Source organism: Lactuca saligna, chromosome 1, assembly GCF_052625555.1.
Source record: "Lactuca saligna cultivar CGN05327 chromosome 1, ASM5262555v1, whole genome shotgun sequence".
Taxonomy (NCBI): Eukaryota; Viridiplantae; Streptophyta; class Magnoliopsida; order Asterales; family Asteraceae; genus Lactuca; species Lactuca saligna.
In genome coordinates, this window is record NC_136417.1 from 27992734 (window position 1) to 28064822 (window position 72089).

Genomic DNA, 72089 nt, shown 5'->3' on the forward strand with positions numbered 1-72089 from the left:
ACATAGCACATACATATCATATAACAACATACAACACATATATTATATCATACAAGACCTTCCGGTCACACATAAGTACCCTTCCAGGTACAATATAGTGAGAAAACTCACCTTAGAGTCTGGGTAAATCTCTGACTCGGTAGAAATACGATCTAGCCTCCGCCTAATCACATAAAGTAAATACTCTCATAAATATAACTCTCGATGCTAGACTCAACCCTCCCTTGGCACCCTCAGAAGGGTAAAAGACCATTTTAGCCCCCTCTTGGCTCAAAAGCCCCATTGTTAACCAAACCCTAAAAGTCAACAAAAGTTAACGGTCAAAATTTGACCCGACTCGTCGAGTGCACTTGGGCGACTCAACGAGTCTACACGTGTCCACTATCTCTCTAGTCTCACTTGGCACATCGAGTCTTTCCCCTTGCTCGACGAGTTACACATGACATGAATCGCGGGGCCACCCCGACTCAACTCGGCGAGTCTCAAGATCAACTCGGCGATTTCCGCCTTGAACTCCAGTCCTCTATCCCCCCCCCCCCTCTGACTCACCGAGTCATTCCCCCAACTCAGCTAGTTACTCACTGAGTGATTTACGGGAAACCCTAACCCTACTCGTCGAGTCTGCCCTTGGACTCGGCGAGTTCATGCCATGCACAAACTCAAATGACCTCCTGAGGTCAAATTTGTTCCTTTAATCCATAGATCTGACCTTCCCAAGCATGATAATCACGTAAAGCTCGGATCTTGACACTTATGTGACGTCTAGGTGGTTTCACTTGGTGATTTAGCCCCAAAAACAACATCCTAAGTTCATTACCTCCATAGCTCAACATAAAGCAAGTTGGAATAAGCTCTTTAGACCACTATGGGTCCAGATCTAAAGTCTCAATACGAAGAGGGGCCATACTCTCACAAATCATTCCGATAAAGGACATAAAAACTCTACATCTATGGATTCCTTCAACAAAACAGACAAAGGATCGATACAATACCTAAAGGATGAAGTCCTTTGCTCGAAATCCCCAAATGCACAACCTCATTGGTCTCCTCTAAGCTGGAATCACCACCTTCTTGCAAGAACCAACCACTGTTGGATAAGGTGTCTAAGTCCATAACTATTTCTGGTATGTACTTGACCCGACCCGGCATGGTCCATTTGGGTTGCATGGCACCATGCAATTGGATAGACTAATTGAGAGTAATAACACTTGGAGATTATTAATATATTATAAGTTCTAATATATTAATAATATTATTTGATTAGTTTGATCAAGAATTAATTTAGAATTAATTAAGTGATCAAAAGATAACTAATTAAATATATGGGTTGATTATGTAAATCATCCATATCTTGTATAGTGGGCTAAAAGGCTCCATGGACTATCAAGTTGGGTTCCACCCATAGGATGCTCCATGGGAGTTACAAACCCATGGGTCATGGAAATGAAGAGTCATGACACATTAGGGTTTAACCCTAGATGTGTCAACACTATATAAGTAACATGTTCTCCACCCAAAATCGGCTACACTAAGAAACAAGAGGGCTTGGCCGATTTTGAAGAAGTGTGTATACTCTCATAAGTTCTTCCAAGAGCATTTGGTGTTGTGTGAAGCATTTGAGGCATCACACTTGGGGTGCTAGGCTCACAAGGTTTCAAGGAACACAAACAACAACAAGGTAAGTTATTCTATCTATACTTTATGTTAAAATTGTTCCCCATGTATGCTAGATAGGAATATAACCTTGGAATTCAACTTTGCATGACAATTAGACAAACATAGATCCAAGGTTATTAGGGTTGCATGTACACTTAGGAAGTGTTAGAATGCTCAAAACCCATCAGTGGTATCAGAGCCTAGGCTTGTTTGCTCTTATTTGAGCTTAAAAGTTGAAAACAGAATCGGAAATCTTGTTGTCTGCGAATGGACTCGTCGAGTCTATAGGGGGGACTCATCGAGTCCATGAGTATCTTCAACCAACTCGGCGAGTCAGTTCATGCACTCGGCGAGTAGGGTCGACTGAGTGCAGAATTTCGATTCAGTTGCTGGAAATGAATTAGAAACATTACCCTAAACTGTTTTGGTAATTGAAAACTTGTTTTTGGTGGTGTAATGTCTTTGCTAATTCATTTACAACAACTAGTTATCAAAATTACAAAGTTTTAAATGTAATTTTTTGATTGTGTTCATATTCATGTTCTTGTTCTTATGATGTTTTAGATGATCATAGGAATTATTTGTAACCTATGTGGTAGATTAATTCTTGATCATAATGTGTTTTAATAGAGTCCATAACTTATCCTTAAGTTATGGAAAACCAAGAGTCACACTTGAGTTAAAACCATTAAGAAAAACACAAGAGTTAGAAAAATGAAGAGTCTTCATTTTATTACTCTATTAAACTCATAAGTTACAAGAAATGAAAAGTTTTGAAAGTTACAAAACTTGCCCTCAAGTTTTGGAACAAGTAAAGTTAAGTTAAAACTTTAAGTTCCAACCCCTAGAATTTTAAAAGTTAAAATTCAACCCTTATACTTATATTATGATGATTTAATAATTATATATATATGTATAAGAATTAAGTAGTCTTACCGCTAGTACGCCTCATTCACGAAGCCGGTCTATAAGGTGGGTATAAGGTTGTTGCCTATAAAATGGTGACTTAATGGGTGTACATTCTCACCCACCGCTTGCTTGACTGGTGGAGGGTCGTTAGCCGAACGGGTAAGACAAGGACTTATAAATTCTCATTCAAAGTATGATGAATATAATAAAGTAACTAAATGTTTATTAAATTCCGAATCTTAGTTACTTTAGGAAAATGTGAATAAGGTGCTAATCCATGAAATTACACTTTACACTTTGTCTAAGTCGTTGGTGGAGCGTGTGTGGTTAACCGGCACACTAACTTGGACTTAACAAGGTAGGTAAAGGGTGACTTAAGGTTTATTATAGTATCGGTGGAGCGTGTGTGGTTTACCGGCACATCGATTGAGTGATAAACTTTAAGGGTACCAAGTGATTTGCATGGTTACTTCACACCTCGTTTTGTGATCCTCGGCATCCCAGTCACAAAACCTGGAGGGCACTCCCGAGATTGAAACATGCCTTTGAAAAGTTCATTGGATCTCAAAGAATCTAGGAATTTCTAAAACCAATAAAAACTAAATATCTAATATTTCGGTTTTCGTGGTGGAAATTGGTGAATCGTCATTCACCTACCTTTCAAATATGGTATAGCTTAGATTACGGCATACCTCTTCTAAGTTATATTATATTGTGATTGGATCCTAGCCTTAATATTACATTTGAGTGTTTTATTAAGGACTCTCTTAAAGCTAAACTAAACTTGTTCTTCTCTTTCAGATGTCTTCAAACAATGCTTCTGGCTCGAATCCTAATGGCTCCTTTACTCTTATGAGTTTGTGCGGGAAAGTCACCTTTGATGGATCCAACTTCAATAAATGGATCAGAAACATCAGGATGATTACCCGCTACGAGGACAAAGAATATGTCCTTGACAAGGAGCTTAAGGAAATTGATGAGTCCACCGCAACTCCACAGGAGATCGCTGACTTTCATACTCATGAAAGAGATGCAACCAAGGTGGCTTGCATCATGTTGGCCACCATGACAGCTGAACTCCAAAAGTCTTATGAGGATTTCTACCCTTATGAAATGCACCAAGATTTGATGGAAAGATACCATCAAAGTGCACGACAAGAGAGGTACGAAGTCATCTGCTCCATGATAACAACCATGATGAAGGACGGAGAGTCCGTCACGAGCCACATGCAGAAAATGCAAAGGTATGTGGATCGTTTGCTGAAGCTCAATGTGAACTTCCCTGAGGAGCTTGCAATAGATATCATTTTGCACTCCTTACCATCGTGCTATGATCAATTCCGCATGACATATCACATGAACAAGGAAGAGGTCACCCTCAGCAAACTTCAGGGACTTCTCAAGACCGCAGAAACAGGTCTTAAAGGGAAGTCGGTTGCTATCACTCCTACTCCAGACTCAACTCCGGTCTTGGCAATCGGGCAAAGTCGAGGGAGGAAGAGAAAGAGATCTTCGAAGGGTACCAAGGCTCGGACCCTTGATGGCTCTTCTTCAAGTGGAACCAAGAAAGGTTTCATTACTCCTTCTTCTGACCCAAAAGAGGCTGAATGCTTCTATTGCCATGAAAAAGCTCATTGGAAGCGGAACTGCCCAAAGTACCAGCAGGATGTGAAGGATGGGAAAGTCAAACCCAACCATGCAGGTATTTACACTATCATTTCTAATAACTCACCCCATTCGAAATCTTGGGTCCTTGATACCGGTTGCGGTATTCATATTTGTTGTGACTTGCAGGGACTAGGAAGAAGTGAGAATGTGGAGCAAGGAAGAATAAACTTAATCATGGGGAATAGGAAAGTTACACCTGTCACCAAGATTGGAGTTTATACTTTATCGCTAAGTAGTGGGTTAAATTTAGATTTGAATAAATGTTGTTATTCGCCAGAAATGGCAAGAAATATTATTTCCTTTCATGCATTGTACAAACAAGGTTTCACCTTTTCGTTTGATAATGAAGTTGGTTCGATTAATGCTTTCTTTAATAATGTACTTTATTTTAAAGCATTACCTTGTGATGGTGTGTATGAAGCTGTATCTATTGTAGATAACTTAGGAAATAATGTTTTGTGTATTGATTCTACTAATAATAATAACTTGGATAAAGCATCATTATGGCATTGTCGTCTTGGACATATAAGCAAGAAACGCATAGGCCAACTCCAAAAGGATGGAGTCTTGGAGTCGTTTGACCTAAAGTCAAATGATAGTTGCGAATCGTGCTTACTTGGAAAAATGACAAAGTCACCCTTCACAGGCTCGTGTGAAAGGGGTGAAGGTTTGTTGGACCTTATACACACGGATGTGTGTGGGCCATTCAAACATGCCACAAGGGATGCTAATCGTTATTATTTGACTTTTACTGATGATTACAGTAGATATGGATATGTCTACTTAATCAAGCATAAGTCAGAGACTTTCGAGAAGTTTAAGGAATTTAAACAGGAAGTCGAGAATCAATTGGGCAGGAACATTAAGATGCTTCGATCCGATCGAGGTGGTGAGTATCTTAGTTCAGAGTTCCTCGACTATCTAAAGGAATGTGGGATTGTCTCACAATTGACACCTCCCAGGACACCGCAGTTGAATGGTGTGGCTGAGAGGCGTAATCGAACCTTGTTGGACATGGTTCGTTCCATGATGAGTCGAGCTTCGCTACCAATCTCATTCTGGGGGTATGCCTTAGAGACTGCCGCCCATATCCTTAATCTAGTCCCTACAAAGAAAGTTGCCAAAACTCCTCACGAGATGTGGACTGGTAAAGTACCTAAACTAGACCACATCAAGATTTGGGGTTGCGAGGCTTTCGTGAGACGCGAGACTCATGATAAGCTCGAACCCCGAAGCGAGAGGTGTATTTTCATCGGCTACCCACAACAATCCTTTGGTTACCTCTTCTACAGACCTAGTGACAACGTGGTCTTTGTAGCAAGAAGAGGAGTCTTTCGAGAAAGAGAGTTTATAAGCCAAGGAGACAGTGGGAGGAAAATTGATCTTGAAGAAATTCAAGAGTCAAGTGGTGAAGGAACTTCAAACTCTAGCCCTCAACTTGAGGAGGAAACTCCTGTTGAGCCAATTGACGAATCTGTACCTCTGAGGCGTTCCACGAGAGTTAGGAGTGCACCTGAGCATTACTATGGATTCCATATTACTGCAGAAGGTGAGACACTTATTAGTGATGAGACACTAGTAAGTTAAGATGACCCTAACAGCTACGAGGAAGCCATGGCAGGCCCCGAGTCTGCTAAATGGAAAGAGGCTATGGATAGCGAGATACAATCCATGTATGACAATCAAGTTTGGAACTTGGTTGAGAATGTACCAGGTCGAAAGACTGTAGGGTGCAAATGGGTCTTCAAGAAGAAGACCGACATGGATGGTAAAGTACACACTTATAAGGCTAGACTGGTTGCAAAGGGCTTCTCTCAAATTCCTGGAGTGGATTATGATGAGACCTTTTCTCCGGTAGCCAAGATTAAGTCTATTCGGGTTCTGTTAGCCATAGCCGCATTTCATGACTATGAAATTTGGCAAATGGATGTCAAAAACGCTTTCCTTAATGGGAAGTTGGCTGAAGATGTTTACATGAGTCAGCCAGAGGGTTTTGTCAGCAACAAGTACCCTAATAGAGTGTGTAAGCTTGAGAAGTCCATTTATGGATTAAAGCAAGCACCTCGCAGATGGAATCTTTGCTTTGATGAAAAGGTCAAGGAATTTGGCTTTTCTAGGAGTGAAGATGAATCTTGTGTATATGTCAAGGCTAGTGGGAGTATATTTAGCTTTTTGGTATTGTATGTGGATGACATACTACTCATAGGAAATGACATTCCAACCCTGCAGGAAGTAAAGTCCTGGCTTGGAAAGTGTTTCGCTATGAAGGACCTTGGTGAAGCTGCCTATATTTTGGGGATAAGGATCTTGAGAGATCGGAGTAAAAGACTAATTGGACTTAGTCAAAGTACCTACTTGGAGAAGATTCTGAAGAGATTCAGAATGCAAGACTCCAAGAAAGGAGAATTGCCCATCCAGAGTAATGCCAAACTGAGTAAGACACAAAGCCCTAGCACTGAGGCTGAGATGGCAGAAATGAGTCGAGTACCTTATGCTTCGGCTGTAGGTTCGATCATGTATGCTATGACGTGTACTCGACCTGATGTAGCCTTTGCCTTGAGCATGGTTAGCAGGTTTCAGGGGAACCCTGGCAAGGCACACTGGACTGCGGTAAAGAATATTCTCAAGTACCTACGAAGGACTAAGGACTGGGTCCTTACCCTCGGTAGGAGTGATGACTTGAGAGTTGTAGGGTATAGTGATGCTAGCTTCCAGACTGATAGGGATAACTTCCGCTCTCAGTCGGGCTGGGTCTTTACCCTAAATGGAGGAGCAATTTCTTGGAAGAGTTCCAAGCAAGAGACAGTGGCAGATTCTACTTGTGAATCAGAGTATATTGCAGCAAGCGAAGCGGCAAAGGAGGCGTTATGGCTGAGGAACTTCATTGGAGACCTTGGAGTTGTACCAGCTATTAAAGAGCCAATGGAAATTTTCTGTGATAGTGAAAGTGCTGTTGCCTTAGCCAAGGAACCAAGGGATCACGGGAGATCCAGACACATCGACAGAAAATACCATTTCATCAGACATCGGATCGAAGAAGGACTCCTCGTGGCAAAGAGGGTATCATCAGATGAGAATCCGGCAGATCCCCTCACGAAGGGACTGACTCGGATTAAGCATCTCCAGCATGCTCGGAGCATAGGGCTGAAGGATGATATTAGATTTAGTAGTTAGATAACCTCGAAATTTGTAAAGTGCAATTGACATTTGATGATGAATAAAAGTGTTTTATTTATGAGTAAAGTGTTACTATCTCTTGTCGGTCGTTTACTATATTTCTTTTACATGTTTTGACTTCCAGAATAATTTTGTTTAGTATAACATATTATTCAAACCTCCACAGTCGGTCATATGTCGGAAGTAGGTATGAATCAAGACTGTCATGTTTGGTTGTAGAGGTCTGGGACAAGGCTACAACAATCATGAGTGCTCATAAGTTCTGAGCATTGGACTCAACCCACGCTCACTGGAATCACTTCATGAAATTCTATCTCGAGTGATCGTGAGACGGTAATATCATATAAATCTTTAAACCTAGAGATATGATTTGTTACTTACAAGTTGGTTATGCATTGATTGTACGAAAAATGCATTGGTAACTCGATGTTATAAAATCGCGCTCTTATGTGTAATTCAATGAGTAATAGAACAAACATATGAGTCGAAGTTTATCTGTTCCTTCTTAGATTAGAAGCTGATATCTGGGCCCCTCGATGATTTTGTTTTGACCTATGTACCAGGCCCGGTCAGAACTCAATTGATGTGTTCAATGAAGTTCTTTGTCAAACAAATTGGAAATCGGGAAACAAACTGTTGGACAATAAGTAAGACATTGTTCCATGTTTTTGTCCGACTGATATCTAGAACAGAGGATTATATGATCACTTATCTTAAATGGCGTACCATCATCTTCTCAGTTTCGAGAAACCTTGAAAAGAGCTACGATTGCCGATCGGTTCCTGAAGTCATACTTGCAGTAATAGTTATTAGACTTATCCAAGTGGGAGACTGTTGGATAAGGTGTCTAAGTCCATAACTATTTCTGGTATGTACTTGACCCGACCCGGCATGGTCCATTTGGGTTGCATGGCACCATGCAATTGGATAGACTAATTGAGAGTAATAACACTTGGAGATTATTAATATATTATAAGTTCTAATATATTAATAATATTATTTGATTAGTTTGATCAAGAATTAATTTAGAATTAATTAAGTGATCAAAAGATAACTAATTAAATATATGGGTTGATTATGTAAATCATCCATATCTTGTATAGTGGGCTAAAAGGCTCCATGGACTATCAAGTTGGGTTCCACCCATAGGATGCTCCATGGGAGTTACAAACCCATGGGTCATGGAAATGAAGAGTCATGACACATTAGGGTTTAACCCTAGATGTGTCAACACTATATAAGTAACATGTTCTCCACCCAAAATCGGCTACACTAAGAAACAAGAGGGCTTGGCCGATTTTGAAGAAGTGTGTATACTCTCATAAGTTCTTCCAAGAGCATTTGGTGTTGTGTGAAGCATTTGAGGCATCACACTTGGGGTGCTAGGCTCACAAGGTTTCAAGGAACACAAACAACAACAAGGTAAGTTATTCTATCTATACTTTATGTTAAAATTGTTCCCCATGTATGCTAGATAGGAATATAACCTTGGAATTCAACTTTGCATGACAATTAGACAAACATAGATCCAAGGTTATTAGGGTTGCATGTACACTTAGGAAGTGTTAGAATGCTCAAAACCCATCAGTGGTATCAGAGCCTAGGCTTGTTTGCTCTTATTTGTGCTTAAAAGTTGAAAACAGAATCGGAAATCTTGTTGTCTGCGAATGGACTCGTCGAGTCTATAGGGGGGACTCATCGAGTCCATGAGTATCTTCAACCAACTCGGCGAGTCAGTTCATGCACTCGGCGAGTCAGTCCATGAGTATCCCCAACTTTCCCCTCTTTCTGAATCGGATCACTCATTTCCAAGGAGAGACCTTTAGGAGTACGAAGTCGCCGACCTGAAATTTGAGCTCGGAATGACGTCTATCCGTATAACTCTTCTAACGTCTCTGGGCCGTCAGCAACCTCTGTCTGACCTGATGTATATGCTCTGTCATCTGTAACACAATCTCTGTACTACCCATCATACGTTGCCCTACCTTTCCCCAACAAATGGGGGTCCGAAACCTCCTCCCATACAACAGTTCAATGGGTGGCGTACCGATGCTCGAATGATGGCTGTTGTTGTAGGAAAACCCAGCCAAGGGCAAATACGTGTCCCAACTTCCGCCGAAATCCAACACACATGCTCAGAGCATGTCCTCGAGCGTCTGAATCGTCCGCTCACTCTGCCCGTCAGTCTGTGGGTGGTATGCGGTACTAAAATACAGCCTCGTACCCAATTCCTCATGAAACTTCTTCCAAATTCTGGAAGTGAAATGCACGTCTCGATCTGAGACAATCGAGATCGGTACTCCATGTTGCGATACCACCTCTCTTACGTACAACTCTGCCAGCCTCTCAGCAGAATAGCTCTCACTAATAGCAAGAAAGTGAGCGCTCTTCGTCAATCGGTCCACAATCACCCAAATTGCATCGACACCTCTCGCAGTCTCGACAATTTGGTGATGAAATCCCTGGAAATCTGTTCCCACTTCCACTCGGGAAACTCTAATGGCTGCAGCTTACCATGTGGACTCTGGTGCTCGGCCTTAACCCTGCGACATGTCAAGAATCTCTACAAACCATGTGATATCCCTCTTCATGCAGGGCCACCAATACTCTCTCTTCAGGTCCAAATACATCTTAGTGGCCCCGGGATGGATCGAGAACTTCGATTGATGAGCCTCTTCCATCAAAATGGTACGCGTTCCGCCCACAAACGGTACCCAAATCCGACCCTGAAATGTCATAAGCCCTCGACTATTGGTAACGAGCTCCGATACCTGTCCGATAACTCGCTCTCTCTTATGGTTTTCTGGTCTCACGGCCTCAGCCTGAGCCCCTCGAATGGTGTCCAACACCGGATTAATCACTGTCAATCTCATGCAAACATCTCACATCGAGGCGCCCTCCGCCCGACGGCTCAAGGCATCGGCTACAACATTAGCCTTGCCCGGGTGGTACACGATCTCGCAGTCGTAATCCTTTACCACATCCAACCACCTCCTCTGGCGCATATTCAGGTTGGGCTGATTCATCAGGTACTTCAAACTCTTATGGTCCGTGTAGATGGTACACCGAACCCCATACAGATAATGACACCAGATCTTGAGGGCGAACACCAGTACCCCCAGCTCCAGATCGTGGGTGGGATACCTCGACTCATGAGGTTTCAGCTGCCTTGATGCATATGCTATCACATACCCCCTCTGCATAAGCACCGCTCCCAACCCTGATATTGACGCGTCGCAATACACTACGAAATCCTCCATTCCCTCCGGAAGGGCTAACATCGGGGCTTCACACAGTCTATGGCGAAGTGTCTTGAAGGAGGCCTGCTGCTCTGGGCCCCATGAAAGAGAAACACCCTTCCGGGTCAACCTGGTGAGTGGCACGACAATCTTGGAGAAATACCTGATAAATCTCCGATAATAACCAGCCAACCCTAGGAAACTCTTGATCTCGGTACCTCCCAACTCATTACTGCCTCGATCTTGGCCGGATCGACCAATACCCCCTTCTGGTTAACGAGGTGTGCAAGGAACTTGACCTCTCATAACCATAAATCACACTTGGAGAAATTGGCATAAAGCCTCTCCGATCTCAAAACTCTGAGGATCTCCCTTAAATGCTCCTCATGCTGCTCTCTGGACCTCGAATATACTAATATGTCGTCGATGAAATCGATCACCGAGTGATCCAACATCGGCCTGCACACCCTGTTCATGAGGTCCATAAACACCACCGGTGCATTGGTGAGCCCGAAGGGCATCACCACGAAATCGTAATACCCGTAACGAGTCCTGAACGCTGTCTTCTGGATATCCTCATCTCGCACCCTCACCTGATGATATCCAGACCTCCAATCGATTTTAGAGAACCAAGATGCTCCCTGTAACTGATCGAACAAATCGTCGATCCTCGGCAACGGGTAACGGTTCTTGACCGTCAGCTTGTTCAACTCCCGGTAACCAATGCACATCCGATGTGAACCATCTTTTTTCTTGACAAAAAGGATAGGCGCTTCCCATGGCGAACTGCTCGGCCAAATAAACCCTTTTCCCAGCAGCTCCTGAAGTTGAGAGGATAACTCCTGCATCTTTGGAGGCGCAAGGCGATAGGGCGCCTTGGCGATAGGCGCAGCCCCCGGAACCAAATCAATACTAAACTCTACCTGCCTCTCGGGAGCGACACCAGGTAACTCCTCCAGAAATATTAAGGATTATCAACTTAAAATCATTCATTAACTGTTTTTATCTCAAAAAATGATAACGAAATGTCAAATATGAGTGTAAACTTCATTTATGATTGTTGTAAGTTCACAAAAAAGATCATGAAATGCATCAATTTTTATATTGATCTGAAGCATTTGTTTTTGCAAAATCAGTCATTGACGAAATTTTTTACTTTATCAAGCTTTTTCTGTTCGATTCAACAATTATAGATGAAGATTTAGGGTTTTAAAATGTATATAAATACTAAATACAAGTACATATATTTTTAAATGTATATTTATGTTAGTAAAAATATTTTTATACATTTAAAAATGTATGTATAAAATATTTTTATACAATTAAAAGTGTAATAATAATAATAATAATAATAATAATAATAATAATAATAATAATAATAACAACAACAACAACAACAGTCAATGTAAGGGTAAATACGAACATTTTTGAAAAACTTAAGGGTAAATCTGAACATTTTTAAAAATTCAAGGGGTTTAATGGCATTAGGTAACCGGTAGATTACCTGGAAACCGGCTACAAGGGTAAAAATAAACAAATTAAACAAAACTTCGGGCTTTACTGGACATAAAATACGTCAAAGGGTAAAACCGATATTTTTGTGAAAACTTAAGGGCTTTTATGTCATTTTCCCTAATTGGATATCATTGCTTCAATTTAGATAGAAGGATATTAGTGAACGAATTTATAACATCTAATTGCCGGATTAAAATTTGTGGATGCTCGGTTGCTCTTTATGTCCACGGACTATATCATACATACTTATAAAACTAGTATTTTTTTCTTGAATCTCATGCATTTGAAACCCCCATTTTTTAACTTCCTTAAACCACATTCATTTGAAACCCCCCTTTTTTTTTAACTAATGTAACTAAAAGTTTTCTTAACTATGATTTGACACTCAAAAGTTTTATAACTTATATTATGTTTAATTAGTATTTAGTGAAAAGTTTACTAGAAAAATGTTAATCTTTTGTGTCTTTTGTGTTATATAAAATCTTACATGTAAGAATGATATCATAATATCATTGTTTTGCTTGGAATATATTTCAACCAAAACAAATGAAACTTTTTTATTCTTTCTTTATATTCAGTTTCTCATTTAATCGTTATATTTGATTTGTATGTATTACTCAATTTTGAATGCGACCCTCCAAACATCAATGTTTTGCTTGGAATATCTTTCTGATTCTTCTTTTTCAAGAAAAAAATATTTTGATTGCAGGTTAGTGAAGAATTGTCATCAAGTTTCTATGTTGAATGGTGTTAAATGAAGAAAGCAGATTCAGAAAATGGATATATGTTTGTTTTTGTTTGAGCAAAGTTGATGAATATTAGTTTTTTCTTTTGATTTAAATGTATGTTTATGTAACATCTTTATTTATATATTCAACCACCCAATGCTATTATTTATTTGATTGTAGTTTTTCTATTCTGATTATGTTTATTTTCTATTATTTTTTTGTTGGGTTATCCTACACAACATATTTAAAAGATACTATTTAAAAGATAACATAATTTTTAACATTTGATATGTAATTATGATAAATTTATCATGATATGTTCTTCATATGAAATTAATTTATCCATATTACTACGACAAGAATTACATATGACATTTACGAATATATATATATATATATATATATATATATATATATATATATATATATATATATATATATATATATATATATATATATATATATATATATATATATATATATATATATAACGATGAATAAAAATCATAAGGATCATAAAAAATGGTATCAGAGCCAAGAAAAGATTTTGGGGAGGTTATGCATGATATATTTACTTCTAAAGTTTTTGGTTTAATATCCTATAAGAAATATATAAGTTTTAATAAGCATGATACAGAGACAAGACCAGTGATTGGCTGGATTAGCGTAAAGCGCGCAGATAAGGACGTAAGACGCGGTGCCGGACCACAATCATCGTCGGGACGAATCCCCTCTGTTCACCATTATTAAAACAGGTAAGTTTTCTTATAGAATTTTAAAACAAAAAATATGAGTAAAATTTCAGGCATACTATCCAAAAAATATATTCTTGGTAAACATATCAATAATGAACAAGATGATGATGATAATCAAATAAATTCTATTGAAGAAACCGTTAATAACATAGAACAAAGTTTGAATAATTGGACAATACCTAAAACTAATATTAATACAATATATAAAATAGGAACTTTTGATTACTTTCAAGGTTATTCTATTAAAATGACAGAACAAACTTTGTCTATTGGTCAAAACCAACAAAACTTACATTTGTTATCATCACGATCTATTCTAGAGCATAGAACGAAATATAAATTTTTACATGTCGGTTTAGTCCAAATTGCTATCAAGCCTCTATTTAGAATTGGAATAGATGCCCCTGTTCTCCTTATTTTAAGAGACAGGAGACATAAAGATTTTCAAAATTCTATTTTAGCTATGGCTGAAACAAATATTGCTAACGGACCTATTTATTTCAATTGTTATCCGAATTTCTCTGTAGGATTATTTGATAAAAATATTTTAGATACTTTAGTTTTAACTATAGAAACAAAAAATTTAGAATTTAAGGATGATACAAAGCCTTTAGCAATAATTTATCGTGTTTGTTACAAAACTATGACAACTACACTTGAACCAAAAACACGTTTATCAAATCCTAAAAATGAAACAATTATTTTTGAAGCAAATACTAACCATACCAAAGTTCATACACCAAAAAGATTAAAATGGTCTGATATAACCCAATCATGTAATTGGAACTTACAAAATGTTATTGATCCAAAACCATTAGACTCTTCAAAACAAATCTCAAATATTATTGAATATAATGATGGTTCTGTAGATATAAATTTTTCTTCCTTAAATATTTCATCATCCAGATTATCAACTTCTTTTCCAGAAACAGGCTCTTCAAAATCTTCGTTATTAAAGTCGAGATCTTTAAAACTAAAAACTGTTGACTATACTAATTCTATCCCCAAATCCATTAACTACCGAAAAGGGTCTTCAAAAAATTATTTACCAAAATAACTATGCAAATGAAACCTTATCTAGTATTACCGAGCATCTAGTAAAAATTGAAGAAAAATTTTTTAAAGATAAAAACATTAACAAGCAAGATATGGCAAGCACTAGTAATTTAAGTTTTGTTCCTTGCCAAATCGATGGTAATTTTAATCTAGGAAATACAGATTTAATTAACGAATTAGAAAAAAGACTTTCAAAACTTCATATCTCAAACACTAATAATATTAATACTCTTACGAATGAAGAATCTGAAAATAGTGATATTAATAGTGAAACAAATTTTGAAACTCTTGCTCAACAATTTAATACGAATGATGATATTAATCAACTCACTAATGACTTTTCAAATCTTAATAAAATTCATCAATCAAAGCAAAGCACTTTCGGAAAAAATCCAAAACCAACCATAAGAAATTATTGGAATAGACCCTCTCTTCCAGATGTTCAACTTGAAGAACGAAGTTTTCAATTTGACCGTTCTCAATATGATGGTAATTCTATTTATGAATGGAATATTGATGGCCATTCTGAACATCAAATTATGAATATTGTACAAGAAATGACTATGGCTGCTAATGCTTATAAAGCTCATAATAATACTCAACTCCAAATTGTTAATATTATTACTTCTGGTTTTACTGGCAGTCTTAAAGGCTGGTGGGATTTCTATATTTCACAAGAAGAAAAAGATTATATTTTATCTGCTAAGAAAACTATTATAAAACAAGAAAATAATCAACAAATACAAACGTTTGAAGATGATATGGTTAACACTTTAATTTTTGCTATTATCAAAAACTTTGTAGGGGATCCTACTACTTTTCAAGAAAAAACTTCAGAAATTTTAATGAATTTACATTGCAGAAAACTTACTGATTTTAGATGGTATAAAGATAATTATCTTGTTAAAGTTTTTTCAAGACCCGATTGTAAAGAGTCTTATTGGAAAGAACGTTTTATTGCTGGCCTTCCAAAACTCTTGGCGGAAAGAGTTCGACAAAAATTAAGAGAAAATTTTAATAATACCATTCCTTATCAAAATCTAACTTATGGAGATTTAATAAACTATATTAATAAAGAGGGATTGGCAGTTTGTGCTGATCTTAGGTTTAAAGAAAAACTCAAAAAAGATAGAATTAACAGTAAAAATGAATTGGGAAATTTTTGCCAACAATATGGTTATCAGCCCTTAAATGGTCCGTCTACTTCAAAATCTAAAGTTTTTAAGAAAAGATCTTCAAAATATTTTAGGAAAAAGAAATATAATCTTCCAGAAAATTATAAAAAGGATAAAGATTACGCTTCGAAAGCCAAAAAACCATATAGACAAAATTATAAAAAATCTAAAAGAAAATCAAAAGATATTATTATTTGTCATAAATGTGGGCGTAATGGTCATACAGCAAATAATTGTTATGCTAAGACGAAAATAAATGAGTTAAATGTCTCTGAAGACTTGAAAGAACAAATAAGAAAAATTATTTTAAATACTGATTCAGATTCCGATGAAAGTATTTCTGACTTTCAAACAAATGATTTAAATATTCTCGAAAATACTACTTCAAGTTCTGAAGATTCTGATATTTGCGAATGTATTGGTAAATGTCACTGTAACAATTTAATCAATGTAATCACTAGTGGCTCCATTAATGTTCTTTCGCAAGATGATAAAGATCTTTTAAACTCTCTTGATTCTATAAAAGATAAAAATATCCAAGAATTGCTAATAAAACAGATGCTTAATAAAACTAATAACATAACTCCTGCTAATAATGAAAATTTTAATTTAAAAAGTATATACGAAAGATTTACTGAAGCAAAGCCAATTTCTATGCAAGAACTTCAAGAAGAATTAAAAATAGTAAAACGAGAAATAAAAGAAATAAAAAATAAAATTTTAATTTTAGAAAAAGAAAAACCTTCTATTTTTAAAAACAAAAATATAGAAATTAATAATGAAGAAGAAAATAAAATTGAAAATGTAACTATTAGTAAACTTATAAATAATCAAGTTTCTCAAAAATGGAACACTAAAATTACTTTAGTTAAGGATAATTTTAAAATTAACCTAACTGCTTTAATTGATAGTGGTGTTGATATGAATTGTATTCAAGAAGGAATTTTTCCTACACAATTTTATGAAAAAACTACATCTAGACTTACTGGTGCCGGAGGTACAAAATTAATTGTAAATTATAAAGTTTCTGATGTTCATATTTGTAATGACCAAGATTACTGTTATAAAACTCACCTAATTTTAGTAAAAGATCTATCTTCTCCTTTAATTCTAGGAACACCTTTCATTACAAAACTATATCCTTTTATGGTTCATGATGATGGTATAAGAACCAACATTTTTGGAAAAGAAATTATATTTAAATTTTGTGAACCTCCTTTATATTCAACAATTAATGTCCTTAATTATAAAACGCAACAAGCCAAATATCTTATTAACGAAATAAATAATGTTCGAATAACTAATCAATTAAGTGATAATAATATTCAAAATAAAATAACCGGATTAAAATTAAAATTTGAAAAAAATGTTTGTTCTAATATTCCTAATGCCTTTTGGAATAGAAAGCAACATATTGTAAAACTACCATATATAAAATTTTTTAATGAAAAGGATATTCCTTCAAAATCTAGAGCCATTCACATGAATAATGAATTAGAAAGTCATTGTAAAAATGAAATTCAAGATTTAATAAATAAAAAACTCATAAGACCTTCTAAGTCACCATGGTCTTGTTCAGCATTTTATGTTATGAATGCTGCAGAATTAGAAAGAGGATCACCAAGATTAGTTATCAATTATAAACCTTTAAACAAAGTTTTAGAATGGATTCGTTATCCTATTCCTAATAAACGAAATTTGCTAAAAAAGCTTTATGATTCAAAAATATTTTCAAAGTTTGATATGAAATCAGGATTTTGGCAAATACAAATTCATGAGGAAGATAAATACAAAACTGGTTTTAATGTTCCCTTTGGGCATTTTGAATGGAATGTAATGCCTTTTGGATTAAAAAATGCTCCTTCTGAATTCCAAAATATTATGAATGATATCATAACTCCTATAAGTAGTTTTGCTATTGCTTATATCGACGATGTCCTAATTTTTTCAAAATCAATTGATCAACATTTTAAACATTTAAATCAATTTCATGATTTAATTTATCAAAATGGTTTAGCTGTCTCTGCAACAAAAATGCATTTATTTAAAAATGAAATTCGTTTTCTAGGACATGATATTGTCAAAAACACTATTAGACCTATAACAAGAAGCTTGCAATTTTCTACTAAATTTCCTGATGAAATTAAAGATAAAAAACAACTTCAAAGATTTTTAGGATGCTTAAATTACATCCATGATTTTTTCAAAGATTTAGGGATCATATGTAAACCACTTTATAATCGATTAAAAGACAATCCTGAACCATGGACTCAAAAACATACAGATATAATTAAATATATAAAACAAAAGGTCCCTACTTTGCCATGTTTAAATTTACCTCATCCCGATGCCAAAATCATAGTTGAAACCGATGCTAGTGATATTGGATTCGGAGGAATTTTAAAACAAAAATTTGTTAACTCAACTGAAGAGCAATTAGTTCGATATTACTCTGGTGCATGGAATAATACACAGAAAAATTATTCAACTGTCAAAAAGGAAATTTTAAGCATTGTTTTATGTATTAAGAAATTTGAAGATGATTTATTTATGAAAACTTTTTTATTAAGAATAGATTGTCAATCTGCAAAAAGTATTTTGGAAAAAGATGTAAAAAATATTATTTCCAAGCAAATTTTTGCTCGTTGGCAAGCCCTCTTAGGTAACTTTGATTTCGAAATAGAATTTATAAAAGGAGAAAATAACTCACTTCCTGACTTTCTTTCTCGAGAATTTTTGCAGGGAAAATGAGTTCATCGTCCTCTTCCAAACATGATGACAAGAAGCCAGTCTATCAAAATCTTGTTCCAGCCTCTCAAAAGCTAGTTCCATTTCAAAATCAAAATCGTTTTTCTCCTTTAACACCTACTTCTAAGAATTCACAACTTTATTCTAATATCCTTCAGTCAAAACTTGTTACTCCAAAAGTTGCTTCAACTGACACAATAAGCCCTTTTGCAAAACCTATCTCTCCTCAAACTCAAAAATCTGTTACTCCTAGCCCTTCTACAAAAACTCCTTATGTTCTTAATCCAAATTTCCTAAGAGTTCAAATTCTTGAAGATTTTCAAATCCATAAGTTACACCAAGGTTTTCATATTCTCACCAATCATCTCTTTGGACAAGGAAAAACCTTTTATGTTGATTCATATAAAACCCGAGAATATTATCAAGCTATTCTGCAAGAATCTGGTTCGGTCAATTTTGTTCATCGTTCTAATTCTAAAGAGGGAAACATTGATTTTAGCAAAGCTCATATTATCAAAATCATTTCTCCAGAAAGTTGGGTTCCAAACCTTCACTCTGAAAAACCTCTTATAAGTTATCCTGCTTATCCCAAATTTTCTTACTATGATTATCAAGACGCCTGGACTAAGGCATTCTTTATTCGGAATTATTCACATTCATGGTTTATCTTCTTTGATTTGAACTTCAATTGTGAATATCCAAGATGGTTTATCAATTGGTACAAATATATGGGTATTCTTCCAAATTGTTTACCAAAAGAAATTTACGATGGATATCTCAAATTTAAAGAATTGTTTATTCAACAAATTCCAGAATTTGAATACATGTTACAATTCACTATGATATTTAAAGTTCCATGGATAATGTCTTGGACTTTTCATTATCAAGAAGCAAAAGACACCTCTCCTCCCTGGCTTAATCGCCAATTTCGCTCAAAATGGTGGGATAAAATGAAGATTTCTCAAGCTAGTGAACAAGCAGTAATTAAACATTATCAAGAAATATATATTCAAAAACCAGAAGTCGAAGCCACTTTTATCAACAGTCTTCCCAAAAGCGATGTGGATCTAATTGCAAGAATTAAAGATGCTGCTACCTCTTCTCCTCAAGAACTTCAAAAATTACTTCAAGAAATTCGCCAAACTCCATCAGTTTCTGACGATTCTCCAAAATCTATAAAGAATGATTTATTCGAAGACGCTCAAGACCCTTTTGATGATCCTTATGAAGAATAAGAAATCATTATCCATAAATTTGATGTAATATTTTAAATGTAAGATATTTCGTTTTTTCTATTATCAAAATTTCGTTTTTCAAGTACGAATACATGTATACTATGTAGGTATTCATGTATTTATGTATAAACAATTTTTATCAAAATTATTATCAAATCTATAATCAATGATGATATGAAGACAAAAAACTTTAGAAGATGCTCTATAATGGCTTGCTTTATCAAAAGAAGATGAATGACAACCACTTTCAAGGACAACCACTTGCAAATAATTATTGATTGGCCATGGATTCTTACGGAAAAATTTATCACAAGATGATTTCAAGACTTTGAAGACTCCAAGATGATTATAAATAGAGGTTATCACAAGAGAAAAAATTCATTCTCTAAAAAATGTTCATCCAATGTCTAAAAAATCTCCAAGAGTCTCTCTTTCTACTAGTAGATGTTCAAAGTCTTTAGATTTTCAAATAATTCTTTCTCCAGAAGTATGTACTGATTGTAATTCAAGCCTAATTCAAGAAGGTATTATCTAAAATATTCTATTGTTGTGTTATTTTTATGATAATTTCATTGCGAGTTATTCTAACTATTAATTCTACAAGATTTGAAATTTTTGTTAAAATAGTACTCGTTTTTAATAATCAAATTAATCAAATTCATGGTTAGATCATTTAATTATGTCTAGCAAAATTTTGATGAATTGTATTCCTAATAGAAATATTCTTTTAAAAATACAGCAAATCCAAGAATCTATTAATAACTCTGAGCAAAATCTTAAAGATTCTTATAAACTTAATAATCAAGGCACAATTTTAAACAATAATCATATTCATGATGTTAGACGATTCATAAGAGCAAGTATTAAAATTCGTTACAAACAGATACGTTATCTAAAAACAAAACTAGTCATTTTCTAGTTATACTAACGATGAATAAAAATCATAAGGATCATAAAAAATGGTATCATATATATATATATATATATATATATATATATATATATATATATATATATATATTATATGTGATTTGTTTAACATGTATATGCACCTATGTATGTTATAAATTTATAATTAAATATCTTTATGTTTAATAATTAAAGGGATTAAAATGATGTATCAAAACCAATTATTTAGATGAATATAATAATAATAATAATAATAATAATAATAATAATAATAAATACACATTTCCAAGTACCGCATTCATGTCAAACTCACATTACAACTCAATAGTTTTCTAATTTATATATATTTATTAGTTATAACTCAAAAGTTTTTAAATTATAATTATTAATTAGTAATCACTAATAACTTTTTATTTTCTTTTCTTTTATAGGATCGTAAAGTTTTGCTCATTAAAAATATTAATGTATTTGAAGAGATTTGTGATTTAAATATGAAGAGTTAATATAAATGTTATAATAGATGTTTTAGTGTTTTTATGTTATTAAAAGTTACAGTGTTTATTTTTCATATTTTTTATTATTCGTTGTATATATATATATATATATATATATATATATATATATATATATATATATATATATATATATATATATATGTTATAATAGATATTTTTCTATTTTTATGTTTTTAATAGTTGCAGTTCATACGTTTTGTTACCCGTTATATTATCATTCATTTAATATATAATTTACACAATTTTAAATGGTTTATAAAATTATTAAATAGTTGTATATATCACAATGACTTAAAAATTAAACTATAATATTTAGTAAAACTAATATGGTAACTATATGTTTGCTTTACTACTAATATTTTTAGAAATATTAAATAATAATTTAGTAAAAAGCATTATTTTAACTATATAATTCTATTATCGCGCAACGCGCAAGAATTCGCCTAATTTTAGACATAATCCGGTACAAAAAAGACCACTTCACTGTCAAAACCCGAAAAGTTAGAAAACATCTCGAGGAAACGAGAAAAGTGACACTTCCCAATCAATTATATGTTAATGAACTGCATATTTTATACATAATGGTTAACAATTTAGTAAAAAATTGATCAAGCGATGAATAGTTACCTGCTGTGGTACAATGTTCGGCAATATGGTTAAGATGTAGATTTTCATAAAGATTGCTTAATGTTCAAAAATTGCACGAATGCCCTTTCGACGTATACCATCCAGAAGTTACAAATTAAAATCTGAAAAACCTAATTCTGTTTCAAGAATTACAAAAAAAACGTATAGAGAAATATAAAGAACCGTAAATAATTTATTGCATTCAATATTTTTTATTTTATGTAATATTAGAACATTGGGACCGTAAATTCGCGATCTCTATGAATGTTTGTAATATTAATATTAATATTAATAATAATTAAAATGCGGTTACCTTGATAATATTTAGTGAATATAAATGTTAAAATAACTTCAAGACAAAATTATAAAATCTCTCATATTTTTCACGCCAAAAACTCAATTACTGCAAAGATAATTTGTGTCAGTTAATTCAATTAAACTAAACAATCTGAACCATCAAAAAGACGATTTAACGACCAAGATTCCTTCCAAAACTCTAAATCAGAATTATCAAAATAGATTGAATTGATTATTTTATTACTAGAAGCTCGGAATAAATCCGATTTCCGAATTCTGCAATGCCATTTTTGTCTTGTTTCTAAGCAAAGGTTTTAGGTTTTTACATAAACCTTTTTGTTACAGCAATTTGCAGCTTCCTCACGTTATCTTCCTTCACATCTCCCTCTTTTCTAAATCCCATTTCTTATCTTTTCAGTTTCTTGAATTCAAGAACTGAGAAAGAGAGAGAGGTGTGGAGATGGAAGCTGTCATTCAAACAAAAGGCCTTCTATCCCTTCCTTCAAATCCACAAACCAGAGCTTTTCTTAACAAACCATCACCACACCTATCTCTTAGACAACGATTCCACCTCTCAAATCCCTTAAAACCCAAATCCACAAATGGGTTTTCCTTAAATGTCGATGGGTGTAAAAAGTTTCAAGGGTTTGCTGCTACAAACCCTGGTTTGTTTAGTGCCCCAAAACCCAAACTTTTGCATGTCTGTAAAGCTTCCGCCGCCGCGGCGCCCCTCCCCGGCGGCGCAGGCTATGGCGACGTAGAAACCCCAAAGTTTATGGGTATTGAAGTCCTGACCCTAAAAAAGATTGTACCTTTAGGGTTAATGTTCTTCTGTATTCTTTTCAATTACACAATCCTTAGAGATACAAAAGATGTATTAGTGGTAACAGCCCAGGGTTCAAGTGCTGAAATTATACCCTTTTTGAAAACCTGGGTTAATTTGCCAATGGCAATTGGGTTTATGCTGTTGTATACAAAATTGGCTAATGTTTTATCAAAGAAAGCTCTTTTCTATACTGTAATTCTTCCATTCATCGCGTTTTTTGGGGCTTTCGGATTCGTTTTGTACCCTCTTAGCGGCTATGTTCACCCCACAGCACTTGCTGATAGGCTTCTTGAGTTCTTGGGTCCGCGGTTTCTCGGACCTCTTGCCATTATGAGGATATGGAGTTTCTGTTTGTTTTATGTCATGGCTGAGCTCTGGGGAAGTGTCGTCGTTTCGGTTTTGTTTTGGGGGTTTGCTAATCAGGTATAACGCTTCTTCTTCCTTTTCCCCCCCAGTGTTAAGCTTATCTTGTTGATATTGAATTTCGTTCTCGAGATTGGATTGTAATTTGGTTATTACACCATAAATTCGTTGTTTTCCATGATATAAGTGGATAAGCACGAATTGGGTGTCTTATCTTTTGCATTCAACATTTTGATTTCCTTCAAATGTATTTGTATACACAAACACACACACACACATATATATAAACATATACATGTCTCCATAGACGTATATGTATTACGCATATGTGTATGATGTATGATGGATATGTGTATGTAGATAACAACAGTTGAAGAAGCGAAAAAGTTCTATCCTCTATTTGGGCTTGGAGCGAATGTTGCATTGATATTCTCGGGGAGAACCGTTAAGTACTTTTCAAATATGAGGAAACATTTGGGTCCAGGAGTCGATGGATGGGCAATTTCATTGAAATACATGATGAGTATTGTGGTGTTAATGGGGTTTGCCATTTGTGGTCTTTATTGGTGGGTTAATACATTCGTTCCTCTCCCTACTCGTAGCAAGAAGAAGAAGGTAACATCTCAAGTTTATAATTTTCTTTTTACTTATATCGAGTTTTGGGTTTTTTTTTTACTAAAAGTACACCTTGAATGCATGTATTGTAGGAGAAGCCGAACATGACCACAATGGAGAGTTTGAAATTCTTGGCTTCATCGCCTTACATCAGGGATTTAGCCACTTTGGTTGTAGCGTATGGAATTAGCATTAATCTTGTTGAGGTTACATGGAAATCAAAGCTCAAGGCACAGGTAAAACATAATTTAAAAAAAAAAAAAATACCCCTTATAGTTATTAGCTTTTTGCAAATTTGTCTTACATTTTTTTGTTACAATATAACTTAATAAGTTATATTATTAAACAATTATTTATATTGCAGTTCCCAAGTCCAAACGAGTATTCTTCCTTCATGGGCGACTTTTCAACTGCAACTGGAATAGCAACATTCACAATGATGTTATTAAGTCAATGGATATTCAACAAATATGGTTGGGGGGTGGCTGCTAAAATCACACCCACAGTTCTACTTTTAACCGGGGTTGGGTTCTTTTCCTTAATTTTGTTCGGTGATCCTTTGGGACCCGGTCTTATGAAGTTTGGGATCACTCCACTTTTAGCAGCTGTCTATGTTGGTGCATTGCAAAACATATTTAGTAAAAGTGCAAAATACAGTTTGTTTGATCCTTGTAAGGAAATGGCATATATACCCTTGGATGAAGACACCAAGGTTTGAATTTGAATTCGAATCTGAACTTATTGTTTGTTTAAATCGGGAGGAGCTTTAACTTTAATTTACCCTTTAATATTTTGAAATTTCAGGTTAAAGGAAAGGCAGCTATAGATGTGGTGTGCAATCCATTAGGGAAATCAGGAGGAGCATTGATTCAGCAGTTTATGATTTTGACTTTTGGATCACTTGCAAACTCGACACCATATCTTGGTGGAGTGCTTCTGGTTATTGTGGTGGCATGGTTAGGGGCAGCAAAGTCATTAGACACACAGTTTACAGCTTTGAGACAAGAGGAAGAGCTTGAGAAGGAGATGGAGCGGGCAGCGGTCAAGATCCAGATTGTTTCATCGGATGTGGACACGAATGAGAATGGGCAGCTGGTCAGTGATTCGGGCAGTAACTCGGGGGAATCCTCGTTTCCAAGGAATGATTGAATTGTTTGAATTGAATTGAAGATGTTGGTTGTTATAGGAGGGGTTTTAGAGTTTGGATACACAGGTAAAGGTGGAAACTTTGGGATGTTTTTTCTAGGGTTTTCTTGTTCTTGTTTTTGAGTAGAATAATCAGAGCAAATCCAGGAATGCTGCTGCTGACTTTTGGAAGTCTTTGATGTTTTTTTTGTAAGGTTTATGTCTGTTCGCAGGCAAATCTTTGTAGAAACGACATTTGAATGTTGTTAATGTGATGAAATGTATTTTGTTTTTCTTTTTTTATCCCCTTTTTGCTATGTTGAGATTGAAGAGTTGATTTTTTTTCCCGTTAATATAATTTTTTTAGGGATTGCTTGGATAAGAGAAATTAAATTTCCTACTACTTTTTGTCTAGAAAAAAAAAATAAACGTCAACAGCAGGATTCGAACCTGCGCAGGCATAGCCCAACAGATTTCGAGTCTGTCTCCTTAACCACTCGGACATATTGACGTTTTGTTTCTTCTCTCCCAACTAATTATATATAATCATTTAAATTAGAGAACAAAACAAAACAAGAAAGTTTTTAACTTTTTAGGTAGCATTTTAAATAATGTGAACCTTGAATTGGATCCCGATAGCTTGAAGACTCTATTTTATTTTTTATTTTTTATTTTGAATTCGATTTAAGAACTTGAATAGAAAAAAATATATCTATTAAAGCTATGTGCAATATGGCAAACTCGATTTGAAAGCATGAATAACATGAAATACCATCTGATAACATGAAAATACCTATAAAACTATATTAAATTAATCAAGTTATGATCGAGTTCAATAAAAAAATATTAACAATAATGCTCGATACGATTTATATTCTTTAGGGGCCGACTCATTTATGTTCAAACTTACTATTTTGTACTAAAACTCAATAAAAGCCCAAAATCATATTTGGTCCTAAGTTGTGCTTGATTTGTTTATCCAATTATCTTCTATTTATTATTGTTTCTTTATTCATGCATTTTTATATGGTTTTATTTATGATCTTGTTACAAGATTGATTTAGAGGTAAAATCGGCGTAAAGATTGTATGATCTTTAATGAGATCGTAAAATATATGCTAAGATCATAGCATCATCGTGAATAAAATTGTTAATTATTATATATTTAAAAAAAAGCCATCAATAAAATGACATTTTCTTTATCCTTTTTATTTAGAATTGTTTTTTCCCTAAAGAAACATGTTAAATTATTTATATATCTTATTGAATGAAAAAACAAACAAAATTGACATTTAGGTTTTGCCATATTGATTAGATCTTTTTTTAATTCCCAAAGAAACATTTTTAGATAGTTAAATTTATAGTTTTCGTTCTAAAATTCATCATTCATCTTCTAATTTTCTATGAATGTGAGCAAATAAATGTAGTTGGTCATATGGATCTACTTTTTACTATGTTACATATTTATATCCTATGTTAGGAGCTTGGATCTAGGATCGTTTGAAACTAGATGTTTAAGTTGAAATATTTATATAAATGTGTTTGTAACTTTCATTTGATATAAATAAATCATTGTTCACACGGAATAAAATAGCTCATAATAGTAAGATTTTTCAATCCCACAAAATAGCTCATAGTAGTAAGATTTTTCAATCCCTATATGATATTATACATTGTCTTGTGGAACAAAAAACAATTATAGTAGTAAGATATTGATCATGACAACTTATTTCTAACCTTGTATAATTGAAATCCAAAATAGTAATGATATCGAAAGAATAATCCCTTTTACAGAATAAAATTTTCTGCATCCTCTTCGATTTAGAATATGCACACACACAAACCAAGCATGACAAGACAACGAATCACACACACACATAGTAGTTCACTCCACTTATTCACCGTAAAAAAAATACCAACACACTATACTTGCAACTAAAAGTTGCAAAACTACATCTTTACTACTTTCTTGATCACCTTGTAAGAAGACTTGATAAAATTACCATTTACCCCATGGTTTTCCACATCCTCATCATCACCCATCACAGCCGGCTTCCTTCTAATGCAATCCACACCTTTTTTCATGCCCAAAATTATCGATGGTGAAGATGGAATCCTTCTCAAAACCCTAGCACTCTCACTCCTTGCAATATCCTTAAATTTCCCAATTTTTTCACTTCTTTCCTTCACTTCAAAACTCTTCCTTCTGCTAACCGATTTCTCACATTCCATTTCACCAACACTACTTTTCCTTATGTAAGGAGGATTCTTCAAGGCTGTTTTTGTATCTTCTTCCTCAACACTACTTTTCCTTACGTAAGGAGGATTCTTAATCAAGGCTGTTCTTTTTGTATCTTCTTCTTTAACAATTTCAGTTGCCTCAGTTTTCAAGGTTTCTTTTTGGGGATACTTTAAATTCATCTTTCTAATGATTTCATCTGTCTTGTTACCATTTGAAGCATTTGAAGTGTTAATGTGAATGTTCTCATGAGTACTACTACCCTCTTCTTCCAATAGTATTTGAAGCCATTTTTCAACGTTACCCTTTCCACGTTGCTTTCTTTTCTCTTCATCTTCATCTTCCTCTTCTTTTACTAACTCATCATCATCATCATCAACTGGAAACCTATTGTCATACGAGACTCCATTCTCTTCTATTCTCAATCTTTCCATCTTTTTGCCATTATCAATGTTAATGTCATCTATAGGTTCTTCATTTCTTTCTATCTCTGCTTCAGACTCTTTATGCTCCTCTTCCAAAAACACCCTTAACTGCTTGTGTTCAGAGTAGGATCCTGGCAAGTATAAAACAGTATTGTCATCTTTTTCTTGAAGTAAAGCTAAATCTTGAGGTGATTCTTGGCTTTCTTTGCATTCGGGTTGTAGATATAACACCATTTTATCATCTTTCCCATCATCCATTCTTGATCTTTTCCTTGTTTGTTCCAATTCGGGTCTGATTTGTTTCTCCAATTCATCTCTATGCTTAAATTTCTTGTGAAGCTCTCTTTCTGATGAATCACAAATGGCTTTCTGAGCTTCAAGCCTAGCCATGAGTGAATTACTTGCTGCTTGATTCAACCTCACTTGTTCTTTATAAACAACACTCCTGAAACAAACAAAAAAGTGTTTTTTAGCAATTAATTATCTTGTTTCAAACATGAATTTATAATGTCATCGAGGTTATTTTCTTACTGATGCATAGCGTCTCTTATCATCTTTTCTAGCATTGATTTATATGAGGCCTGTGCTTCTGCTAAACGCCGACATTTTTCTGCACGCCTTCTTTTCTTGATTAACACCAATTCAAGATCTTGGATTGAAGTTCTTTCTTCTTCATTCTTTTGTTTCAATTCCATTACTTCTTCATCTAGTTTCTCAATTTCTTTCTGTTTCTTGACTGTTTCTTCATTCTGTCTCAGTGAGTCTCGAGCAATGACAATAGCTTGATAAGGGTTCATCACCATTTCTGGATTTTCATTTTCTTTTGACATATTCGATCTTGATTTTCTTGCAGCTGTCATAATGTTGGATTCCTTTCTGGATACAACAATGGCAGCTGGAGCAAGACCCAATTTCTTCTGTGATTCGTTAAAAGGTTGTGGAAAACAATGTGAATCAACTGTTTGTGTAGAATTAAGTTCTTCACTTTCGCCATTACTAAACAGTAGATAAAACCCTCTCTGCCTGTCGATTTGAAGGAAAGAATTAAACATAATCCCCATAAATGCACATCTATAAGAGAAAGTAACAAAGGTTTATAAATGACTTACCTAAAATCTGAGTTTGAAGAAGCAAAGATTGACAAGAACTGGTTGACTGATATACCCACTTGAAGATCCCACCATGGAACCAAAAACTCGAGCTTATGATGCTTCTTCTTGCATACTTGCCATTGTAATAACCTTAGATTACTGGAAACAGTCATTCCTCCCCCTGTAATCCACCAAGAAATCAGAAAATGTAGACGAAAAGTCATTTGATTTGTATATATACATCATATAGAGATGATTACTTGAGCAAGGGAACCAATGATCAATATCCCAAGCAAGAGGAGAAGCAGAGTCAGCATGGAAATAAAGAACATTGCCATAGGAGTCCACTCTGAAAGATTCGGGATCAAAGCCAGCATTCCTGAAATGTTAAGACATTGTTTCAACTGTTAAAGTAAAACCCTTTTGTATTTAATTAGGAATAAGTTATTGGATTAGAAAAGGTAATGGAGCAAAGAGGCGTTCATTACCCAAGATGGTTGAGTTGCTTCCATAGTAGGTTCACAAAAATCTTTGGTTTTGCAGACGGTTTTGCTTTCAGATCTATAATTGGAAACAACTCATCTAGCTCCTTAGCTCTCAAAGCCTATAAATACAGGATGCATAAGATTTTCTTATCAATTATAATGACAAGTAAAGTGATGCAAAAGACTTCTTTACACTTTCTCAATCAAAAACAGATTCTAGTAATCCACATGTTGGAATTTTGAAGATTGGGGTTGTTGTGGGATAAATTTAGACACAAGTAAATGATGGGGTTGATAAGAACAATTGAACAAAAAACATCTAACTTTTAGCTTCTTCATTTTTTCATGGTTAGTAACTAAAATGCATAGATGATTAATTTTGAAAGCATATGAACTCTAAGTAGCCAAACAGTAAGAATTGTAATGAAAACTTCTCTAGAGAAAACGTCATCAAAACAGATGAAAAACAATAAAAATAGTTACAGAAACAATCGTCCTAAGAGAAAACTTTAAATGCTTATTTTTACTAATAAAAATTGCATTTTTAGTACGATGTTTAAGAGTAATCTAGTTTATATCAGCACCACGTTAGCCTAAAGTTTAAAAAAATTGAACAGGAAACGACACGCTAAACCCTCGAATCAAAGATTCAACGGGTTTGAGATCATGAATTAGAAAATCCTGATTAGGGTATTTTTATTAGTTATGAATACACAATCTACGGTACAAATAGGGATTTACCTGGTGCGATTGGAGAGCATATGGAGTGAAAGTAAAAGGAGGGCCATGGGAGTAAGGACCAAAACCTCGATCTCTACAGAGCTTAGCATAAGCTTTCGGGTAGCCTAGGCCTTCATCGACTCTCAGCTCTTCTGCACTAAACATCAAATCATCTGTCATTTCCATTCCTCCTCCTTCTTCGTGGAGCTTTCTGAAAAAAATACAGAGAGATAATGGAATGGGGGTGTTTTGTTGAGGAGGATGCAACGGTCGAATGAGGGGCCACCGACTTAGTAATGACGAAGCAGTGTTTGGCGTTGCGTTTTTCAAATTGAATATGAGGTTGCCACGTTGGCAAGCCTAACGGCTCCATTACATTAGGAATAATTATTACGCCAATGACCAAATGCCATTGAATTTGGTGAGTTCAAAACTTCAAATAGTTAGACTGTATTTAAATTTTACAGGAGGATATGATATTAAATAATTAAAATTAGATAAATATGTATAATGCTGTTCAAAAAAAAAAAGGTACAAGAAGATAAGGCGGGACTATAGTCTATAGAATGCATAACTTTAGACGTGATTATGGTGTCGTAAATTAGAATAATAAAATATTAAGTTCATTGTGTTTTTAAGTTATTTAAGAAACTAATATACAAATAATTAAAAGTAAACTTTTGTGAAAAAGATACAAATCTTTTACTTTTTATGTATTTATTTTATACTAGTTGTGAAACTCGTATATTATACGGGTTAATTAAAACATAATGAAGCAACTAAATGGAGAGTTTATTTGAATTTGAAATATGAAATAAGTTAAAATTACGAAAAAAAAACATGCAAAAAATAAATTAATTAAAATTATGTGTTTAATTGTTAGACACGTGTACTAAATGAGTTATTATAATCAAATATTAAATACAAATGTTTAAAGTGTAAATTTATTTGAAATTGAAATTGAAATTTTAGATTTGAAATTTGAAATTAATAGTTATTATAGTAGGTTTAATTTATGGAAACTAAATTAATGATAAAGTGTAAATGAATAATGAAGTAATTGACAAGTGGAAAATAAATATATTTCAAAATTATGACAAAATGATATGTGACCAAATAAATGAAAGAATGACAAGTGGTAATAACATTTTCATTTATTAGGGTAGATTTGAGTTCGATTTTATGAATGGAAATGAAGGTATAATTATAGGGATAATAATTTAGGAGATCATTGAAGTTTTAAATTTGTTCAAAAAACATCATTTAAATATTACATGTTTAAAAAACACCATCAAATTAAGACATATGTTGAAAAAACATCAACCAAGTAAATATTCTGATCAAAAAACACAATCTCTATGGTTTGCGGTAACTTACATGTTTAGCTCCTAACTTTTTTTCTTAACTCGGACGGTCCCTAGCGTTTATATTTATTTTGCCTTCGGACTATGATTGAGTTAAAAGACTAATATACCCTTATTAGTTTCAGTTAACATTTATTTTTACTACTTGTTAATTATTAGTTTCATGATCGAGTTAATTATTTATATAATTAAATATATTTATAATAAATAATAACATAAATCATATTAATAATTAATAAATAACAAAAATATTGTTAAATGAAAGTAATAAGGATATATTAGTTTTTTAACTCGATAAAGGGTCCGAAGTCGAAACAAATTTAAACTAAAGGGACCGTCTGAGTTAAGAAAAAAAAGTTAGAGACTAAATATGTAAGTTACTCCAAACCATAGAGATGATATTTTTTGAACTGTACTGCGTTGGTGTTTTTTAAACATATGTTTTAGTTTGATGGTGTTTTTTTAAATATGTAATACTTGAATGGTTTTTTTTGAACGAATTTGAAACTTCGATGGTCTCTTAAGTCACTTTTCCATAGTTATACATGAAAGAAGAGATAAATAAGTTTAAGTAGTAATAATTTATTTTAACTAATGTTACTTTGTACTAAGACATTTATTTTAACTAAGCTTATACTAAAGCTATTTGGAGTCGGTGCCGACTTAATTAGTTTAGGGGCTTTAAGCGAATTAAAAATTTGGGGCCCTTTGACATTTATTATAGTTAATATTATAAACCCTTCTCTTTTATTTGGGTTTGTGACAAACAATAATAAACTAAAAAGTTTATAATTTGCGGTTAAATTTGTAACACCTCGAGTTCAGAAGAGCAAAGTTCAGGGTGCTTAGTGTAAATATGGAAGATCGACTCGGCGAGTCAATTGATAGAGTTGGCAAGTCGGGTCGCGAATCTGGTCATGTGTTAAGTGACCAACTCGGTGATTTGGAGGAGTGACTCGACGAGTTGGTGCTGGGTGGAGAGAACCCTAATTTTCGGGGTTGTGCTCTATATAAAGAGCCTAACACCTCTTCCACAACCTCTTTACCTTCCCTTTGAGTTGCAGAAGCCCTAGATTCGTGTGAGCTTTCCTTTGTGAGTAATTAGAGCCTTGGAGGAGGAAATATTGGAGGGGAATTGAAGAGCAAGAAGATTTGGAGCAAGGGGCTTTGTAGAGATTTGGTTCATTCTCCAGTAGGAGCTTGCATTGGAGGTAAGAGATCTGTTCTTGAGATTTTGTGCATCTAGATTTATCAATTGTGGGGTTTTTGGAGCATAAATGAGGTCTATATCGAGTTTGGTGTAAGACATGAGGTTGCTACTTCAGATCTAGGATTGTAATGGTCCATGAAGCCATAAAGTTCATGCCCAAGAGTTGTTAGTGAAGCCTTTTTGTCCCAAACCCTAGCCCAAGAGTGTTTTATGCTTAGATCTCTTTGGATTCACGTAAAGTTTGCAACTTTACGTGAGGAATAGCTTGTGGAAGGGTAGATCTATGGATTGGAGCTCTAGAATGGCTTAAAAAACCACTGCATGGGTTAAGAACTAGAGGTACTCGGCGAGTCACATGGGTGTACTAGGCGAGTTGGATGAAGATAGGCAGGAACTAGAGGTACTCGGCGAGTCTGTTGAAGATTGCCTTGGACTCGGCGAGTCTGGTAGTGGAATCCAAACCTTTTTGGTTGAGTTGTAAATCGGTGAGTCGAGGGACGACTCGGTGAGTTGAGCAAGAGGTGACTCGGAGTTTGTGGGACTCGGCGAGTTTTGGGGCGACTCGGCGAGTTAGGTCGCGATATGGAAGTGTTCAGGGCCTAGGGACTCGACGAGTCAACAGTCTGACTCGGTGAGTAGAGTCAGTTAGGAAGTTTGACTTTGACTGAGGACTTTGACTTTGACCAAGAGTTGACCAGTTGACTTTCAATGGTATTTTGGTAATTATTGGTATTTATTGAGTTCAGTCATTTAGTATTAATCAGTGGTGGATTTCGTGTCGGAGGTTGGAGCAGCATGATCTTATCTTTCCAGTCAGCAGTTACGAGGTGAGTTATCCTCACTATATCGACAGGGTCTAAGGCACCAAGGCTGACCCTTTATCGGGTTGTAATCCGGGTATTGTTGTTATGTTATTGCTTTGCTATGTTTGTACCCTAGTAGTTAGGATGGTATATGCTAATGACCGGTTAGGTCGGTATCATGTTTAGAGTATGTTATGTATGTGATCTGCTAGATCGGTTGACTGATGATTAATTGTTATGTGGTTATATGTTTATGTGCACATGGTTGGTTGACTGGGGTTGGGTTGAGGCGGGTCCTACTTTGTGCTGTAGGCCAACATACCCAGAGTGGACCCGATATTCCGAAGGCCTAGCGAGTGGTCCGAATAGGCTGTAGGCCCCACGAGGGCGGACCAGACGTGCCGAGGCTCGGAGAGTGGACCAGGCGGACTGAAGGCCCGGTGCGGGCGGACCAGTCATACTATAGACTCAGAGAGTGAACCAAGTGGGTTGAAGGCCCGGTGCGGGCAGACCAAACACACTGCAGACTCGATGGATATGGCTAGACTCGGAGGGTGGACCAGGTTGATTGAAGGCCCGTTCTGGGAATACTCTGATAATAATTGTATTGAAAGCCTTTTTGTAATAACTTAATGAAATTGGGTTGTTTTTGAAAAAGTTTAAATTGGTTTGAATTTTTAGAGTGTTACAAATTTTTTATTATATATATATATATATATATATATATATATATATATATATATATATATATATATATATATATATTGAAAATATTTAGGACATAAAGTTAAATTTCTAGCATTTTTAGATGTAAGTTCATTAATAAAATTTCCGTAATTAATTTATTTTGTAAAATGTTCATCAATTGACAAAATAACTAATCCATTTAATATTTATTGTGACACTAGAATAAATTTATAACTAGTTTAATTTAGAAAAACTTCTTTTTACACAAGTAGTGTAACAATAGTTAACATAACATATACATTTGGAAAAGAACCAAAACAAGTAGACAACTACAAAACAAAAGTACCTTCTTTTCCTACTTAACACAATTAGTTCTTGACAGTCTTGAAAATAGAAGATAATCTCAAATTCCAACCAAATTTGTTCCAATCTTGAATCAAATTCGTTCCAACCGTGAGTCAGGACAATACATAATCAGATAATGGAAAATTCAATTACTCAGTTACTCAAAAATGGAGAATCATAATTAGACAATGGATAATTGAAAAATAAAAATAAAATAACCCAGAAATAGACTATTATTTAACCTTAATACATAAGCAGATAATGGAAAACTCAATCACTCCAAACTAGAAAATGGAAACCTGTACATACCGTTTCAGTACTCATACCGCAAAAGGAGTAACGGACTAGGAGCATACGTAAAAAATTCTTGGGGTTAAATGGGGCCAATTTAGAAGTGGGGACCTAAGCCCTAGCTTAACTAAAACCATGGTAAGGTCGGTAAAAAATTCTTGGGGTTAAATGGGGCCAATTTAGAAGTGGGGACCTAAGCTCTAGCTTAACTAAAACCATGGTAAGGTCGGTCCTGTTTGGAGTAGATCACACGCCACCAACAAAAGCCTCAAAATCTGAAATACAACAAATGAAAATATTAAATTTAATAAAAAGTTATCTATTAAGAAGGCGATACTTAAGGGTTCTTACTTTAATAAAAAGGCATGACATTAGCTGCCAATACAACCTCTATGTATAATACATAATTGATAATGTTATTTGTATATCATAACATTACACATTTATAAATATAATCATTTAAAATGATAAACCACAGTTTAATACTAACAACAAAGTAAATAAAGCTATCATTCCACAATTATCAATACAATATTTTAACCTTTTTAGAATAACACGATTACATTGTTAGTAACAAAAAGAAAGAATCTATTATAAAAATACAAACAAAACAATCAACTAATCGTAGAGCATGCAGTTAACAAGAAATACAAGTGAGCTTCTTCATGTCCCGCTCATGAGGAAAAGTAATGATGCAAGAAATGAAGGGCTCAAGGAACTTGTGATGACACTTGTGTGTATGCACTATGCAGTGATTTTTTATTTTTATTTTTTATTTTAAAAGGATGGGTGAATGTATTTAACCTGAAGTGTTTACGTTAATTGAGAACCAAACACCCCCAAGTCTTCTGTTTACTATCCTAAACCGATTGGTCAAATAGTTATGCAAAATGTAGGAACGTTCTATTAAGTATTAACTTAAACAACAACCTATTCTAATTACACTCAGATCGTAACAGGAATGTATGGATATATATAAAATTAAAAAGGAAAAGCAATGTGACATTGTTATTTAAAAACAATTATAGCATTGTACATTCAGCTTTTTTCTTATTTTTGAAATTTCTACCCAATCAATCGGGCATGTTTGATTTAGGTCTGACCGGGTCCAATCAAAGCATTTTTCAGACCCAGTCTAATCAGTCTGTTTGATTTGCACATTTAGGGCTCTGACTGAATCATTTTTCATCTGAGCAGTCCTTCAAAAGTAATAGTTGACTAAGAAACCTTCCCGATGTTTACCCTTCGCCGATCTCCTCGGTATGGAAATTTAGGGTTTGTGGTGGAGATCTGGATACCAACTTGGATCGTGATATCACTTTCTGAACTGATATTTCTACCCTATGCCTGGGTTACAAGAAATTCAGCATAGGATAATCGAAGTGGACACTTACGATTCTAGGCACAAAAATCGTAAGCCGAGGATTCTATGAAAGTATGATGAAAAATGAGATCTTAAGATCGTGTCTCTCTTCTAAAAAGAAGAGTCGTTTATATAATAAACGATATTAGAGTTTCATTAGGGTTTGGCCGCTATGGGTTCCTGTGGAAACAAGTCAGGGTAATCCAGATTTTAATGAGGATTTAGGGTTACCAAAACTAACCAGTTTCGTTAGTTTTACCATAATCACCCAGCCAGGGGATTTGCCCCTTGGACCCTCCTAGGGGCGCTGCCCCTAGACCCCGCCAAAGGGGCGCTGCCCCTAGACCCCGCCAAAGGGGCGCTGCCTCCGGACCCCCGACTAGTCGTCAAATCGGCTACTAATTTGATATTATACTTGTGTGCACTACGCACCAACCCGTACACATATTAGAAAACAAATTAAGAAGCCGCTTAGCTCACATGCTAATTCCGGTTACATAAAATGAAATGGTGACATTAAAATCACCAACATCCTCTACTATTCAGCCAAATCTCTCATCTTCTCAGCAACGATAATCCTTCTTCCTTGTGGCCATCGAAACCATCTTGCAACTTCGTTGTCATTACTTCCATCCTCTATCGCGTTGTCATCGCTACACTCTAAATAGCTGGTAAGCTTCAGATATCTCCATCTTTAAATCGGTTTCTCTCCAAATTAGAAAAAGAATTAGCAATCTCTCCAAATCGTTTCCTATGTAAATTGGGACTAAATCCATTGCATATATACCTTTTATTGACAGTTTTATTCGATTACAAGTACACCTACTTCAAATTTGGATGGATTTAGAATGGGAAGTGCCACCAACAGATCAAGTTACCAGGTTAGAATAATAATTTCTTACTAATCAATCCAAATTTTCTACCAATTTTCTATTTACTAAATTGAATTTTAGTGCTTTTAGTCATTTAGTTCCTCATTCTTTTATAACTCACCATGAGATTTTGTTCCTCATTAGCCTCAAAAGTGTAACTAAGCTTGTGTTTTTTCATGGATTCTATAGATCCCAAAGAAGTTGAAAAAAGAAACACCAACAAAAACGGGTCTGTTTCAAAAATCAATGAAATGGTGATTTCCATGCAGTAAAAAATAGGAGCTAGAAATCGAAATGGTGAGGTTATTTCAGAAAAAGATATCAAGAAACCTTAAATTAGTTACAGAAATAGAGCATGTGGACTAGAAATTTGGTATCCTACCTGCCATATAAAAATTTGCCTGGAAAAATGAAGTGTGGTGGGTCGTAAGTATGGGATTTGCAGATTTTTGATATCTGGTATTGACTTATTGAAGCTTTTGTAACTTGTTCTTGTCTTAATTAGAGGCGAAAAAGATTTGGTTGGTTTTGTTTGGTTGCTTAAATAAGATTCACCCCCAGCTTGTGTATGTTTTGGTTCTAATTCTTCACTAAAAGTAACGTTTAACTTTTTACAAGTAATGTATTTTTCTAGGGATAATGTAAGCCACTATATGTAGGAATTCTTTAGTGAAAGTAAATTGTTTACTTTTTGTATTTTTTATAATTAATGAACAACTTTATTTAAATATTTTATCATGAAGATACTTTTATTCAACACACAATAAACAGAAGGGTAAAATGGTCGTTATTATCGGTCAGCACGACTAGTCAAATCCGTAATCAAACAATATGGTTTCAGTCAGAGATAAATGCAGTCAGAGTTTCAGACCCAGTCAGGACCTAACTGGTTTAGATCTAACTCAGTCAACAACTATCAAACAACCCTATAGTATGACCCAAGTATGGCAGTTAAAATTGGTTTGTATTTGGATGGTTGGTATTCAAAGTACAATAACAAATTAAAGTAGGATACCAAAACAAATAAATCAATTTTAGTATGCTACTATTTTTTGCATGACTGGCCTAACCAACTAAAGAAAAGAACAGTTCCACCCTTAATATAGTACACTTATCCAAAATGCAGGAGAATACAGTTTTATTATGCAAAAAATCCAATAAGGGCATCCATGCAAACCCAATTTTAACAAATGGAAGTCTCTTAGCAATGCCAACTCTACAATGGCGCAATGGGTATGTGTATGGACCCGATTCTTTTAATATTATTATTACACTAAATTCTAAGTTCAAACATTATCTATGTCAATTGATTAAATTAATTTATTACTTTATAAATATATTTGCATACTAAAAGAAGCTTAACTTATTATAAATTTATAATTACTAAAAGAAGCTAAACGTTTGGTTGATTGGTGGTTGTCAAGGCCAACAAAAATAATAATCCTAAATATTGCACACTAAAATAGTGTATAGTGGTAAAGGAGTCGAATCCACGGAGATTGGTTCAATTTATAACTCTATGAAAAATCTATTTGTAAAAATACTTGAAAAATAACAAAAAATAAAATAAAATTGGAGGGGGTTTGGTCTTTTAAAATACTTGAAATAAAACTAGAATTAAAATAAGATTTAAATGGACAATTCAACAAAAATAAGAATTTGATATAAAATCAATAGGGGAAAGATGGTTGACTTAGGGTTTCCTCACTTTGACTTTTTGATGAACATATTATTAGAATTCAATGGTGCAATACTTGTTTTAAATCCTTAATTTGGTTATAGTAATCAAAGGAGCTTGAGATTACCTAGACTTTTCTTAATTGTTGAAATGGTTAGAGAAGCTCATAACAATTTCTTTAGTCAAAGTCACTAATTCCAATAAGCATGTAATTAGTGAAAGTCAACTAGCATTAAGAACTAAAAAGTCACCAAATCCAAGAGGAGTCAAAATTTTCCACTACCATGTTGGAGAAAATGTTTTTATGATTGTATGAAGTAAAACTAACATAAGAATCACTTGTTGCTTGCTAATTTGAAGATCCTTTACTTAATTAAGAAATTAGCCACTAATCACCACAAACATATTTAGTATTAAAAAAAATGTTACCAAATAAATTAAAAGCACAAAACTTATTACTTAGCTATCTTATTCAGATTTTTGGCACACGTACAACAATATCTATTAAGACTACTTGTACCGTGTCTTGATGGATCGAATTTAAGTGTAGCGAAACAATACTTACACATTGCTTGCCTTCGTTAAACTCCATCATCTTCTACTACCCACAACATATCAAAATGTTGCCAACATGTGGATATCTCCTTCAAATTCAAATGCTAAACAAATTAAGTAAAAAAATCTAGGTAGATTTAAAGCATATAAAAAATGAAGTATCAAAGACATAAAACTAATAGATTCAAAACGAACCTAATTGAAGTATAAAGACGTAAATTAGTCAATTACTTTAAATGCATATTTGCATAAAATTAAAACGAAACATACTTGAATTGGGCAATTAGCTTCCATGAATGCTCTTGAAAATAAAAAATAACTTAAAACCTTCAATTTAGAGGTAATAAATCAAGTGAAAATGTAAAGGTGGAAGGACATATTTATAATGAGAAGTTGTGAGATGTTGACAAAACATGAAAATTAAAAGATTGCTAATGTCAAAAAAGTTGTCTCTTGCCTTTATGTTCATATTTTCAAAGTTAAAGCCTTTAAAGTCAAAGATTGCTAATATCAAAAAAGTTATCTCTTTCCACATATCTTGAATTAAAAGTTAAAACATACAACTCAAAATAAATTATCCAATAGTCAAATATATAATTTCTTAAAAAAAAAATTAATAGCATCAACTATCAAATATGACGTACAGTACCTTCTCCAAAACTCATATTTCATAGTGACCAAAATGTAATTTTTTTTAAACCAACTTTGTTATATCTAGTTACTTAAAAAAAAATCAATATCGTCAATAACCTAATAACCTAAATGTAATTTTTTGTTTGGTAAATTTTTTATAACGGTTGAAAGATTATGCGATTAAGGTAATTACAAAAAAATATGGGTTTTTCGGTTCTAAACTCATTTGACCTGGTTCTACCTTACCCACTTTCCTATTTCCAGGTTTTTCGGTTGTAGACCCACTTTACCCTGAACCGAACCAGAACCGATTCCTATATATCGGTCCGGTTTCTGATTCTAAAAATATCGTTAAACGGTTCCGGGTTTTCCGGGTCCGGGTTTGAACCCACTTTCATCCCTATGACTGGTAAACTATTATGCGCATAGCGCCAATGGTATTTTTGAACAAAAGGCAAATTTAAATTGTCATATATGTACACAAATGTTATAGTTTGGTTAATACATGTATAAATAAAAATCCAATGTTATTTGTTATACATTTATGATACTTTGTTTCCATTTTAAGTTATTTTTTCTTAAAATAAAAGTATAAGAAAAATACAAAAGGTAAAATGATCCTTTCACATAAGTCGATCACCAAAAACTCTAAAAAAATTTAAACTTCGGAATTATTAATGAAAACTCTAGACTAAAACAACAATTTTTTTTTTGTTAAAACAGCTACTTGTGTCAACGCAACTACTTTTTTCATAATTGCTATATAACATATGTAATATTTCACTTAAAATAGTAAAAAAAATATAAATTTGTTTATTATATAACTAAAAAAATATGCTATTTAAAACATCTTACATTTTCTTTGATATTTTTAATTTTTAATGTAAAAGATAGTGACTGAAACATAAAAATATCAAACATAATAAAGAGTTAAGAGCATGTAATCCAATGGATGCATTGTAAATAGACCATTGAACTCTATGAAAATGCATTGTGGATAGCATAATATTCATTAATCATTTTTTTTATAACGCACGAGAATGGTTATGTTCAAATTCCAACCGCTGCCAATGGTTATGTTCATTCTACTTCTTCCCCCTGTATCGTTGCAACGTCTTCATCGTTCCATCGCAACCGGAATTCACTTCGGCCTCCGTTTCCATCGGCAGCAAGCGTTCATACGCCATGGACCCACGTGGTAAAAGCCTAAACTTTCCTAAAGTGAATGTTCGATTAAGTTTCTCGTAACTCCATTTCTGTTGAACATATACAATGATCGCAAGAAAAATAGCAATTGCAGGTATTCCAATGTCCCCTTGTTGCACGATCTAGGAAGAAGGATATACGATTGCGGATGATCTGTAGCCGTAAACATGAGGGAGGAGTCGAATCACAATTGACCCAACAAAGTATGATTTCCGCAGCCAACATGTGGACCTCTCCTTCAAATTCAAATATTAAACAAATTAAGTAAAAAAATCTAGGTAGATTTAACGCATGTAAAAAAATGAAATATCAAAGACATAAAACTAATAGAGTCAAAACGAACCTAATTAAAGTATAAAAACGTAAATTAGTCAATTACTTTAAGTGCATATTTGCATAAAATTAAAAAGAAACATACTTGAATTGGGCGGTTAGCTTCCATGAATACTCTTGAAAATAAAAAACAACTTAAACCTTCAATTTAGAGAATAATAAATCAAGTGAAAATGTAGAGATGGAAAGACATATTTATAATGAGAAGTTGTGAGATGTTGACAAAACATGAAAATTAAAAGATTGCTAATGTTAAAATAAAATTGTCTCTTGCTTTTATGTTCATATTTTCAAAGTTGAAGTCTTCAAGGTCAAAACTCATATTTCACAGTGACCAAAATGTAATTTTTTTAAACCAACTTTGTTATATCTAGTTACTTTAAAAAAAAAAATCAATGTCGTAAATAACCTAATAACCTAAATGTAATTTTTTGTTTGTTAATTTTTTTATACAATTGAAAGATTATACGATTGAGGTAATTACAAAAAAAATATGGGTTTTCCGGTTCTAAACTCATTTGACTCGGTTCTACCTTAGCCACTTTCTTATTTGTGGGTTTTTTCGATTGTAGACCCACTTTACCCTGAACCGAACCGGAACCGGTTCTTATATATCGGTCTGGTTTCTAGTTCTAAAAAATATCTTTAAACGGTTCCGGATCCGGGTTTGAACCCACTTTCATCCCTATGACTGGTAACCTATTATGCGCATAGCGCCAATGGTATTTTTGAACAAAAGGCAAATTTAAATTGTGATATGTGTACACAAATGTTATAGTTTGGTTAATACATGTATAAATAAAAATCCAATGTTATTTGTTATACATTTATGATACTTTGTTTCCATTCTAAGTTATTTTTTTTTAAAATAAAAGGATAAGAAAAATACAAAAGGTAAAATGATTCTATCACCAAAAACTCAAAAAAAATCTAAACTTCTCAATTATTAATGAAAACTTTAGACTAAAACAACAATTTTTTATCAAAACAACTACTTTTGTCAACACTACCTTTTTCATAATTGCTATATAACATATGTAATATTTCACTTAAAATAGTAAAAAACTATAAATTTGTTTATTATATAACTAAAAAAATATGCTATTTAAAACATCTTACATTTTCTTTGATCATTTTTAACTTTTAATATAATATACCGGACCGAAACATAAAAATATCAAACATAATAAAGAGTTAAGAACATGCAATACATTGAATGCATTGTAAATAGCCATTGAACTTTATGAAAATGCATTATGGATAGCATAATAATCATTAATCATTTTTTTTATAACGCACGAGAATGGTTATGTTCAAATTCCAACCGCTGCCAATGGTTATGTTTCATTCTACTTCCGCCCCTGCGTCGTTGCAACGTCTTCATCATTCCATCGCAACCGGAATTCACTTCAGCCTCCGTTTCCACCGGCAGCAAGCATTCATACGCCATGGACCCACGTGGTAAAAGCCTAAACTTTCCTAAAGTGAATGTCCGATTAAGTTTCTCGTAACTCCATTTCTGCTGAACATATACAACGATTGCAAGAAAAATAGCAATTGCAGGTATTCCAATGTCCCCTTGCTGCACGATCTGGGAAGAAGGATATACGATTGCGGATGATCTGTAGCCGTAAACATGAGGGAGGAGTCGAATCACAGTTAACCCAACAAAGTATGATATCCGCAGGGGTTTGCAATTGATCTGCCATATCAAGTTCCCGATAACTTGAGGAAGCAAAAACAAATCTTGAATCAGCCCTATGTACTCATCTAGTCCGACCAGCCATGATTGTCTCTTGTAGACGATGAGAAACCATCCAAACCCAAACACGTGGATAAAGAATGTAATGAGGAGAATCGGAAGTTCAAATGGCACATGGTGGCTAAGTAATCGGATCCGGGATCTCCAAACTTTCTGATAGAGTCTCAGTGTTAATAAGAGCGAAATCAGAACAGGAATCTTGACCCAATAATCTATAACATGAATCATATGATTCATCGTATAAGTAGAAGAGCTTTGATTCGACTCAACAAGTCCTGTAACCAGTGGAAAGCCATACCCAAGTGCTTGTACGGAAACCATCAAGAGCGAAACGTAATGGACGGAGTCCAAGTTCTGTTTCATGTAAAAAAGCTGGCTCAAAATGCAACAGATTCCTATTAAAGGTGTGAGAACCTGTAACTGTAAGGTACCCTCGACACCTCGACTGGAACTACTAATGTCTGCATGTTGCTGCTGAAACATCAATAGGACAGTTTGAAGCTTGATCGATCTAAAAAACAATGGATCGTGTTGGTTCCTTTGACTTGCTATTGAAACACTCGCAGTTGGGTTGACAAACCATCGGTTTGTGGTGGGAGGATACGATACCACAACTTCTATCCGACAGTCAAACCCATCTTCAAGATTGGAATAGACTCTTACATCCCTGCAACCAACAAGATACATTTTTCCCACAAGTGGATGATACAGCCCTTCTAGAGAAAGATCAGAAAAGTTACCATATTGGGCTCCAGTGAGACTAAGTTGAGCCGATACATTCAAATGAGTGTCTTCTCCGATGATCGAATCTTTTTGCAGAGACCAGTTCTTGCCGAACATCTGTCCAAGCGACAGAATCTCAAATAGCACTTCGGTTTCTGAGGAAGAAACCACTGGGTGTTGAAGCCTGAGATCTATGGCTAGACGAGACAGACCATCTTGAAAAGAATCGAGAGATTCTGCATGTTTGACTTTTGGGAAAGTCAAGAACCACTTCTTGATGACTATTCCGAAGCTGAAACGTTCGTGTTTTACAAGGACAGATCGCGCTAAATGGGTCTTGGAGTACTCATAATACTGATTAGGTAATAGCTCTGAGTGAGAAACTCGTTTCTTAACCGCTACAGGAAAGTAAGACATATTACTCTCTTCAACACTCGAAATGCTTCCAAGAATGATGCTTCGTTGTTTGATGGAAAACAAGAGTGGAATGTATAAACAGATACGAGAATCACAACCATCGCCTTCTTCATTCACAATTCCACGACAACCAATCATGCAAAGCTGCCCAATCGAGGGGTCCCACACCCCTTCAGCTGAAAGCGTCATCTTCTTAAGCCCAGTTCTCTGTCTTGTAGTATAATAAAGAGCATCTGAAGGCGGACCCATTCTAATAACCATAGCAACCTTTACAAGTCCACCATGTTTAGCCTGTTGATCTAAAGAGGGTTTTTCACATCGAATATCTTGAAGATGAAGTGCTACGCCTTTAAAGCTTCCATTAGTTGCTTTTATGCTTGCATCCGAATCAAACGGACCCAACTTGTTGCAAAATTCTTCTGTCCCGTTACATCTCCAATTCAGTACAACGGTAAGAGGATCTGAGTTTGACAAGCGCTTAAGAATACCGCAAAATTTAGCGCCTTTAAAGCTACCAAGATCTTTATTCGCGAAATTGGCTTTGGATACGAGTTTTTGAGAACTAAACTCGTAGTTTGCAGAACGACTAATTAGGGAAGCAGAAATGTGTATTTGGTCAAAGTACTTTTGGCTTGATTTCGGATTCAAACTTTTCAAGCTGCCATGAATGCCTCTTTTCTTCACTGTAAACTTATCGGGGTAATGAATAACCAGCAAAATCCGATCATCGTAGATGTGTGGTGGCTGGTTTATGTACCCGGGTATTTTAACCCATCCCCATGGGTTATTTGGGTCGGGGTCACGAGAAGGTAACACTGCGTTTCCAAGTAAACACATTACAATCTCACCATTGTTCTCTTCTGTATAGGTTACAATTCCTTGGAACGACATTCGTAACTCTGATTTCCCTGGGTATATGTTGAAGATCGGATATCGCCCAAAGGTCTCTGAATAGAATAATTGCTCTGTCATTATGCTCAGCTGCAAAACCCCATTGATACTAACTGAATTGTTGGACCGATGAGTCTTGTCTACGTCAGTAATCCAGAAAGAAATCAAGTTCGATGGCGAACTTTGATCCGAAAAGCCATTTAGCGTGTCATCATATGGAATCAGTGGAGCCTTATCCAAATCCTGCCACCAATCTCCATTAACGAACGACAATTTTTCTGGACGTCTGTACAGTTTATTTCCGTAGGGTTTATGATCGAAATCGGGAGGCAAGATTGAAGAGCATTCTCTCTTGACCTCATCAATTCTATCATATTCGAAGGCCTTGGTGGGTTCATCGAGTTCAACCGATTGAAGGTGTGCATTTAGGACTGTAATGTACAGAATCAGGAAAAGCAGCAACGTACAATAAACACTCTTCATGGAAGGAAGTTGAATAAAAAGTCGACGTTTTTCAAGATTCTTATGAAATGTGAGCTAAAAAAAAAAATCTTTTTGAATACTCTTTTGCACGTTCTTGATTAAGAACTGCATATCCATTTAAAGGTTCTTGATTAAGAACATGATATGGGGTTGATCAGAAACTGAGGACAAGGAAGGAATCTTGAAGTTGAAGTCAACTGAAACATATATGACTGCGGCTGTCTTACTAATTTTGTGTTTTTTAAAGTGATTCTTCTTGAGTTCACCCAACCTTTTCCTTAAAAGTCAGATCGTAAATTAACCTAATATCATATGGAGGATGACTAGGTTTAGTTCATGGAAGTAGTACTTTTCAAGGGACAAGGATGAGAGCTGCACTCATATATGACAAATAGGAAGGGTAAATAATACCTGGTCCAAACTCCAAACCAAAGTAATCGAAGAGGGAATCTAATTTGTTGAATATTTTGATAAAAACATATATATATATATATATATATATATATATATATATATATATATATATATATATATATATATATATATATATATATATATATTTATTCAATAAGTCAATTAACTTGTAATCTGAACAACTGACCGATCACAAAGGGTGGGGAATAGGGAATCTCAAAGTTAAAAGTCAACTCAAACATGGTATGAACGAAAGTCAATCCAAACCAAAGGAATAAGGAATCTGACATACATTTTTTTTTTTTTTTTTAAGTTTTGCCTTTCTGTAGTTGAAAGTCAACCTGTTATAGACCTCAATGTCATAGAGTAAAGACTGGGTTTGATTTATGGAAGATTGGAAGTAGTACATTTTAAGAATGGATTGAAAAATAACAAGGGTGCTTGGATAGGAAAAAAAAAGCGCTTATTATTTATTCCCACAATAAGTTAACTTTGAGTGTTTGGATAAAATCCAGTTTATTAAGCTAAATAAGTTAATTTTAATAAGCATCTCTCTACATTCTTATTGCTTATTGTTTATTCCCACAACAAATCTATACTAATAAATTAAACACATTTTCTGCCACATGTCATGTCCTCATTGATTTGGACACATGGCATTTTAATAGATTTTTTAAAATTTACTTATTTCCACATGTAATTTTCTGATTTGTTCACATATCACAACTTATTTCGGTTACAATATTGAGAGAAATAAATGCTTCCTTGAAAAAGAATTGATATATTTATAATGTAATAAATATCATAATTAATGAGAACTTTAAAATTGATATTGATATTAAATATTGATTTTAAATTTAAAGTTTAAATATTGATATTAAATTTTTATTTTTAATAAACCCGTGTAGTACACGGGTCTCATACCTAGTAAGCTATAAACAATAAGCTAATAAGCTAATCCAAACACCCCTTAAGTATAACTGCATAAATAATTTAGGTATAATGATTTGAAAGGGTAACGAACTTTCGACTTTTGTCACATTTAGTCACTAAACTTTTTTTCGTTATCTATTTGTCATTGAACTGTTGAAACTGTTCACACTTTACCCTTATGACCGGCTGTTACCGGTCATAAGGGTAAAATGTGAACAATTTCAATAGTTTAGTGACAAATAGATAACGAAAAAAAGTTTAGTGACAAATTGTGAACAAAATCGAAAGTTAGTTTCCCTCTAAAAAGTTCAATGACTAAATGTGAACAAACTTCTTATTGTATTATGTTTTAGCAAAATTATTTATTTTTGTTTAATCGTAGCAACATTTGTTGATGGAGAAATCTATGAAATAAAAAAAATAAAATGTAACATCCAGATTTTCAGGTATCATAATTTAAGTATTTTTCTTTTGAGTTAAGAAGAGAGACTCGACGAGTTGACGCCTCAACTCGTCGAGTAAGGTCGCGACTGATGACTCGGATTAATGAATGGACTCGACGAGTCCGCGCTATTGGCAGAAACCCTAAATCTTTGGGCCCGAGCCATATTTAAAGTCACTTATGGCCTTCAATTGCGACTACCTTTCCCATAAGTGAGAACCCTAGCGAGCTTGAGTGTGTAGAGTGAGAGGAAGAGCTATCTTGAGCTTTTTGGTGTGATAGATGTGGACCTTTCTAGGTCCAGAGAGCCGAGAATATGAAGCTTTAGTAGAGTAAACCTTGGGGTTCGAAGTTAGGAAGCATAACCTTAACCAACAATGTGATGAAATAAAATGATGAGAGATAGGTGATGATACAAAGGTGATGATAGAAAGGTGATGATAATTAGGTAAATAGATGATGATGAATATGTGATGTGTGACATCCCCAAAATCACGGCCAGAAAAGACCGATTTTCATTTATGCTTTTTAAATTAATTTCAGAGTAAATCCTTTTGATTTGAAAGAGTTGCGGAATTTGTTCCCAAAAACAAAACATGATAAAACAATGTTTACCAAAGCATTTCATAAAAGAAATGTATTTTCATTATATAATCAAAACTCGGGGTGTTATGTTCCGATACAGACCAATAAGCATAAACGATAACATTACAAGTCATTCAACAAATATATAAATATACAGACTTGTAAACAAAACAACTGGATGGTTCATCCATCTTACGCCCTTGCGCCACTTCCTGTAATACAAATAAAACTGAGTGGGTCAGGCTTGGGAGCCTGGTGAGCATATAGGGTTTTCAACCCACAATAAATAAATTATATTTAATTTCACAAACCAATCACTATCCCGATTACCCATTCCCGTTATCCTCACTTTACGTCCCTAAAACAACATCTATCTCAAGGGACCTAATCTAGGATTTTCATCGGGACGGACATTACTGCTAAGGAGTTTCCTCAACAATAGATATCCTAAAGGCAACCATGAGGGGGATAGAGTACACCGGTGAACACATCGTTCACAACACCTACATGTTATGAACCTGCTAGCATTCCACGAGACTGTCTAGAAGGAGTCTGTGGTCGTTATCCATACTCCGCTGAATAACTAGGTCAACAACAACAACATCGAGGCCTCTCATCTGTTTATTTCACACCAACTATCTACCCATGTTCTACCCAACATATTAGTAGATAAAAAATATATATTTTTATACATAGTTTAAAACCTGTATAGCATTTTCATCCAATACATATTTCACATAACAGATGAGGTATACCCACATAACACGTATTTCATAGAAAACAAATCAGATCTATGAGATTGAAGAGAGTGAATATACATTCACGCACATAACAACAAAATTATACACATAACACTTATTTCGTATAAAATACTTCATAATTATGCGTTAGAAGAAATTAACTACACACTCACTTGATCAGAAGATGATCGGACAGCACTACGACTTCCAAAAGTAGTAATCCTCAGCAGATCTGGAAGATCTCTACAAAAATCGAACTTCTCGCGGGCAGAGCTTCGGCTCGGAAACCGCACTTCTCGGGATCTTCGGGATCTCGGGACTTGCTTCGGGACTCGGGAATATTACCAGGGCTTCGGGGTACTTCTGGCACGCAAAACGATGCAAAACGGGAGAGAGAAGAGAGAAAAATAGCAATTTGGCCGGCTGCCCTCGCATCCTATTTATAGGAGGCTGGGAGCCTCATTTACGCGGGGCGTACAAGGGTACGCAGTGCGTACATGCGTCCGAAATCTTCACTGCATGCGTCATCCGAAGTGTCGACACTCTTCGCTATACGCGGGGCATACTCCGGTTGAGTCCGGTGACTCGCCTCCGGATAATACTGAGGTTTAATAATTAAATTTAAGACAAAACTACAAATTTGGTCCCTGTGGTATTCAAAAAACTTTGGATAGGGTCCAAAAAGTTTCTAACTTGCATGGAAAGTCCAAAATCAAAGTTTTTCTGGGTTTTTGGTCCCTGATACACTTGAAAAGTCGATTTTTCCCTTTTCATTTCTTTTTTCTATTTTCTTTATTTATTGTGGTATTTAAATAATTAAGAATAAAAAAGAAAAAATAAAATCTCACCCAACTCTCTCTCTCTCTCTCTCTCTCTCTCTCTCTCTCTCTCTCGTCTGCAACCAATAACACTCACATTTATTGTTTTTTTCTTCAACTTTCAAGAACACCGTTGTATCTTCCTCGCTCGCATCATCTCTCGACTCCGACTCCAGTGAGGATTTTCTCAACAAAAACCTGAAACCGAAATGAAATTTAAAGGCAAGATATTGATTTCTCAACAAAACTTTGTCTCCGTCTTCCTCCATCTCGATTCAGGAACATCAATTGCCAAATATACAACACTATCATCTTCTTGAAATCTCCAACCTATTTTTTTAATCGAAATTTTTATCTGAAAGCCTTGAAATTTTGGAATCGAGTTTTGAACCAATTTCTATTCGTCGGGGCTCTATGGGGGAAGATAAAATCTAGAATTGAGTTACAGAGTAAAATCGAAGGTCCAAGAACACGCATATCCAAAATCGGAGGTCCAAAAAAAGGGATTTTTAGAAGAAATCAAGAAATCTGTGTGTGTATATATGTTCTTGTGAGTTTCAGAATTCGACTCCAAAAAATTTGTTGCTGCTGTGTTTGTTATATTTTTCCCCCTTCTTCTTCCATCTCGATTGTTGTTGCCAGACACAACGGGAATGAGGCAGTGAAGCTGCTATCGCTTGCCACCCGTCACAAACCACCACCTCGTTGTTGTCACTGTTATGAACCATCGCCACCTCCGAATGCTGCTTCCGTCGACCCTCTCTGTCCAGCCACCACTCTAATTTGAAGGTGATTGCCTTCCCCCTCTTATTTGCTTCGTCCGATCGAGACAATAGACTCACTGTGATGAGATTGTTTCCAATCGATGTGGGTGTTTTGCGTTAGAATGTGTGTGTCTTTGTGTTTGGGTTTCAATTTCTTTCTATTGCTTGATTTTGGATTTTGTTCATCAATTTGGGGATATCAGAGATGAATTCCATGAGATTCTTGAGAAGATAAAGAGAGAGAGAGAGAGAGAGAGTGAGAGAGAGAGGTGGGGATACTTTTTTGACTAAACTGCACAAATGGTCCCTGTGGTTTGCTTAAAATTGCCACTTTGGTCCAAAAAAGTTTGGACTAGCACCACTGGTCCAAAGTTTTCATTCTGTTGCTTGTTTGGTCCAATCTATGCTAATTTTTTTCAAAATGACGAATTTACCCTTTTTAATATGATTTTCTCTTTTTTGTTAATTGTTTTCCTGATTTTTAGATTTAAAAAAAAAATAAAAAAATAAGTAATTAAATTAAATTTCTCTCTCTCTCTCTATCTCTCTCTCCCTCTAACAAATCAAAATCTGCAGTCGATCATCTAGATGTTCATATCCAATCGCCAAATGAAATCAACAAACTCTTTAGGATTTTTCAAAACTTCATATTCAATCTCTAGATTAACCATGAACAGAATCAGTAAAATTCATGGGTATCTTCAAACCTAGAACCTGTAACAAAATCATATAATTTGTGGGAATCTTCAAACCCAGAACCTGTAACAAAATCATCTTCTTTAACCTAACCTAGGAAATTTTTAGAACTTCACCTCCAACCTCCAAATCGGCGGCAGCTACCACATCTGATATCACCATGGACCAATTTCCTTAACACTAAACAAATGACAGAGCTTTGACTCTATTTAGATCTGATATTGAATCGATGACAAAACTGATGATTCTTGAGTTATAGAGAAGTAATCCTAAAACTTTTTTTGGTTTTTGATTTCTGGAACTTGGACTTTTTCTGGTGATGATTATTGATTCTTGAACGTGGATGTCGTACCTGATGATTCTTGATTCAGAGACTTGACGATTGCCTCCGGTATTGCATTGTTGTTGGTAAAAAGACATCCCCCTCAATCTGTTGCTGCTTCTAGTCTGGTCCCTCTTCTCAATCAGACAAAGGTAGAGGAACGGAGTCGTTATTCCTCCTTCGTGTGTTGCTGACCGATTGAATCAGAAGAAGAAAGAAGACGATGAGGGTTTCAAGATGAAAAGAACACAAGCCTCAACACCGACCACGCTGTCTCTTGACCCTCCTGGCTCCATCAAACGACCCTCAGGTGAGCTTCGGCTTCAGAGGCTGCGGCCATTCTCATTTCCTAAAAGCCTAGGGTTTTCAGAGGTTGTGGTCGATTCAATCCCTAGCTTCGATCTTTGTGTCACAGCCTAGAACTTTTAGGGTTAGGGTTTCGCTGCCAGAGCTTCGATCTGGTGGCGTTCATCTTTTCTGTCGGTGGTGGTCATCTTTTCTGCCTGTGGTGTTCACGATTTCCGGCGAGAGTAAAGCCTGGGTGAGGGAGTAAGGGTAGTGATGTTCTCAGAGAGAGAGAGAGAGAGAGAGAGAGAGAGAGAGAGAGAGAGATTTTATTGTTATTTTTTTATTTGTTACAAAAAAATTATAAAAATAAAATAAAAATGAAAATGTTCTTTTTTCTTTTTTCTTTTAATCATAAAAAGTATTTAAATAATTAAAAAACTGAAAAAGAAAAAAAATAAGGGCAAAATAGTCATTATGAAAAAGTTTATAGAAAAGTGGATCAAACTCGCAACAAAATGAAAAGTTTGGACCTCTGGTGCTAGTTCAAATATTTTTGGACCAAAGTGGCAATTTTCAGCTAACCACAGGGACCATTTGTGCAGTTTTGTCTACTTTTTTTTTCTGTTTTTTTTTTATTTTTTAATTAAAACAACATTAGAATAATTATAAAAAAATACAAAAAAGAAAATAAAAGGGCATAATCGTCTTTTTAAGTTTTTTTGGACCAAAAACCCAGAAAAACCTTGATTTTGGACCTTCCATGCAAACTGAAAATTTTTTGGATCCCATCCAAAGGTTTTTGAAAACCACAAGGACCAAATTTGCAGTTTTGTCTAAATTTAATTATTAATTATTTAATAAACTTCGAAAATTCATATCTTCCTCATACGAACTCCGTTTTCGACGTTCTTTATATCCATGCGAAGGTGAGACTACGCTCTACAACTTTCGTTTAGACTCCGTCGGCTAATTTTGAATTTATTTTTAATAGGCCGGGACAGAAAATTTCGTTATGAATTCATAACTTCTTCGTTTGACGTCCATTCTTGCCTAACTTTTTATCGCTTTGATACTAACAACGAGATCTTCGATTTTCGTTTAGATCACTAAGGCTAAATATCGCTCTAACGTAATTTTCACTTTTTACGTCATTCAGCGGAGCCGGTTTTGTCGCGAAACTTCGACAGGTCATAACTTCTTCGTTATAACTCGGATTTCGGCATTCTTTATATCTTCGGAAACCTTGTTTCAACTACTACAACATTATCTAAAGATATCAAGTTTATTTTACACTTAAATTTTGATGCTTATTTTTATTCTTAATTAATTAAACGACATAATTAAGCAATTAAGCACAAAACACATAATACTCAAATAATATATTTATATTATTTCACAACGGGTTACAAAGGTTAACCTAGACTATTACATTGCTAAAATTGGCAAGCCCAGAAACACAGGCGTTAGATGATGTATGATGAATGGAGATACCATAACCTTAACCAACAATGTGGCGATGTAGTAATCTACCATAGTATAGATGGCGACCACGGACTATTCTAGACAACCCAGTGGAAACACCAGCAGGCCCATAACCTGTAGGTGATGAATTACGATTTCTGGCGATGTTGTAACTACGTATTCATGCGATGATACTCTAACCCCTTACTATGAATTACAAGTTCAGACGATGTTGTAACTACATATTCATGGGATGTCACAAATTCCGCATGCCAAACCGATGGTCATAATTCACATCAGTGAGAATGGTTTATTTTTTTTGTAAAACCAAAATCAGATTGGAAATTTTGATTTTTTATTTTGGAAAATGTCAAACCATTGGTTTTTTATTTCGGTTTTGGTTTTTTGTTTTTTTTTAATATATATATATATATATATATATATATATATATATATATATATATATATATATATATATATATATATATATATATATTTCATAGATTTCTTCATCAACAAATGTTGCTACAATTTAACAAAAATAAATAATTTGGTAAAACATAACACAAGAGGAAGTTTGTTCACATTTAGTCATTGAACTTTTTAGAGGGAAACGAACTTTCGATTTTGTTCATATTTAGTCACTAAACTTTTTTTCGTTATCTATTTGTCATTGAACTATTGAAATTGTTCACATTTTACCCTTATGACCGACAACAGCCGGTCATAAGGGTAAAATGTGAATAATGTTCAATAGTTCAATGGCAAATAGATAACGAAAAAAAGTTTAGTGACTAAATGTGACAAAAATCAAAAGTTCGTTACCCTTTCAAGTCATTATCCCTAATTTATTAATGTAATGAAAACTCAATGCAAATCAAAGTGACTGGATGAAAAGAAGTTCAATGTAATGAATACTTTGATAAAATAATAAAAGTTAACTGCATAAATAATTTATTAATCAAGGTTGCAGAAAACGTTAGACGTTAGCTAGTCGGTAGACGAGAGTCCATGGATTAATCGACTAGGCGGAGATTAATCAGGGACCATTAATTATTAAGAAAACTAGGTGTGAGCCTCATGTATTACATGGGTTAAATTAAAAAAAATATATGAAATTTTAACAATTTGAAAAGTTTGAATTTATAAGAAAAAAAATTGAATTATTAAATTTTTTGAAACTTTAATGTATTGAATACATTACATATATAAACTCTTTCTAATAAATAGTTTACATATATATTACATTACACATTAAATGTGGAATTTTAATTTAATAAAATGAAAAATACAATAAAATGACAAGTGGAAAATAGAAAATTTAAAAATTTTAGAAAATGCAAGTGTCCAAATGAAGAAGAACAGGACATGTGGCAAAAAAACCTTCATTTATTATAGTAGATTATTCAAAAATTTATAAATTTAACTTTAATCGTAAGAATATAAATAAATAAACATAAAAGTTTAATAATAAGTTTAACAAGCACAACAATTTATCATCCAATTAATAAGAAAAGTTATTCAAATTTTAATATATCTTAAGAAAAATAAATTTGGGTATTTGTATATTTGAAAACATAGAAATTTTGAAAATTTTGGAGAAAAACTTTAAATTTTAATTTTTTAATTTTTTTATATATTAGTTGAACATTGAAATACTATAAACTTTTGAAAATTTGAAAATTTTGGTTTAATATTTTAAAATTTTAAAATTTGAAAATTTGGCCGATTAGGCCGCCTAGGACCGATTAGGACTGCCTAGAATCGATTAGAACCGTCTAGCTCCGACTTTGACCCCTTTTAACCAAAACCGATTAAACCGACCGATTAGCCTTAATCCTATTCGGTTGTAGACCGCCTAACGATTAATCCCGATTAATCGGCCGCCTAGACCGATTTTTACAACACTATTATTAACATTAGGCATCGTGACCCATCCATTATTCTGAAAGGATGGAGAAAGAAGAAATCTTGAAGTTAAAGGACCAAACATGATATCACATATGAATATGATCGGTGTAATGATTTTTTTTTTCTAACCATATTCAGGAAATTGGTTTGACTTTTGATTTCAAGAGGATTGGGTGTACTTTTAACTCTACTAACAAAACCATATAAAAATCTATTCCCAAGCCCGAACATGGGATACATTGAAGGCTAGAGCTGAACAAAAGTTCGGGCTTGAGGACCATTTACGTTAAGAGAAGATTGGGTATTTGGAAGGAAGATTTTGATTGTTTTCTTTTTGCAGGCTTTTATGGACTTTAACGACCTTTTCTTTAGACGGATTTTGAAAGATTTTTTTCATTATTATTACTAGGTTATAACCCATAGAATATTTATAAAACATTTAAATAATTAATAAGATTTTAGATTTTTTTAAAGCAATGAAAAAAAACTATCAAATAACATTTTTAACAAAATAATAGCATAATTGAAAAAAAATCAATCTTATTTCAAGCATTTAAATAGTTTTCATTCATGTAGGTTAAAGTAAATAACACCAATTAGTGGATGTGTCTATGCATATTGGACATGAACTAGAGTAATGTAACTATGTAACTGGAGTAATGTAATTATGTAACTGGGAGGATTAGTACACCAAGCTCTCTCATAAGTAGACCTAAATATATAAGGACATATAGGTTAACCAAACATAACAAAATCAATACATATACAAATTTATACACATACATACATATTTTTCCTACACAGCAAAATTGGATAAAAATAGAGGGTCCGGAGGTATCAAACAACACCACAATGTAAAGAAATTCAGGGATGAAGCGTGTCACACCAAAATTTAGCATCGAACTTGTGTACATCCTTCTTGTAGTTCCGAAACACAAAACTCCCATACAAGATTAAGCACAGAACCAAGATTTAATATCATTTATAAAAACATAATTTGATTAGGAAAAAAAAACATGATAAATTAAGCGAAAACTCAACCATTATAGATCTCACTTACATTTGTAGTTGCTTCCTTGAATTACTTCATTAGTATGTGAATCCATCTGCATAACGATTGGAAATCTCTTTAATAATGTCTAGTATATCAAATTAAAAAATAATTCAAGAATAGAAAAAAGAATTTAGTCCCAGATTGCAAAGATCCATTCCATTCTAAGATAAACTTCTCTTTGACCTTTAAGAAGGAAATAATGTTTAGATACTTGACCAATTCCTACACTATAGCAAGTCATAGAACTAAATGTACTTAGTTCTAATTGCTTAACCTCGTAAATGATCAAACTTAGATAAAAGTCATATGTATGATTCTAAATGTTGCAAGTGGCATGCCAATGTCATCTAATCACACAATTCATCCATGAACCCATGGTAGAACTCATTAACAATGAAATATTTTCTTCTTAGGCAATATTGTGCACCTAAAATTTCAGATCATAAAACATGTCGCAAAACCAACCAATATCATGACTTAGAGTTAAATTTAATTAAAGAAATATTCAATATCATGACTTAAAGTTAAATTTAATTAAAGAAATATTCTCATTTATGAACCAATATCATGATGTATGTTATGGAACCTGTTGCAAATATCCAACCAAAAAACTTTACTCCATACTCCTAGTTTAAGACTTACATCAAACAATTGATGGGCTTGAAATGGAGATACATAAAGATATTGAATATTACCTCCAAATTCCATCAAATACATAGAGTCGCAAAAGCATTTGTTATTAAACCACTGTTAGGTGCATTTCATGCATTCATTTTTTATAGTTTTAGTTCATAAAAGTGCATTACATTTAGGTTTAGACTCATGCATTTTGTATAATTTCGGGATTTTTCATGATGCAATTCCATTCACACGCTTTTAGGATATTTCAGGGACTTATGAAGGTTGGATCTTGTTGGAGGAAGTTATCAAGAGTTGGAGACAAAGTTGTAGAAGTTTTGGAGCTTTGAAGAGAGAGAGTGAAGAAATGAAGAATTTGGTTTCACAGGAGTTTACACGGCCGTGTAAATTTATGCCTTTGATTTACACGGGCCGTGTAAACGTATATGCAAGGACATTCTACTTCGAAGACCTGGAAGACTTAAGCATTCTACTTTTCTTGTTTACACGGCCGTGTAAATGGAACCCTTTGGTTTACACGGGCCGTGTAAACGTCTCGGCAGTTTTAAAGTGGTTTTGTCTTCTTATAATTCAGACAATCAGTTTTTAAGGAGGTTAGGTCGGATTTTGGGAGGAGAAGAGACGATTTTCAGAGCTTTTGCAAGTAGATTAACACTTGGAAAACACTTTAATTTCTTTTTGTAAGTCAATTTGAAGTTTAAACCTGTTTGATTTGTAGTCCAACCTAGATATGTGTGGTTGATTTTATTATCATTTCCGAATCTGAATTCTTAAGTATGTGTTGTTAGGCTGTAACTTGAATTTGACTTGTGTTTAACATCTAGTAATCTTTGATTTGATCTTAATCATGTGTTTGGTTAGTTCTCTTTTTCACTTGATCAATGAACTAGGGTTCTATTCAATCTAGTTAATCAAATCATGAAATTCGTATATGTTTTATGATTTGATGTTAGTAACACTCACTTACTTGGTTGTAATCAGATCAAAATTAGTGCAATCAAAGATTAAATGTTTATATTCCCAAGCTTAAGAGGAATGTTAAACATTGTTGGTAATTAGTGCAAGAACCTAATGTCATTTAATGATTTAATGCAAGAGCTTATTTGGGTTGAATCAATTAAATGAAGTTTTATTTAAAGAGCTTATTTTGAATAAAATACTTTTGCCAATTTGGATATTAGAGTTTATTAATATCCAACTTACCAACCTAGATTGAACATGAGTTATAATCATATTACATCTTTCAACATAATACATATATAAGAGTCAGAATCGGAAATGTACTTCTTTTACTGCATTTGTTTTCAATCTTTCTTATTTATGAAGCTTAATTCAAGTTTAAATACAAACCCCCATTTCAATATTACTTGTATTATGTGTGAAAATATGGCAAGATAAAAAGTCCCGTATCTCTGTGGACCGACCCTGCTTACTCTATACTATCTTTAGTATTAGAAATAGCAGTGATTTGAGTTATATTAATATTATTTTATCCCATCATTTGTTGGTTTGACACCCAAACAACCACCAATATTCAAGAAAAATAAAGGAAAATCGTAATAGGGTAGCAATTTTCCTCTATATGAAAGAAGACCTAAAATGAAAAACTCAAACAACATAATGTTTCAAAATTGCAACTAACAAAGAAAGAAACTAAAGAACGTAACTTACCTTTGGATTCAAAAATCAAAAACCAAGTTCTTGAAATTAAGAATGCTTGGCAGAAAAGGAACTGTCGTCGTTTGAGGAATATATATAATATAGAGATAATATGTAGTCACATATATGAACCGTTTGATTTCAAAATTTGAGAAGATTACATGCTAATTTTTGGTGGAATGCATTGAATTGATAGTAATCCCAAAAAATCAGGAAATCTCGTGCAATACGTTTTGTTGTTAACCGGATTTTGAAATGTTGAAACCTGAAAGGATAAATGAAGACAGGAAAACAAAATTTAAAATAACCAAGGGTATTGAAGTAATTTAACAATGACTGGAAAGTGAATTGTAGGAGGGACATGCAAGAGTCTTTTATTAAGATAGGAGAGGAGATTTAAGTGTTGTTTGTTTTTCTGAAGTGAAAATGCTTGAATTATGCGGACCACCTCTACAGCCCTTTGCAGCACAAGAGGTGGATCAAAAGATTGCAGACTGTAATGAGAATCGTGTTTATTTTTTTAATATCTGCATGCTGCTGCAGATATTAAAAAATTTAAAATAAAGTGATTTAATAAACCAAAAATAGTTTTTTAATACCCAAAATTTAATAATTGTAGTCTTAAAACATTGAAATAAAATTCAAACAACCAAATTAGTCTTACAATAATATTTTTAAATAAAATTCATACAACCAAACTTTAATAATTTTCATTCCATATTTTGCATCAATTGTTTGACAATTTCGTCCCGTAACTGGGTCATACATTCACAGTCTGCTGCAGTACCATGTGTTAGAATCTCATATTCATCATTATCAACAACTACATTGTTATTCCTAACCGAGACATTTGGTTCATCATATCGTGCAAAATAGTCATCACGTAGTCCCTCTCTTCTTATAAAGTTATGAAGCGCGAAACATGCAATAGTAATGTTTCATTGTAACACAACGAGAATGGTGTCATCCTCTTCAATATAAGGAATCATGCTTTCAAGACACCAAAAGCACGTTCAATGTCATTCTAAAGTTTTGCATGTGCATGGTTAAATTTTTATTTATTCGTTGATGCACGTCTTCGATGGAAATCTCCAAGCTAATACCTCACATTATGATACGGTGCCATAAAACCTCGAATGTTTGCATAGGCGGCATCACAAAGATGATATTTATCTGTAAAAAAACAAAAAAAAAACATTTCTTTTTTTAAACTAAGATAAAAGTATTTACATAACCATAAATTTACCTGATGGTGGAAACGGGAATGGTGCATGTGGATTTGCTAATGCTTCTGATAAAATCTAGAATTATGTGTTATCCCTTCCCAACCATCCACAACAAACGTAAACATCATATTGAAGTCACATATTGCCAATATGTTTTGGTAACAATCGTCTTTTCTCCTATTTCTATATTAATCCCGTTTGTTTGCAGGGACAACAACATATATTAAAGTGTCATCAAGTGCACCAACTGCTCCTTTGAACACCCGTCGTAGCCTCCTATTATGTCCCCGAATGTTTAGATTCAGATTAAATGAAGTTGGTACTATAATGTCATGTGCGAAAAGCAACACTTTATCCAACACTTCTTGAAAAAAATTATGAATTGTTTGCTTTGAGTGTTGAAGTCTTCGTTTGATAATCACGTATCGTTGGTCATGACTGATCATCATAAAAAACATAGTCATCTTTTCATCAACTGATACATGTTTGCTATCCTTTAACGACTAATTTACTCTAAAATGTGCACATAGTCGGACAAATGATTCACGAGACATGCGTAGTACTTCAACATATTGTAGAGGATTACGGTGAAGTAACTCTAACGTAAACTCATGTCCCGTCATTTCCGAATCGTTGTCTCGTACTCGTTTCACACCCCTCTTCCAAAAGTAGCGAACGTACAAGTACATTAGAATTATGAGAAGTATCTTTTTGTCGTGATCCATTAGGAACCTATTAATCAACACAAGTACCAAATAACAAAACATAAAACTCAAGTACCAAATAACATAAAATAAAACTCAAGTACCAAATAACATAACCAAATAACCAAAATACATAACCACATAGTTCAAGTACTAAATACTGCAAATCACATTCAAGTACCAAATAACCACATACTGCAAATAACATTCAAGTACCAAATAACCAAAAAACATAACAACATAGTTCTAACACATGCAATTAAAAACTAAACAATTCAAATATGTAAACTTAACGGACAATCTTTCCATCCTTCAATACTCCTAAACTTGTAGCTGTCATCTCGATCCATCCCATTAATATATGTGGATCATTAGGCAAATTTACCCACATCTCTAAAAATATGATAAACAAAAAAAATCGTAGAGGGTCTATTGGGCCTAACTCGAGCAATTGTAGCTTCTCTAAACATTGGGGAATTGTTGGCCATTGAGTCAAATGTCGTAGAGCTTTCTGCATCTCCAGTGCTACATCATCAGCAGTAATAGAAGCTTTAGAGGAGGCACTAGAAGGTGGATCAGGTGAGGCACTAGTTGCTCTAGGTCTAGGAGTTGAGGGTTTAGCCCTTTTGTTGGGGTTACCAAAAGGTGAATAAGCAGAAGGTGAAGCAACAAAAGGTGGTGGCTAAGTAAAAGTATCACTAGTATGATTGGAAAAGTAATCATCATCATTTATGTTAATAGAAGGGGTATCCATAAGTTGTACTGGCGCAACATGGAAAGAAGATGATCCATGTCCCGATGGTGTTTAGGATGTGGCATAACTGAGATTACTAGATGCACTATTTCCATCAAATAGTTCTGCACAAAGCTTTAGAAACAACAATGGGACAGTTTTCAAAGAAGCGGCTTTCGGATATCCCTAAACCCAAACAATGTTACAAAAGTAGTATATGAATAAATGACAACTATATAAACAAAATACCTATAATATGTAAAGGTTGAAAGTGTTTGTTTGAGGATTGTAAAGGTTGTCAGTTTTGTTTTTCAAGTATAACCATCCCGTGTATTTGGCTTTAAGGTTTTCATAGGCGTTTTTCAATTGTCTTTGACTCAAATCCACACCAAACTTTTCCTTAATGGTTGTTTCTAATTTGTTCCATGAATGTTTGTGCAAACTCAATCCTATTCTACCCACAGTTTGTACTTCTTCAATACAAGTGTGTAATAAGAATTTTGTTTGCTCACCGGTCCATGTATGTTTATCTGTCATTGCTACTAAAAAAACATATGAAATACATACTTTGGTAAACATAACCTTATACCAACAACTTTCAGCATAACACCAACTACTATTTATTAAAATAACCATTTTCAGCAAATATTATTCATATTTCAGCAACAATTATGACACTTTAGCAACATTTTATGACATTTGAATAATATTTCATGACATTTCAACAACAATTTTGTGACAATTCAGCAACAATTTATGACATTTCAGCAACAATTTGTGATAATTCAACAACAATTTTGTGATATTTCAACAACAATTTGTGACAATTCAACAGCAATTTGTGACATTTCAGCAACAATTTGTGTCAATTCAACAACAATTTGTGACATTTCAACAACAATTTGTGACAATTCAACAACAATTTTATGATATTTTAGTAATATTTTATGACAATTAAGCAACAATATGTGACATTTTAAGCACAAATTGAAGACATTACAGCAAGAACTTATCATTAATCAAGATAAAAAACATAATCATCATCTATTTGGTAAGATTAACATCAAGATTAAGCAAGAACAAGGATTCAACAACAAAAATCGAAAAATTAATATGAAGCATGAACAATGAAGTAACTCCACCAAAAAAATAGAAATATTGAAAATAACCCTAAGCAGAATCGCTGCCTTCAGCAACAAAAAAGCGAAGAAAAAAAATATGTGATGAGGGACCGCCAGAAGGAGAGGCGGCCGATGGGGGTTGTGCCGGTGGTAGCTGCGCTGGGAGGAGGAACATGCGGTGACCAGTGGCAAATCAGCCAAAGGGCATTCACGTCCCTTATTAAATCTGTTTCGACTTGGAATACTTAGAATAATGGGAAACCGAAAAGTTATTAACCTACTTCTATTGAACCAGATCTGTTTATAAAGATTCAAGCATCCAATTACATATGAAGACCAAGATTTGAACCCATAAGTGTATTCTAATCGGTTTTATTTCTGATTTATCATATATATTTTCTCTTATTTTGCAGGTTTAGATTTCAATTTTTTTGTTTTCTATCATATTTGTTTTTTTGATTCTCGAAATGAAGAACAACTAACTTCACACTAGATCCAACATCTGTGAGTAATTAAGGGTGCGTTTAGTTGCGGAAAAATGGACCGTTTTTCGGAAAAATTTTCTAAGAAAAATGAGAATTTTGAAAACGCGTTTAGTTCGTCTATTTTTCTAAATTTTTCACGGAAAATGAAAATTTTCCGTTTTCTAAAATTACAAAGAATTGGAAAATTTTGGAAAACTGATAATTACTGTTTTCCATATTTTTCTAATTCCAAAATTTTTCTATAAACACACACCCACCTCACCCCATCCACTTCTACCTACCCCCACCTTAACACCTCCCACCCACACACACACAAACATACATACCCACCCACACACACACTTGCACACACGCACACACACTAACCCACAAACACACACACATACATACCCACTCACTCACACACACACACACCAACCCACACACACACATACATACCCCCACACACACACACATACCCACCCACCGACACACACACCTACCCGCACACACACACACACACACATACATATCCATCCACACACACACCCACAAACACACACACACACATACATACCCACCCACCCACACACACCCACCAACATACACACACACACCAACCCACACACACACACCCGCCCACAAACACACACACTTACACATACATACCCACACACCCACCCACAAACACACACACTTACACATACATACCCACACACCCACCTACAAACACACACACACACATACACATACATACCCACCCACCTACACACAACCACCCACACACACACATACTAATACATACCCACCCACCCACACACCCACCCACAAACACACACACACACATACACACATACATACACACACCCCCCCCCACACACACACCTACACCCACACACACACCAACCCACAAACACACACATACATACCCACCCATACACACACGCACAAACACACACCAACCCCCCCACACACACACATACCCACACACCCACACCTACCCCCACCCTCACAGACACACACCCACATACACATAAACCTACACCTACCCCCACAAACACATACACACACAAACACACACTCGCACCCCCACCCACCCAACACCACCACAACAATCACCGACCTACCATCACCACCACCACCACTAACCCGTCAATAGCACCACCACCATCACCACCACTGACAAAATTGACGCCGCCACCACCATCGTCTGTCATCATCACCACCGCCGCCGACCCGCTACCGTCACCGCCCCCACCCACACCCTACTACCACCACCGTTTTTTAAAAATGAAAACCGATAGAAAAATAAACATCGAAACACGTTTTCTAATTTTCTAAAACTGAAAATGAAAAATGAATAAGTTTAACTAAACGCGTTCTCTAAATTTTTCAATGAAAAATGAAAACGGAAAATGAAAATTGAAAAGGGAAAACAAAAAACGGAAAATGAAAATTATTTTTCCGTAACTAAACGCAACCTAAATGATTTGATTAGTGAAGATATGTATGGGCAAATTGGCATTGATCAATGAAGAATACCGGAGATTCAAACTTATATGATGGTACGTTATATTTACTATTGTAAGCATTACACTTTATGCCTTTTTTAAATTTATACGAAAGTTACCATGATTCCATTTAGTTACCTAAGTGGTTTCTAACTTTTGGAATTGGATTATGTTTTCCAAAAAATATAAAAAATTATTTACAAACAAACGTAACCATAAATTTCTTAATTATTTAGTTGATGAGTGCGCATCGTCGGTCTTGGTACGACACCATCTCCTTATTCTATCTTTTTTTTTTGAGAAAATGACAAAAATAGCCAATTACACTAATTGCATTACAAAAATAGCCAAAAAAAATCGGGATTACAAAAATAGCCACCCATTTCGCAGGTGAGAAGGCCCCATCTGCGAAATGGGCATCTCATCTGCGAATGTACAAGTGCCTGAAGCACAGTTGTGCTTCAGGCACTTGTACATTCGCAGGTGAGAATTTTTTTTTTTTTTTTAATATTTTTCGGTATAAATAGGGGTAATTTCGCAGATGGAATAGGTCCCATCTGCGAAATCCTCTGATCCTATCTGCGAAATGATGATTTTTTTTTTTTTTTTTTTTTTTTTTTTTTTTTTTTTTTTTTTTTTTTTTAAGGTTGACTGCATAAATTACCAACAAATTCGTTTCCAATTTCACCGCCCCCATTAACCTCCTCAACTTCATCAACCACCACAAACACTTTCACAGCCCTTCCTCCACTACATTTGATTACGTTTATCAACATTCTAACATCCACGTCTTCAACTATAGCTATATAATAATTTAATTCAGGATGGTGGAAACGAAGACTAATTCTATATTTGTCTAACAAACCAATTTTGCTTCTTACCATAGATACAAAATCACTATAACTAATATACTCAGAAAATATCAAAGCAAATTCAGAAATACCTCCCTGTGGACATATGTATTCCAGATTAGTTCCATTAACTTGCCATCTCCCACCGGTTACAAGACAAACCAAATATTCAATCATTTTTTGAGCAAATTGTAGAGATAGAGAGTATATCACAAACCAAATAACAACCAAAATGATATTTTTTCTACAAAAATTTTTATATAGCAAAGCCCATTTCGCAGTCAAACCAATTCATTTCGTAGTCAACCTTAAAAAAAAAAAAAAAAAAAAAAAAAAAAAAAAAAAAAAAAAAAATCATCATTTCGCAGATAGGATCAGAGGATTTCGCAGATGGGACCTATTCCATCTGCGAAATTACCCCTATTTATACCGAAAAATATTAAAAAAAAAAAAAAAATTCTCACCTGCGAATGTACAAGTGCCTGAAGCACAACTGTGCTTCAGGCACTTGTACATTCGCAGATGAGATGCCCATTTCGCAGATGGGGCCTTCTCACCTGCGAAATGGGTGGCTATTTTTGTAATCCCGATTTTTTTTGGCTATTTTTGTAATGCAATTAGTGTAATTGGCTATTTTTGTCATTTTCTCTTTTTTTTTTTTTAAGCTTTTTGGTTGTTTGTTTTTCATATTACCTGTCCTAATCTTGCAATTTTATAAAAATTGGTAGCCATGTTGCTCTATAGATATGCCAAAATACACGATAGATAGCCCATAGGGCATTCAATATTTATAGGTTTTGGACGATATCGCCCCTCCACACTGTTTTAATATTAAGAAAATAAATATTTGTATTTTTTGGACCATATTGTCCCTGCACACTTTTTATATCAATAAGATTAATTTATTTACAGTTTTAAGACTATATTGCCCTTGCACACTGTTATTATATTAATAAAATTCATTTTTTTCAAAAATACACATTAATAGATGAACACTCAGAGCCTAATGCATTCATCACTTTTCGATCCAATTATCAATGAACAACCGGATTAATGATCTTCAGGTTAGTATCAATTATTTTTATCTTATCAATTTAATATTATAATTATCATATAAACAATACTACTTCTTACATTTAAACATTTCATAACTTTTGTCAGCAAAAAGGATACTCTAGAGCTTCTGAAATGGAAATGGAAATAGAAATACCAAAACTAGACTACAAAAGATCCATGCAAATGGTCCAGGAATAGAAGAAAATCCATCAAATTTTGAATCAGTTTTGTGTTGGTTAGCTCTTATACGGAGAAGGTGATGTATCATATTTATCATGTTATTCAAAATTTTAATAAATTTTGTTGTGTTGAACTTTCGACCCAAGTTCCAAATTTAGTAGCATTTTTTCCCGTAAACTTAAGACTATTTTAATTCATAGTAGCAACATATTTACATTTTTCACGGCTAATAGTAATATGTAAACCCATAATAACAACGTAGTCATATTTTTTTCCCCGATAATAGCAATATGTAAGTCCATATTAATATTTTGTACAAATTTCATAATGAAACCATCACGTTCAGCAAACAAATTGTCCATGCAAGAATATCTACATAAGACAGAACAAATTATTATGTGATCCTTTGTATCGATAACAAGTATGAAGTGGTCAAAATGATCGGAGCTGTCTAAATCCATCCTCGCAAATTAGGGCTCCTCACCTAGTTATTATTAAAGTTAATTAGTATAGATGGATCATTTATACTCTTATAATCTCGATAGTATATATCTATCGATTGTGCGTAAATAAAAATAAATATATGTTATGAATCGATATTATTTTTATCTATTGTTATCGCTAATTGATTTAAGAAATTATTTGACCATTTTTTGGTTAGGTTTATTATTATCTTTTCAAATCTCAACGTTGTTTTCAAAATAACCTAATGTTGTTTTAATTATTATTTTTTAACTAATGATATCGTTATTTAATTCAAAAAAACTAGCACTTTGGAACATTTTTGTTTTTAACTTCTTAATTAATTTGACATTTCGTTTTTTTTTAACGGCAACATTTGATATAAAGCAATAATGTTTAAGTATATTTTATATTTTTTTGTGGAATCTTTGAATTTTATTTTTTTAAGTTTATTTGATATAAATCAATAATGTTTAAGAATAGTTTATATTGATAGTTGAAGAGTTGTGTAGGTTTCAAATCAATATATTGTAAGAAATTAATAACTTAAGTATATTTTATGAAAATTAAAAAGTTAACATTAAATTTAAAATTACGAATAAGTTTAATTAATAATAGACAAATTACAAATAATTAGTTAGTAAGAAATTAGTAAGTTGTGTAAGTTTGAAATTAATAAATGAGTTTTAGAATAAAAAAATCAAATTAATGATGGTTAATTAGTTGGAATATGCAAAGTTTATATGTTGCAAATCAATGTGTTAGAAATCAATAATTTAAATATATTTTATTTGAAAATTGATAAAGGGGGACTAAATTTAAAATTACAAATGAATTTAATGTAAAAAGTTAAATTAGTGATAGTCAACTAGTTGGAAATTAATAAGTCACATAGGTTTCGAATAAATATGAAGCAAAAAGACAACCTCTATTATAAGCTATGAAAATAAATGTGAAAAAAAAAAAGAATTCAATCCAATATTGACATAAAGTCGTCTTTTAAGAAGTTAAGAACTAAAAAGAGAATCTTTATTATGTAATACTTAATAAATTAAATTACTGAAATCGTTTATATGGTTTGGTCAAATTTGTACGTTTTATCTTTAACTTTTTTTTTTTTTTTTTTTTTTTGCATTCGGATCGTTCTTGTGGTTTGATTTTGTTGCATTTTCCGTCCCTATGGTTTGATTTTGTTGTATTTTTTATCCCTTACATACATAAAGTTAGGGACCAAACATGTATTTTTTACCAAACCATAGAGACGAAAAATGCAACAAAATCAAACCACAAGGATGATCCGAGTGCAAAAAAAAGTTATGGATCAGACGTACAATTTTAACCAAACCCCGGGGACGATTTCAATAATTTACTCTAGTTTATATATCATACTAAAACAAATAAGGGAGAATTTCATATATGCCCTTTTAAACATCAAAATATCATATTTACCCAACTTAATTTCTAAATATCATATTTACCCTTTATAAAATTTCTAAATATCATATTTACCATTCATAAAATTTCAAAATATCATATATGTCCTTTTTAAACATCATAATATCATATATGTCCTTCTTAAATATCAAAATATCGTATATGCACTTTTTAAACATCAAAATATCAATGGTAATATCTAAAATATCCTTCATCTACAACATAATCAACAAAAAAACTAAACAATTAAAATATACATTCCATAAAGAGGGTTGAAGATGAATATTTTTGTGTGTCAAGAGGACGACATTCTAACAATTTAAAAGTTCACATTCCATTATCATAAAACTAAGGATAATATTGTTAAATTTTTTAATTATTATAGTAATTTTAAGTTATAAAAAATGATTATAAAATATTAAAAACATTATAAAAAGGGATTTGGGTAAATATGATATTTTGAAGGTTTATGAAGGGTAAATATGATATTAAGAAATTAAGCTGAACAAATATGATATTTTGACGTTTAAGAAGGGCATATATGAAATTCTCCCAACAAATAATAATCATTATTAAAAGATACTGAAAATACGAAAAACAAAATGAGTTTCTAGATACTAGATACGTAGATTCTACTTCCACCCTCTTCGTCGTTGCAACGTCTTCATCAGCCCATTGAAACCGGAATTTGGTCCCGCCTCCACTTCCACCGGTAACAACCGTTCATACACCATGGACCGATGCGGAAAAAGCCTAAACCTATACAAAGTGAATGTGTTACCTAGTTTCTCGTAACTCCATGTCTGTTGAATATATACAACAATCACAAGAAAAATAGTAATTGCAGGTATTCCAATAGCCCCTTGCTTCGAGTGGAATTTGGGATATCTTGACACGAACTCCGAAAACTTAGCAGAAGAATGATATAAATTTGTCAATGATCTGTAAGCATAAACATGAGGGAGGAGTCGAATCACCGTTAACCCAAGAAAGTATGATTTCCGCAGTGGTTTGCAATCGATCTGCCATATCAAGTTCCCAATAACTTGAGGAAGCAAAAATAAATCTTGTACCAGCCCTAAGTACACATCGAGTCCGACCAGCCATGATTGTAGCTTTTGTACGATGAGAAACCACCCAAACCCAAACACGTGGATAAAGATTGTAATGAGGAGAATTGGACGGTCGGATGGCATATGATGGCTAAGTGATCGGATCCGGGATCTCCAAACTTTTTGGTAGAGTCCGAGTGTTAATAAGAATGAAATCAGTACAAGAATCTTCTTGAACATGTAATCTATAACCTGAATTCTTTGATTCATCATATAAGTAGAAGAGCTTTCATTCAAATCAAGAAGCGATTCATTCAAATCAACAAGCGATTCGACTCCTGTAACTAGTGGAAAGCCGTACCCAAGTGCTTGTATGGCAATCATCACAAGCGAAACGTAATGAACGGAGTCCAAGTTCTGTTTAATGTAAAAAAGCTGGCTCAAAATGCAACAGATTCCTATTAAAGGCGTAAGAACCTGTAAGGTACCATCGCCACCTCGATTGGAACTACCAATGTCTTCACGTTGATCCTGATACGTTAGTTGGACGGTTTGAAGATTGATGGGTGTGAAAAACAATGGATCGAGATTGTTCCTTTGACTTGTTATCGAAACCCTAGGAGTTGGGTTCACAAGCCAGTGGTTTGTGGTAGGAGGATACGACACCACGACTTCTATCAAACAGTCAAACCCGTCTTTAAGATCTGTAGTACTTTCGTATAAAAGCTTGGAATAGGCTCTTACATCCCTGCAACCAACAAGATACATTTTCCCGACAATTGGATGATACAAACCTTCTACGAAAACTTCAGAAAAGTTACCATAGTTGGCTCCAGTGACACTAAGCTGAGCTGATACATTCAAAGGAGTGTCTTCTCTTATGATTGAATCATTTTGCAGAGTCCAGTACTTTCCGAACAAAGGCCCAAGCGATAGAATCTCTATTTCCACATAGGGCTGTGAGCGAGAACGACCTTGCGTGGACGCTGGGTGGTAAAAGGTGAGATCTTTTTTTAGAAGAGACAGGCCATTTAGAAAAGAATCAAGAGATTCTGGAAGTTTGACTGTTGGGAAACTTAAGAACCTCTTCTTGATCACGGTTTCGAAGCTGTAACGCTCGTGTTTTTCAACAACAGCTTGTGCTAATTCGATCTTGGAGTAGTAATAGTACTGATTAAATGATAGCTCTTGTGCGTAATCCACTCGTTTCTTAAACGATAAAGGAAAATAAGACATATTACTCTCTTCAATACTCGAAATGCTTCCGAGAATGACGCTTCTTTGTTTGATGGAAAACATGAGCGGAGTGTATAAACAGATACGAGAATCACAACCATCTCCTTCTTTATTTCCACCTCCACGACAACCAACCATGCAAAGCTGTCCACTCGACGGATCCCACACTCCTTCAGCTAAAAGCGTCATCTTCTTCACCCCAGTTCTCTGTCTTGTAGTATAATAAATATCATCTGAAGGCGGACCCACTCTAATAACCATAGCAACCTTCACAGATCCACCATGTTTACTTTCTGTCTCCGAACAGGGTTTTTCACATCGAATATCTTGAAGATGAAGTGCTACGCCTTTAAAGCTTCCATTAGTCTCTTTTATGCTTGCATCCGACTCAAACGGACCCAACTTGCTGCAAAAGTCTTCGGTCCCGTTACATCTCCAATTCGGCACAACGGTCAGAGGATCTTCCCTTAAAAAATGCTCAAGTTTACAACAAATGTTAGCCCCTTTCAAGGTACCAAGATCTTTATCTGCGAAACTGGTTTCACACGCTTTGAAGTTGGATACAAGCTTTTCAGAACTAAACTCGTAGTTTGCAGAACGACTTAACGAAGCAGAAATGTGTATTTCTTCAAAGTACTTTTGGCTGGATTTTGGGTTTAAACTTTTCAAGCTACCATAGATGCCTCTTTTCTTCACTGTAAACGTATCCGGGTAATGAACAAGCATCAAAATTCGGTCATCGTGGATGTGTGGTGGCTGGTTTATGTACCCGGGTTCTTTAACCCATCTCCATGGGTTATTTGGGTCGGGGCCACGAGAAGGTAACACTGCGTTTCCAAGTAAACACATTACAATCTCACCATTGTTCTCTTCTGTATAGGTTACAATACCTTGGAACGACATTCGTAACTCTGAATTCCCCGGATACATGTTAAACATCGGATATCGCTCATAGGGTTTTGAAGTGAATAATTCCCCCGTCATTACGCTCAGCTGCAAAACGCCATTGATGTTAACTGAATTGTTGGACCGATGAGCATCGTCCACGTCAGTAATCCAGAAAGAAATCAAGTTGAATGGCGAACTGTGATCCAAAAAGCCATTTGGTTTGTCATCATATGGAATAAGTGGAGCCTTATCCAAATCCTGCCACCAATCTCCATTAACGAACGACAATTTTTCTGGAAGTCTGTACAATTGATTTCCGTAACGTTTATGATCGAAATCGGGAGGCAAGATTGAAGAGCATTCCCTCTTGACCTCATCGATTCTATCATATTCGAAGGCCTTGGCGGATCGGTGGCGTGCATTTACGAACGTAATGCACAAAATCAAGAAAAGCACCAACAAAAAAACACTCTTCATGGAAGGAATTTTAATAAAAAAAAAGCAACTTTTCTCAGGATTCTTGTGAAATGTGAGCTAAAATAACTCTTTTTGAAAACTCTTTTGCAGGTTCTTTATTAAGAACTGAACATCCTTATATAGGTTCTTGATTAAGAAGATGATATGGGGTTTGAGATTTGTTTGGAATCATGAACCATTGGTTGATAAGGGAGAGGAGGAAGAAGGAATCATGATGAAGTTGAAGTCAACCAAACATAGTATTGGCATAATGA

General features: G+C 34.1%; 4 protein-coding genes and 1 non-coding gene across 5 annotated transcripts; 1 reads left to right on the forward strand and 4 right to left on the reverse strand.

Moving 5' to 3' along the window:
- The first annotated feature begins 22520 nt into the window (after window positions 1–22520).
- On the forward strand, window positions 22521–25441 carry ATNTT2 (TLC ATP/ADP transporter). Its single transcript, XM_078978480.1, has 5 exons — window positions 22521–23458; window positions 23759–24013; window positions 24106–24249; window positions 24378–24725; window positions 24818–25441. The coding sequence occupies exons 1-5, from the start codon at window positions 22670–22672 to the stop codon at window positions 25160–25162; spliced, it is 1881 nt and encodes a 626-aa protein (XP_078834606.1). The 5' UTR covers window positions 22521–22669; the 3' UTR covers window positions 25163–25441.
- A 126-nt stretch (window positions 25442–25567) lies between these two features.
- On the reverse strand, window positions 25568–25649 carry TRNAS-CGA (transfer RNA serine (anticodon CGA)). The gene has a single exon. It is a non-coding gene; the product is annotated as a tRNA-Ser (tRNA).
- A 1275-nt stretch (window positions 25650–26924) lies between these two features.
- Window positions 26925–30392, reverse strand: LOC145030046 (trichohyalin). The gene is made up of 6 exons (XM_078978483.1): window positions 30120–30392; window positions 29382–29497; window positions 29154–29272; window positions 28912–29074; window positions 28334–28825; window positions 26925–28247 (listed from the first exon to the last, which is right to left on the reverse strand). Exons 1-6 carry the CDS (start codon window positions 30282–30284, stop codon window positions 27089–27091), a joined length of 2214 nt encoding a protein of 737 aa, XP_078834609.1. The 5' UTR covers window positions 30285–30392; the 3' UTR covers window positions 26925–27088.
- A 12334-nt stretch (window positions 30393–42726) lies between these two features.
- On the reverse strand, window positions 42727–45714 carry LOC145004086 (uncharacterized). The gene has a single exon (XM_078962989.1). It carries the CDS (start codon window positions 45712–45714, stop codon window positions 42727–42729), a length of 2988 nt encoding a protein of 995 aa, XP_078819115.1.
- Window positions 45715–68814: 23100 nt separating this feature from the next.
- LOC145004096 (uncharacterized) lies at window positions 68815–71835 on the reverse strand. Its single transcript, XM_078962999.1, has one exon. It carries the CDS (start codon window positions 71833–71835, stop codon window positions 68815–68817), a length of 3021 nt encoding a protein of 1006 aa, XP_078819125.1.
- Between the last annotated feature and the right edge of the window lie 254 nt (window positions 71836–72089).

Bases quoted from the DNA above. Each gene is read 5' to 3' on its own strand.
- ATNTT2 (XM_078978480.1), top strand. From the start codon at position 22,670: ATGGAAGCTGTCATTCAAACAAAAGGCCTTCTATCCCTTCCTTCAAAT. The intron at 23,459-23,758 runs GTATAACGCTTC...ATGTGTATGTAG, and splicing joins TTTGGGGGTTTGCTAATCAG to ATAACAACAGTTGAAGAAGC. The intron at 24,726-24,817 runs GTTTGAATTTGA...TTGAAATTTCAG, and splicing joins CCTTGGATGAAGACACCAAG to GTTAAAGGAAAGGCAGCTAT.
- LOC145030046 (XM_078978483.1), bottom strand. From the start codon at position 30,284: ATGGAAATGACAGATGATTTGATGTTTAGTGCAGAAGAGCTGAGAGTC. The intron at 29,273-29,381 runs GTAATGAACGCC...TTAACATTTCAG, and splicing joins AAGCAACTCAACCATCTTGG to GAATGCTGGCTTTGATCCCG. The intron at 28,248-28,333 runs GTAAGAAAATAA...TGTTTGTTTCAG, and splicing joins ATAAGAGACGCTATGCATCA to GAGTGTTGTTTATAAAGAAC.
- LOC145004086 (XM_078962989.1), bottom strand. From the start codon at position 45,714: ATGAAGAGTGTTTATTGTACGTTGCTGCTTTTCCTGATTCTGTACATT.
- LOC145004096 (XM_078962999.1), bottom strand. From the start codon at position 71,835: ATGAAGAGTGTTTTTTTGTTGGTGCTTTTCTTGATTTTGTGCATTACG.